The 72089-nt window shown below is 41.1% G+C and overlaps 1 protein-coding gene and 1 pseudogene across 5 annotated transcripts; one reads left to right on the top strand and one right to left on the bottom strand.

Annotated features, from left to right (window-relative positions):
* Positions 1-20988: 20988 nt before the first annotated feature.
* Positions 20989-48279, bottom strand: LOC147618046 (pentatricopeptide repeat-containing protein At4g33990-like). Of its 5 annotated transcripts, XM_086775283.1 has the most exons (4): positions 44758-47888; positions 44248-44651; positions 21197-22107; positions 20989-21110 (listed from the first exon to the last, which is right to left on the bottom strand). In XM_086775283.1, the coding sequence occupies exon 1, from the start codon at positions 47830-47832 to the stop codon at positions 45436-45438; it is 2397 nt and encodes a 798-aa protein (XP_086631409.1). In that variant the 5' UTR covers positions 47833-47888; the 3' UTR covers positions 20989-21110; positions 21197-22107; positions 44248-44651; positions 44758-45435. The 5 variants fall into 5 exon arrangements, with proteins under 5 accessions (XP_086631409.1, XP_086631408.1, XP_086631411.1 ...); XM_086775282.1 differs by having other exon boundaries at positions 21082-22107; XM_086775285.1 differs by lacking the exons at positions 20989-21110; positions 21197-22107 and having other exon boundaries at positions 44097-44651; positions 44758-47353; positions 47442-48279.
* Positions 48280-48298: 19 nt separating this feature from the next.
* LOC147618045 (uncharacterized) lies at positions 48299-50213 on the top strand (annotated as a pseudogene).
* Positions 50214-72089: the final 21876 nt, after the last annotated feature.

Here is a 72089-nt window from a genome sequence, read left to right as displayed (position 1 = left end):
AGTACTACAAAATAGAGGAAGTAGTACGAAGGAAGTAGTATAACGGAAGTAGTACAGAGCACGTAATACAGAGGAAGTAGTACAGAGCATGCAATAGAGAGGACATAGTACAAAGGAAGTAGTACATTGGAAGTAGTACTACAGAGCATGCAATAGAGAGGACGTAGTACAAAGGAAGTAGTACAGAGGAAGTAGTACAGAGCATGTAATACATAGAGGACGTAGTACTAAATAATAAAGAGCATGTAATACAAAGGAAGTAGTAAAGAGCATGTAATACAGAGGAAATAGTACTACATAGCATGTAATATATAGAGGAAGTAGTACAGAGCATGTAATACAAAGGAAGTAGTATAGAGCATGTAATACAGAGAGGACGTGGTACTAAGTAGTATAGAGCATGTAATACCGAAGAAGTAATACACACAGCATGTAATACAGAGGAAGTAGTATAGAGCATGTAATACAGAGGAAGTAGTACAGAGTATGTAATACAGAGAGGACGTAGTACTAAGTAGTACAAAGCATGTACAGAGGAAGTAGTACAGAGCATGTAATACAGAGAGGACGTAGTACTAAGTAGTACAAAAAAGGAAGTAGTATAGAGCATGTAATACAAAGAGGAAGTACTACTAAGTACTAAGTAGTACAAAGGAAGTAGTATAGAGCATGTAGTACAAAGGAAGTAGTACAGAGCATGTAATACAGAGAGGAAGTAGTACATAGCATGTAATAAGAGAGGAAGTAGTACTACAGAGCATGTAGTAGAAAGGAAGTAGTACAGAGCATGTAATATAGAGAGGAAGTAGTACTAAGTAGTACAAAGGAAGTAGTATAGAGCATGTAATACAGAGAGGAAGTACTACTAAGTAGTACAAAGGAAGTAGTATAGAGCATGTAGTACAAAGGATGTAGTATAGAGCATGTAGTACACAGGAAGTAGTAAAGAGCATGTAATACAGAGAGGACGTAGTACTAAGTAGTACAAAGGAAGTAGTACAAATACAGAGGAAGTAGCACAGAGCATGTAATACAAAGAGGAAGTACTACTAAGTAGTACAAAGAAAGTAGTATAGAGCATGTAGTACAAAGGAATTAGTACAAAGCATACAATACAGAGGAAGTAGCACAAAGCATGTAATACAGCAGAAGTAGCACAAAGCATGTAATAGAGAGGAGGTAGCACAGAGCATGTAGTACAAAGAAGATGTAGTACTAAGTAGTACAAAGCAAGTAGTACAGAGCAAGTAGTACAAAGCAAGTAGTACAGAGCATGTAATACTAAGTAGTGCAAAGGAAGTAGTACAGAGCATGTAATACTAAGTAGTGCAAAGGAAGTAGTACAGATCATGTAATACTAAGTAGTGCAAAGGCAGTAGTACAGAGAGGACGTAGTACTAAGTAGTACAAAGGAAGTAGTATAGAGAGGACGTAGTACTAAGCAGTACAAAGGAAGTAGTACAAAGAGGACGTAGTACTAAGTAGTACAAACGAAGTAGTACAGAGAGGACATAGTACTAAGTAGTACAAACGAAGTAGCACATAGCATGTAATACACAGAGGAAGTAGTACAGAGAATGTAATAAAGAGGAAGTAGTACAGAGAGCATGTAATACACAGAGAAAGTAGTACAGAGGAAGTAGTACAGAGCATGTAATACAGAGAGGACATAGTACTAAGTAGTATAAAGGAAGTAGTACAGAGAGCATGTAATACAGAGGAAGTAGTACAGAGCATGTAATACAAAGGAAGTAGTACTAAGTAGTACAAAGGAAGTAGTACAGAGCATGTAATACAGAGGAAGTAGTACTAAGGATGTAATACAGAGGAAGTAGTACTAAGTAGTATAAAGGAATTAGTACAGAGCATGTAATACCAGAGAGGACGTAGTACTAAGTAGTATAAAGGAAGTAGTACAAAGCATGTAATACAGAGAGGACGTAGTACTAAGTAGTACAGAGGAAGTAGTACAGAGCATGTAATACAGAGGAAGTATTTCAGAGCATGTAATACAGAGAGGACGTAGTACTAAGTAGTATAAAGGTAGTACAGAGAGCATGTAATATGGAGGAAGTATTTCAGAGCATGTAATACAAAGAGGACGTATTACTAAGTAGTATAAAGGAAGTAGTACAGAGCACGTAATACAAAGAGGAAGTAGTACAGAGCATGTAATATACATAGGAAGTAGTACAAAGCATGTAATTCAGAGGAAGTAGTATAAAGCATGTAATATAGAGAGGAGGCAGTGATACAGAGGAAGTAGTACAAAGCAAATAGTAATATAGAGGAAGTAGTACAAAGGAAGTAATAATATAGAGGAAGTAGTACAGAGCATGTAATACAGAGATGCAGTAGTACAAAGCATGTAATACAGAGATTAAGTAGTACAGAGGAAGTAGTAATATAGTACAAAGACGAAGTAGTACAGAGGAGGTAGTAATATAGAGGAAGTAGTAATATAGATGAAGTAGTACAGTCCCGTGGATTAGCCAACCACCCAACCACTGTAGTGATGGGATCCAATTAAGAATTTGGTTAGGTTTTGTCCCGGGTACCAAAGAAAAGAGTTTCGAGACCCCCTAGCCAGATATTCATGTAAACTTAAAACTAGTCACACCACTTACACACCCAATATGAAATTGCCTTTTTCACAGAATCAGCTATCTTTAAAAAACAATCTTTTAATGAAACCATTGTGTCACTAATCATAATCCTCAAAATCTTCAGTTGAATCCTTATTTCCAATCATTCCTTCATCGGTGTACCTATGGCATCATTGGCAACCAGAACGCACCACCTATCCACTCAGGGGCCTGTTCGATAGTTCCTAGCTCATAGTAGTAACCGACAATATATTCACATATAAAAATAAAATCTCCGTTGAAGATCAGCAAGATCAACAAACAGATCCATATAAAAGAGCCATGGACTCATCTGTTGGAGGACCAGCAAGGTCAAAAAACCAAATCCATACCTGAATTCATAAAACAACTCTTACTCCTTGTTCTAATATCTTCTACGACGCACGTGTGGGTATCATCGACGACCCAGAGCTCGAGCACTGTATGGTCAGCACTCTCTAGGATCCTTCGCAAGTGACCTGGTGCTTCACTCATAGGCCGCCTTCTTGGTCCCTCATCCACCGTACCGGAAGCTCACCATTTTAATCGACCGAGGCTGGTCAAGACCTTGGCCGACCTTGTCACGCGAGATGTCATCCAATGACTCTCCGTCCACTGTTGCAACTTTATCAGATTAGGTCTCTATGACCTCATTCACAAGATGGTCAAAATGCTTCTTCATTATTCTTGACATAAAACAATCATTTAAAAACAATCAAAAATACATTTCAAAAATAGTCATTTAAAAATACAGTTCAAAAACAATTCAAAAATACAGTTTTTATAACAAACTCTCGTCTTTCCACATTGCTCCACATCAAACCACATTAATCAATTTCATAACCATTTCATAAGTATTCCTATTCTCATCCAATCACATCATTTTTATCTCATCCAATCACATCATAAGTATTCCTATTCTTATCCAATCACATCATTTTCATCTCATCACATCTTTCCTCAATTTATTCTCATCATATCTCATCCGCTCGTATCTATTCTCATCCAATCACATCATAAGTATTCCTATTCTCATCCAATCACATCATTTTCATCTCATCACATCTTTCCTCAATTTATCCTTATCATATCTCATCCACTCGTATCTATTCTCATCCAATCACATCATAAGTATTCCTATTCTCATCCAATCACATCATTTTCATCTCATCACATCTTTCCTTAATTTATCCTCATCATATCTCATCCACTCGTATCTACCCATATCCACATCACATTCATTCACATCTCATCCATTCAGACCACATCACATTCACTCACATCTCATCCATTCAGACCACATCACATTCACTCACATCTCATCCATTCAAACCACATCACATCTCATTCATTTTACCTCACATCTCATTCATTCACATCTATCGCGATTCACATCCTATCACATCTCATTCTTTCACATCTATCGCGATTCACATCCCATCACATCACATTCATTCATATCCATCACATTCACATCTATCGCGATTCACATCCCATCATATCTCATTCATTCACATCTATCGCGATTCATATCCCATCACATCACATTCATTCACATCCCATCACATCACATTCATTCATATCCATCACTTTTATTCTCATTCACCATTATATCACATCACTTCTATCCACATTATATCTCATTCATACACATCTAATCTCATTCATCCACATCCATCTAATCATTTACATGTACGACTGCTCGCATCTATCCATACATTCATATCTATCACTTCACATCCACATATATTCATGTCACATCTCATCTCTTTACATTACATCACATTCTTTCACATACACATCCATATCGATTCTTTCACACACATCCACATCCATTCTTTCACATACTCATTCACATCAATTCTTCTCATACACATTCACATCCATTATTCACATACATATCCTTATCTATTCTTTCACATACTCATTCACATCTATTCTTCACATACACATTCACTCATATCTCATATCATTCATTTACATTCTGATTCACATGACATCACATCTCATATCATTCATTTACATTCTGATTCACATGACATCACATCTCAACCATTCATTCACATTTATTTGATTCACATCACATCTATTCATCTCACATCTCATCACCTCTATTCACATCACATCCATCCATCCATTCATTCCCATATCTCATCACATCTATTCACCTCGCATTCTCATCATCTCTATTCACATTACATCCATCCATTCATTCATTCTCATCTATCTGATTCACATCACATCTCACATCTATTCACCTCACATCTCATCACCTCTATTCACATCACATCCATCCATCCATTCACATCTATCTAATTCACATCACATCTCATCACATCCATCCATCCATTCACATCTATCTAATTCATATCACATCTCATCACATCTATTTACCGCTCATCTCATCACCTCTATTCACATCACCCATCCATCCATTCATTCACATCTATCTAATTCACATCATATCAATCCATCCAATCATCATCTATCTGATTCACATCTTATCTCATCACATCTATTCACCTCATATTCTCATCACCTCTATTTACACCACATCCATCCATCCATTCTTCTCATCTATCTAATTCCCATTACATCTATTCACCTCATATTCTCATCACTTCTATTCACATCACATCCATCCATTCGCATATACCTAATTCACATCCATTCGCATATATCTCATGACTTCTATTCACATCCATCCATCCATTCGCATATCTAATTCACATCACATCCATCCATCCAATCATCTATCTAATTCACATATTATCTCATCACATCCATCCATCCAATCATCTATCTAATTCACATATTATCTCATCACTTCTATTCACATCACATCTATCCAATCATCTATCTGATTCACATCTTATCTCATCACATCTATTCACCTCACATCTCATAATCTCTATTCACATCACATCCATCCATCCAATCATCTATATGATTCACATCTTATCTCATCACATCTATTCGCCTCACATCTCATCACCTCTATTCACATCACACCCATCCATTCACATCTATCTAATTCACATCTATCTAATTCACATCCTATCCCATCCATCCATTCACATCTATCTAATTCACATCACATCTTATCACATCTATTTACCTCTCATCTCATCACATCTATTCACATCACACCCATCCATCCATTCATTCACATCTATCTAATTCACATCACATCCATCCATCCAATCATCATCTATCTGATTCACATCTTATCTCATCACATCTATTCACCTCATATTCTCATCACCTCTATTCACAATTTAAACATAGAATTTAAGAGGACTCTAATTTTTGATATAAAGATTCTTTACACATCTATTTATGCATAATTCAATTTTAATGAGAATGACACTTTTGAAATAAATATAAATCTTTTATGCATCTTCCTATGCATAAATTCAATTTTAATGAGAACGATACTTTTGAAATAAAAATAATTATTTTATGCATCTTCTTATGCATAAATTCAATTTTATTGAGAATGACACTTTTGAAATAAATATAAATCTTTTATGCATCTTCCTATGCATAAATTCAATTTTAATGAGAATGACACTCTTGAAATAAAAATAAATCTTTTATGCATCTTCCTATGCATAAATTCAAGTTTAATGAGAATGACACTTTTGAAATAAAAATAAATCTTTTATGCATCTTTCTATGCATAAATGCAATTTTATTGAGAATAGAACTTTTGATATAAAAATAATTCTTTTAGAATGCACAAACGGAGGAAATTACTCTTTTAGAATAACCTAATGATAAACTTTAGTTTCATAAAATTTAAGAAAATTTCGCTATCACCTCCTTTGTATGGTGACCATATCTCAATTTTATCATTCAATTTATGACTTGAATTAATCCAATTTGAATTCTAATATCTCTAATCCACTCCATTTTTCAAAAATCAAGAGAGTAAACAATGAAATGAGTTTAATCAATCTTTTAATTAAACTTTCTAGGATTGAGAAGGACTGAATTGTAAAGAAGAGAAGGGGGTGGCCTTTCCATCAAGGCATAGCATCAGATTTTAATTCAACATTTACAAAGCATAAAATTTCAGAAAACCATAGATTTAAAAATTCACAATAAGTAAGAATTAAGCTTACATAGAGCTTGTAAAATTTCCTTTGGCTTGAGGGATTGAGGATTCTACTCTTGTTTGTAGCAAGAGTGACCACCAAATTTACTTGGAAAGGATTAGGCCTAAAAACAATTGAATTATCAAGAAATTCAATGTTAAATGGCTCAGGGACAGAAGCAGAGTAACAGTGCATAAACACCATTAAGCTTTTACAAAGGGGGAGGCTTCTATTTATAAGAAAAAGTGAGCCTCTAACCAAGCAAACTGTTATAGAATTTTCCAGAAAAGTTTGGTCACTTTTTGGATCAGTTTAGCTTACTTTTTAGATCTAGTTGAAACAGGAGAGAGGAGAGAGAAAATATCTCATTATTTGTGAGTTTAAAACTCATCCACATGTGAAATGGACACCTCCTTCATGAGGAAAATTTCCCACACTGAGGTGTCAAAAATGTATCATTTTCTCTAAATATCTCTTCTTTTTTAACTAATAAACCTTGTCCTTAGTCAACTCTTCATCTTATGTGAGTATTTACTCATTTTTGAGAGATTTTCTTTTATTCTTCAATTTATCTTCTCCCTACATTAGGATTAATCTTATTGATATATAAAAACCTTAATTCAAAATTTTTTAAAAATTTAGACCCTCAAGATAAGGTCCTTTTTACCTATTTTTAATTAATTCTAATTGCACATTGAAAAGTTCTTTTCGAATTTATGTTTCAGGAAAAATCATTTTAAACACTAGGAGAATTTTTATATCCAAAAATATCTCAATTTTGAATTACCTCTCTCTAGATATTTTCTCTCTAGGTCAAAACAGGGTAAAACAGGATCTTTCTTTTATTTCAGAGGAGAATAATTATAAATTGAGATATTTTTATATCCAAAAATATCTCAATTTTGAATTACCTCTCTCTAGACATTCTCTCTAGACCAAAACAGGGTAAAACAGGATCTTTCTTTTATTTCAGAGGAAAATAATTATAAGATCAAAAGGAGAGGTTCTTACACATGTACACCTCAAAAGCTGGAGGAAGGAATCTTACATCCTACCCCACTTAAAAAACACGAGATGTCCTCATCTCACAAAATTAGAGGATAACTCTTTTCCTTAAGATCCAACTGATTCTGGGGTTCCTTATAGTCTAGTGAACCCAACAGAATCCTGGGATAAAGATCCTTTATATAGAACTCATCATTAGATAACAATTCACTCAGATTATATTATTTAAATCCTTATCACAATAATGGTCCATTAGACCGAACTTTCTATCTGAACAGTCTTCCATAAAAATTTTCAATTATACAGATTTTTAATTTGACATCCCTTAACTTGATCTACTGGGTCAAGTGTTAATAGTAGCAATTTGTCAGCACAATCCACTAACCTCATAGTGATTTGCTGAAGTCATTAAGGTTATTCCAGTTATGAACATCATCAAAGGGACTCGTCTCATTCATCCTCATTATGGTTTTGCTTAGCTTATTACATTTCAATCAAAATTCATGAATCATTATTTTTCAATCAGAATCCAAATCAACTCATCAATTCTCAACCAAAATTTAAAAATTATATCAACCACATTCGAATTCATCATTTGGATAGCATTTATGCTTATAATTTCAAGTCTTAGATCTACTCGTATATACTGCCCGTAAAGAGCTGCAGTTATACCCTCGGTATATACGGGTAGTCACGATCCTTGAAATTATAAGGTAACTACCATCATGTCTAGACCTCAAGAAAGTCAGGGACTCCATGCAATTGCGGTACTTCTATTTGAAGACCTAATTACTAATTTATGAATTTCAGTCTCAATAACAATTTGTATGAATTTTATCACGCAATTACAATCTTTTAAGGCTTCTTCATAAATTTTTGACATTTTTGGCTTCTCGGTTGATCCTCATTAGCCAATTTGCTCTGATATACCAGCTGTAAGATCCCTGTCCCCACCGCGCAACGAATTCAGGGGTGTTAGCAATGGATGTAGCACTTCTTGCATGGGACAGAATCCCACATGTTAAAATTAGAGCAATGTGATAAGCTATGGTGGATCAAATACTAGAATCAACATCATTAATAAAGTGATTAGTAAATAATTAAGATATAATTAGTGAGTAATTAATAAATAATTAAGACATAATTAGTGAATAATTAGCATAGCTTAATGTAAGCATGGATAATAAAAAATCAACAAATTCTCATTAGGCCAATGCCTCAATTTATAGAGTTTACATCCAAGCATCAAATCCCACTGATTTCTCCTTGATTCACTCCACCTCTTTTACTTGATTCTCTCCACCTCTTCACTTTTCCCAAAATATCTTCCAGAATATCTCCACACTTCCTAAATCTTCTCATGCTACCCTTTATTCTCTCCCAGTAGATTCTTCTCACCTTTTCATCACAGGTTCTTTTACAGCCTCTAACCAAGGACGTCACATTTACACATCCTCTTTTACAGCCTCTAACCAAGGGCTTGTTCCCGCACACACTCTATTCACTTGTATATTTGAACACCTCCCCTCAAGTGAATACTCCTAGAACACCTAGACCCTATACCAAGTTTCCCTCCTTACTTGATAGTCTGCGAGACTAGTGTCTAGCACACCTCCCCTCAAGTTATCTTAGCACACCTGGCCCCTATACCAAGTTTCTCTCTTACTTAATAGCCTGCGATGACCAGTGCCTCAAGTCCCTAAACTCATAGTCCTTGACACTCTCTCTCTATGTGTCCAAGGCTTACCATAGTTATCCACGACCTTGACTAAAGTGCTCACACATACATCTACCACGTGGCCTACATCATCGGTGGCTCAGAGGTGGTTTTACTTTGTTGGAGAAGGTTACATTGGGTTGTGGGATCTCTCTCTCTCTCTCTTAGAGATTTTCACATAGCTCCTCACTCTTTGGAGCCTCACATCTTCTCTTCTGTTCAGTCTTCTTGTCGTGACAGCTTCTCTCCACACGTCCGTGTCTTCTTCTTCTTTCAGTCTTCTTGTGGCAACTTCTCTTCTTGTGTCTTCCTTCAATTCTTCCTTTAGATCTTCTTCTCGATGTGGATCCTCTTCTTGGAAAGAGATATTCTTCTTCTTTCATGGCTGGGGATGGCTGGGACCATGAGCTTGTCCGTCGTCAGGTCTTCTTGCTCCATGTGAGCAACATGTTTCAATGTTTTGCTGACAGTTCCTTTGGGTTTTTGATGTTTATCTTATATCATTATGCAATGCAAACCCAAATTTATGCGGGTGGTCTTACCTCTTGCCTTATGCTGGACAAGGACAGTGTCTGATCCCATATTTACACTGATGCAATGTGCCCAATACACAATGCGTATAGCATTCATTCTCATGCACATTCCCAAATGCAACTCTGGTTGTGAATAATCTTGAATTTGAGTGAGATTTACAGGCATTAATCAAGGATTAAATGCAAAATGATGATTATCACAAATTTATCAGCATAATTTTCTCAAAAATTACATTAAATCAAAGGTAACCAATTTGTACGGAATGGTTGGAGTATCAAACCAACTCCGAATTGCAATTTGAAGTTATAGAAAAATGTATCAGATACCTAATGGTTAATTTGAACCCTCAATTGTATCAAAATACAGTGATTAACACTGATTAATCTGATTAGCAATGCGAGGAGTCCATATCTGGTACCTTAGACTTCAAATGAGCTCAAATACTTTCAAAGCCATCAATAACAATGAGTCTAGTAGAGGATTAAGCCAAGAAACACAAGATTTGACCAAATATTGAAAGCTTAATCTCTGTTTTATCAAAGTCACCTACTGCTCTGCAGATTTGATGAAGAGCTTGGATCTCACTGTAGACTTGATGAAATTGAATTCTGTCTTCACCAGCTTATAGAGCATGCTTGAAAACCCCCAAGGCTATGAGGAATTAGACCAATTTGATTGGATGAAGCAGCAATGTCAAAACCTCCTCAGAAAAATGACGCCAGTAAAAATCGCGATTTCTCCTGCGTTTCTTGGCGGTTTGCGCTTTTGATTAGCTTGGCTGGAGTAGCAATGGGTTAGCTAACTTGGGCTAGAAGGATTTGGGCTAATTATGAGTGTGCAAAGAGAGGGAGCTCCTCCACTGGCTGGGAATACAGAGGCTAGTTGAAAACTAACTAAAATTTTGATTAATTTTTAATTATCTACTAATCCTAATTAATTAGATAATGAGCTCATAAATCTAATGAATTCTAGGCATGGCTCTGATACCATGTTGAAATTAGAGCAATGTGATGAGCTATGGTGGATCAAATACTAGAATCATCATTAACAAAGTGATTAGTAAATAATTAAGACATGATTAGTGATTAGCAAATAGCTTAATGTAGACACGGATAATTAAAAACCAACAAATTCTCATTAGGCCAATGCCTCGAGCACCGTATGGTTAGCACCCTCTAGGATCCTTCGCAGGTGACCTAGTGCTTCACTCATAGACTACTTCCTTGGTCCCTCATCTACGGTACCGGAAGCTCACCATTTTAATCGCTTCGAGGCTGGTCGAGACCTCGACTGACCTTGCTATGCGAGACGTCCGTCAGCTGTTGCAACTTTATCAGGTTAGGTCTGACCTTGCCTCTTGTTTTACAGCTCCTATACTGATGGCATTGAAATATGGGATAGTCATTTTGTATATGCCCTAGACCTCTCTAGATATTTTCTCTCTCTAAGCCAAAACAAGGTAAAACAAGATCTTTCTTTTATTTCAGAGGAAAATAATTATAAGATCAAAAAGAGAGGTGAATAATTATAAGATCAAAAAGGGAGGTTCTTACACCTGTACACCTCAAAAGCTAGAGGGAGGAATCTTACATCCTACCCCACTTAAAAAACGCGAGATGTTCTCATCTCGCAAAATTAGAGAATAACTCTTTTCTTTAAGATCCAACTGATTCTGGGGTTCCTTATAGTCTAGTGAACCCAATAGAATCCTGAGATAAAGATCTCTTATATAGAACTCATCATTAGATAACAATTCACTTAAATTATAACATTCAAATTCTTATCACAATAAAGATCCATTAGATCGAACTTTCTATCTGAACAGTCCTCCATGAAAATTTTTAATTATACAGATTTTTAATTTGACATCCCTTAACTTGATCTACTGGGTCAAGTGTTAACAGCAGCAATCTGCATAATCCACTAATCTCATAGTGATTTACTGAAGTCATTAACGTCATTCCAGTTATGAACATCATCACAGAGACTCGTCCCATTCATCCTCATTATGGTTTTTCTCAGCTTATTACATTTCAATCAAAATTCAAGAATCATTATTCTTCAATTAGAATCCAAATCAACTCATCAACTCTGAACCAAAATCTAAAAATCATATCAACCACATTCGAATTCATCATCTGGATAGCATTTATGCTTATAATTTCAAGTCTTAGATTTACTCGTATATACTGCCAGCAGTAAAGAGCTGCAGTTATACCCTCGGTATATACGGATAGTAACGATCCTTGAAATTATAAGGTAAATACTATCATGTCTAGGCCTCAAGCAAGTCAGGGATTCAATGCAATTGCAAAACTTTCATTTGAAGACCCAATTACTAATTTATGAATTTTTATCTGAATAACAATTTGTATAAATTTTATCACGCAATTACAATCTTTTAAGGCTTCTTCATAAATTTTTGACATTTTTGGCTTCTCGATTGATCCTCATTAGCCAATTCGCTCTGATACTAGCTATAAGATCCGTGTCCCCACCGCGCAACGAATTTAGGGATGCTAGCAGAAGCGAAAGTAGCACTTCTTGCCCAGGGACAGGGTCCCACACTCAGGGCCTCGCCCACGGATATCCGGACAAGAGACTAATCCATCGGTTCTTCCAAAATCGAACCCGAAAAAACTTTCCTTGCTCGAAAAGCACGGGTGATTTCTTTATGATAAATTTTTCTCTAACGTAGTCAAAAGCCTTAACTAACTGAATTGATCTAACCGAACCCGTAAGTCCCATAGTCAGATCAGGAAAAAGATTACACTTGGATCATAGAGACCAACGCTTTTTTCCTCATTGAGAGGCACAACCGTTGATTCTTTTCCATAAAATAGTTTTTTTTCAGAATTTACTTCATCTATCATACCATAACAGAATTGAGTCTCCATTTAGGGATCCATCAGTCCAACCTAACCCCATCCAGTCCCATGGGTTAGCGAACCACCAAACCACTGTAGTGATGGGATCCAATTAAGAATTTGGTTAGGTTTTATCCCGGGTACCAGAGGAAAAAGAGTTCCAAGACTCCCTAGCTGGATATTCATGCAAACTTAAAACTAGTCACACCACTTACACACCCAATATGAAATTACCTTTTTCACAGAATCAACTATCTTTAAAAAATAATCTTTTAATGAAACCATTGTGTCGCTGATCATAATCCTCAAAATCTCCAATTGAATCCTTATTTTCCAATCATTCCTTCATCGGTGTACCTAGGGCATCATAAGCGACCAGAACGCTCACCACCTATCCACTCAGGGACCTTTTCGATAGTTCCTAGCTCATAGTAACCGGCAATATATTCACATATCAAAAATAGAATCTCCATTGAAGATCAGCAAGATCAACCAATGGATCCATATAAAAGAGCTATGGACTCATCCGTTGAGGACCAGCAAGGTCAATCAACCAAATCCTTGCTCAAATTCAAAAAACAACTCTTACTTCTTGTTCCAATATCTTCCACGACGCACGTGTGGGTATCGTCGACGACCTAGAGCCCGAGTACCGTATGGTCAGCATCCTCCAGGATGATTCACAGGTGACCTAACGCTTCACTCATAGGCCGCTTCCTTGGTCCCTCATCCACCGTACCGGAAGCTCACCATTTTAATCGAATCAAGGCTGGTCAAGACCTCGACCAACCTTGCTATGCGAGACGTCCTCCAATGACTCTCCGTCAGCTGTTGCAACTTTATGAGATAAGGTCTTCACGACTTCATTCACAAGATGGTCAGAATGCTTATCCAGCATTCTTGACATAAAACAAACATTTAAAAACAGTTCAAAAATACAATTTCTATAATGAACTCTCGTCTTTCCACATTGCTCCACATCAAACCACATTAATTAATTCCATAAATATTTCATAAGTATTCCTATTCTTATCCAATCATATCATTCACATCTCATCCATTCAGACCACATCACATTCACTCACCTCACATCTCATTCATTCACATCTATCTCGATTCACATCCCATCACATCACATTCATTCATACCATCACATTCACTCGCACCCACATCTCATTCATTCACATCTATCCCGATTCACATCACATTCATTCATACCATCACATTCACTTTCATTCATATCCATCACATTCATTCTCATCACCATTATATCACATCACTTCTATCCACATCATATCTCATTCATACACATCTCATCTCATTCATCCACATCCATCCAATCGTTCACATGTACGACTACTCGCATTTGTCCATACATTCATTTCTATCACTTCACATCCACATATATTCATGTCAAATTTCATTTCTTTACATCACATCACATTTTTTCACACATCTATATCCATTCTTTCACATATATCCACATCCATTCTTTCACATACTCATTCACATCCATTCGTCTCATACACATTCACATCCATTCTTCACATACACATCCATTAGGACCTCAATGGAAGGCTTCTTGGACCCTTTTATTTGACACTTTAAGGGAGTCAAACCTTTTCTCTTAAGAAGAAACGTTTTCTAATTAGAAGCTTCAAAACGGTTACTTTATTCGAATTTGAATTTTAAGAAAAAAATAAAATTTAAAATCTAGCGGATAAAACCATATCATGTAACATATCTATGAAAAGCTCTTGATACGTAGATCACGGATCTGTAATCTCCGCTCAAATCGGAGCTTGTATGTAGAAGTTATGGAGGTCTGAAAATTGTAAAATTACCCTCCCCCTTTTGGGAGAAAAAGTGCACCCTTTGACCACTCTTACACCTCTTAAAAACCCAACATTTTAGTCCACATGGCAATCTCCCATTTGGCTATTCCTTAATCACCTTGATTAGGCTGGAACAAATTAAAGGACCCAAGAAGACTCCATTCACTTCCTAATGCTTATCCATTCTTTCACATCCATTATTCACATACACATTCACTCACATCTCATATCATTCATTTACATTCTCATTCACATGACATCACATCTCATCCATTCATTCACATTTATCTAATTCACATCACATCTATACACCTCACATCTCATCACTTCTATTCACATCACATCCATCCATTCATTCCCATCTATCTGATTCACATCACATCTCATCACATCTATTCACATCACATTCTCACCATCTCTATTCACATCACATCCATCTATTCATTCATTCCCATCTATCTCATTCACATCACATCTCACATCTATTCACATCACGTCTCATCACCTGTGCTAGCAGCGGAAGTAGCGCTTCTTGCGCGGGATAGGATCCCACACTCGGGGCCTCGCCCACGAATATCTGGACAAGAGACTAATCCATCGGTTCTTCCAAAACTGAATCCGAAAAAAATTCTCTAGCCCGAAAAGCACGGGCAATTCCTCCAGAATAAATTTTTCTCTAACGTAGTCAAAAGCCTTAACTAACTGAACTGATCTGACCGAACCCGTAAGTCCATAAGTCAGATCAGGAAAAAGATTACACTTGGATCATAGAGACCAACGGTTCTTTTTCTCATTGAGAGGCACAACCGTTGATTCTTTTCCATAGAACGATTTTTTTTCGGGATTTACTTCATCTATCATACCATAACAGAATTAAGTCTCAATTTAGAGATCCATCAGTCCAACCTAACCATATCTAGTCCCATGGGTTAGCCAACCACCAAACCACTATAGTGATGGGATCCAATTAAAAATTTGGTTAGGTTTTGTCCCAAGTACCAGAGGAAAAAGAGTTTCCAAGTCCCATAGCCGGATATTCATGCAAACTTAAAACTAGTCACACCACTTACACACCCAATATGAAATTACCTTTTTCACAAAATCAGCTATTCTTAAAAAATAATCTTTTAATGAAACCATTGTGTCACTGATCATAATCCTCAAAATCTCCGATTGAATCCTTATTTTTCAATCATTCCTTCATCAGTGTACCTATGACATCATTAGCGATTAGAACGTTCACCACCACCTATCCACTCAGGGACCTTTTCGATAGTTCCTAGCTCATAGTAACCGACAATATATTCACATCTCAAAAATGAAATCTCCGTTGAAGATCAGCAAGATCAACCAACGGATCCATATAAAAGAGGCATGGACTCATCCGTTGTTGAGGACCAGTAAGGTCAATCAACCAGATCCATGCCCGAATTCAGAAAACAACTTACTCCTTGTGGTGGAGACCTCGACTGACCTTGCTACACGAGACGTCCTCCAATGACTCTCCGTCCGCTGTTACAACTTTATCACATTAGGTCTGCATGACCTCATTCACAAGATGGTCAAAATGCTTCTCCATTATTCTTGACATAAAACAATCATTTAAAAACAATTCAAAAACACATTTCTATAACGAACTCTCATCTTTCCACATTGCTCCAGATCAAACCACATTAATTAATTTCACAACCATTTCATAAGTATTCCTATTCTCATCCAATCACTTTATTTTCATCTCATCATATCTTTCCTCAATTTATCATCATATCTCATCCACTCGTATCTACCTATATCCACGTAACATTCATTCACATCTCATCCATTCAGACCACATCACATTCACTCACATCTTATCCATTCAGACCATATCACATTCACTCACATCACATCTCATTCATTTTACCTCACATCTCATTCATTCACATCTATCACGATTCACATCCCATCACATCACATTTATTCATATTCATCACATTCACTTTCATTCACTTTCATTCACATTCATTCTCATCATCATTATATCACATCACTTCTATCCACATCTCATCTCATTCATCCACATCCATCCAATCATTCACATGTACGACTACTCGCATCTATCCATACATTCATATCTATCACTTCACATCCACATATATTCATGTCACATCTCATCTCTTTACATCACATCACATTCTTTCACACATCTATATCCATTCTTTCACATACATCCACATCCATTCTTTCATATACTCATTCACATCCATTCTTCTCATACACATTCACATCCATTCTTCACATACACATCCTTATCCATTCTTTGACATCCTCATTCACATCCATTCTTCACATACGCATTCACTCACATCTCATATCATTCATTTACATTCTGATTCACATGACATCACATCTCATCCATTCATTTACATTTATCTGATTCACATCACATCTATTCACAACATAACCTCTATTCACATCACATCCATCCATCCATTTGTTCCATCTATTCGATTCACATCACATCTCATCACATCTATTCACCTCACATTCTCATCATCTCTAATCACATCACATCCATCCATTCCTTCATTCCCATCTATCTGATTCACATCACATCTCACATCTATTCACATCACATCCATCCATCTCACATCTATTCACCTCACATCTCATCACCTCTATTCACATCACATCCATCCATCCATTCACATCTATCTAATTCACATCACATCTATTTACCTCATCTCATCACCTCTATTCACATCACACCCATCCATCCATTCATTCACATCACATCCATCCATCCAATCATCATCTATCTGATTCACATCTTATCTCATCACATCTATTCACCTCATATTCTCATCACCTCATATTCTCATCACCTCTATTCACACCACATCCATCCATCCATTCTTCTCATCTATCTAATTTCCATCACATCTATTCACCTCATATTCTCATCACTTCTATTCACATCACATCCATTCGCATCTATCTAATTCACATCACATCCATCCATCCAATCATCATCTATCTAATTCACATCTTATCTCATCACATCTATTCACCTCATATTCTCATCACTTCTATTCACATCACATCTATCCAATCATTTATCTGATTCACATCTTATCTCATCACATCTATTCACCTCACATCTCATCACCTCTATTCACATCACACCCATCCATCCAATCATCACATCCATCCATCCAATCATCATCTATCTAATTCACATCTTATCTCATCACATCTATTCACCTCATATTCTCATCACTTCTATTCACATCACATCTATCCAATCATTTATCTGATTCACATCTTATCTCATCACATCTATTCACCTCACATCTCATCACCTCTATTCACATCACACCCATCCATCCAATCATCTATCTGATTCACATCTTATCTCATAAGTTTAACCGTCAAAAGACACCAGGGCTACTTCAGCCTTTACCTATTCTAGATAGACCATGGGAGAGCATTGCCATGGATTTTATATTTGATCTTCCGAGGACGCAAATGGAAAATGATGGCATTTGGACTATCATATGCAGGTTTAGTAAGCAGGCTCATTTTATTCCCGTGCGTAAAACGATCAAAGTTGATCATATGGTGAAGTTGTTCATGGCTAACATCTTCAAGTATCATGGCTTGCCTTCATCTATCATTAGTGACCGTGATCCATGGATGACCAGTTTATTTTGGAGAGGATTGTTTGACAACATGGATACAACTCTTAAGTTTTTATCATCATTTCATCCACAAACAGATGGTCAATTGGAAGAGGCAAATTCTACAGTGTTAGATCTTAAGTGTTATGTGTCAGAGCACAAGCAACAATGGAAAAAGTATCTTTCTTTGGTGGAGTTGGCTTATAACAACACCGTCCATACTTCGACGGGCAAGGCGCCTTTTGAGATTGTAGGAGGAGGGAGGAAGGTACCACCTATTTTGCACACAAAGGATAAGATCTTTGAGGCTGACCAATATGTGGAGAACATGGATGAAGCTTATTGGAGAGTTAAGTTGGCACTCCAAAAAACTCAGCAAAAGTAAAAGAAAGCAACAAACCGTCACAGACGTGCATTAGAGTTTGCATTGGGTGATTGCGTTCTTTTGCGATTTGAGAAAGCTAGGCTCAAAAAGATGAAGGGTAAAGAGCGCTTATTCCCTAAGTTGAGCATGCGCTATTATGGACCTTTTCAAGTATTGGAAAAGATTGGTGAGATAGCCTATTGCTTGAAGCTACAAGATCACTCGAGGATTCACAATGCATTTCATGTGAGTCTACTTAGACCTTTCCATGGGAATGTGCCTGAGGATGTATCAGACGAGGCTGAGCCAGAAGTTGAGGAACTTGATGAGGTTCTTATTCCAGAGCAGATACTGGCACATAAGGAAAGAAAGGTACGAGGTAAAGTTTCCCATCACTATCTTGTGAAGTTCAAGAACTATTCACCGATGGATGCGAAGTGGATGGAGGAAGGTGACTTAACAGATTCACCTCAGGTTTTGCAGCTTTATCTTGATGCCTTTGAGTTGGCGCCGACTCTTGTTACGGCTCATTCAGGTTCAGCAGAGCATGGGTCTGGAGCATTGCCTGATGCTCAAGAGGGGGGTAGCACCTCCACTCCCTTGATACAAACAGGCTCAGATGACATCTAGAGATTGCTTGGTGCAGCTTTTGTCTCACCCGAAGGTACTGATGGTGGCTGACAGTACATCTGTTTATGGGACTTCTATGATATATGTGTACTAGTCACATTGGATATTGTGGTTGTGTATGGTTCACAGTGGTATACAACTTGGACTATTGCTACACCATTGGTTTGCAGTGAATGTTGTTACATACGCATGGCTTAGAGAGATTGGGACGCTGATCTTGCCATATTGTACTTTTCACTTTCGATATTTTGCTATATCACCAGATTGCAATCGAGGACGCTTGCCATTTTTCAAGAGGGAGTATGTCATGACCCTATGAAAGTGGAACAGCACAAGTGTGAGCATGGTGGTTGGTGAGCAAAATAAATTTTTCAAGATGCATACTTGGGTGTCCGGCCAAAAGTAATATGTGTGGACAACCCCAAGTGTGAAGGGGGACCAAGGTATTAACTTCATAAAGTTTATAAACTTTGGGTGGCCCTTAGAAAGTTTAATAAACTTTAAAGGGCCACTAGAATATTTATGGAGGGAGGGCTACTCTACTTTTAGAGTACACGCCTCCCTCTCTCTCTCTCTCTCTCTCTCTCTCTCTCTCTCTCTCTCTCTTGCTTTTTGGAAGAGGGGTCGGTTGGCTACGTGGAGAGTACTATTAGCTGGAACAGGTCGCCTGAAGAGAAGCCGTACACACGTGTGCCGCAGGTACAGATCTGTACGGATAGGTACAGGCGGGTACAGACAATCTTGTCCAGTAGGTACAGGCAGGTACAGTTCAGTTCAATCCAGCTGGTACAGGCGGCACATCACAAAGGCGGCTGCAGGTGCATATGGGTACAGACAGGTTCAGTCTGGCTGCTGCAAACTGGCTGACATAGGCGGTTGCAGGTACATACTGGTACGGACAGGTACAGGTGGCTGCGGCAGATTTGTTGACGCTGGCGGCTGCAAGTACAATCTGGTACGGTCAAGTCGACTAGTGCAGAACTGTGCAGAGCAGTTGGAATACATTGAACATTTCTTTCTCTCTCTCTTTCCACTGGCTTATGTCTGCTTCAGAGTTGTTTCTTCTGGCCCTTTGTGAGAGGAAGGGTATGGAAGTTTGAAGGGTGGAAACAAAGTTGGACAGCGGATTTGTACTTTGGCTGAGTTTGAAGCCATGAACATGGAACAGCCAAATGCGTGCTCAAGGCTGCCCTGTTGTATTGTCTTGGTTGATTAGAGGAGACCATAGTGTGTTGTTTTTGTGGGACACAGATCTATATGTGAATCCTCTATGCTACGAGGTCTTGAGGACTGCCAGATTGGACATGCAAGTTTACTTTCCTTGACTGGCTTTGTTGTACTCAGTTAAACTTTTCCATTGAATTTGAATAAAGAAATACCGAGAGGGGCGCCAAGCTTTGGGGCCAACAGGTGTCGTTTTTCCTTTCTGTTCTAGAGCATTCTAGCTCTCGTTCTTTTGCTTTTTGTCTGGACTACAAATGGATAGGTGACTGCTAGTCTACCGCACTTTGGTTTCTACCAGAGGCCGGTTTCAAAACCACATGTCCTTGCCTATAGTCACAGCTTGCATGTAAGCTCCAGGAAACTATAACCTATTCACATGAGTCCAAAGACATGCTTTCCACATGAAACCAAAGACCTGTATCCGATAAACTAAAGACCTGTATTCCATAAACTGTAGGCCTGTATCCTCGATACCAAAGTCCTGTTTCTTCTCGAAAAACCAATGTCTTGTTTCCATGACAGATATACCATCCAAGCATGTTTGCCAAAACCTAGAGAGAGAAAGATAGAGGACGTGTCAAGCAATCCCTGAATACACATAGGTCCAAGACGAAGAGCAACACACATCTCTTCCAACCTTGCGTAGAGAGCCTCCACTTGATGCCCGCCTAGCTGCCTTGACTGGCTGCAGCCCACCCAGCACCCGTTAGCTGACTGTAGCCCGCCTGCCTTTAGCCCATGTGCGCAACAGCGCCCTGTAGCCCATGTGCGCAGCACCCTGTAGCCCATGCGCACAGCAGCCACCTGGCCCATGTGTGTAGCAGCCGCCTGGCCTCCCTGTAGCCCTTGCGCAGCAGCACCCTGCTGTAGTCCATGCGTAGTTGCACCCTACTGTAGTCCATGCGCAGCAGCAACACCCGCCGCCTGTAGCCCATGCGCAGCAGCGCCCTGCTGTAGCCCGTGCGCAGCAGCCTGGTAGCCGCCTCGTCACCCGCCTGGTAGCCCATGCGTAGCGGTGCTGACTCCACACGGCGACCACCTCAAGGGGATGCGCGCTGCTCCATGCGCCACCCTCCACCTTTATAAAGAGGCAATCGCTTTTCAAAAACGCCAAAAGCAATCAGTAAAACGCATGCTTAAAAATATAATAATATTTTAAGCCTTCAAAGGTTTATTAAACCTTACAAACTTTAAAAATCCTTTTTGTCCCCTTTCACACTTGGGCTGGCCACACTTATGAATTTCCTTTTCATATCCAAACTGATGCCTGTTCACACTGTCCATCCCGTCCCCGTGCCCACCTGCTTGTTGTCCAAAGGGAAAAACACACAGTCGTAACATACCCCCCTCTTGAAAAATAGCAAGCGTCCTCGATTGCACTCAATAACACAATAAGCATCAAATGAAGAAAGAGTACCCATATGACCAAAGCAATGCCCCTGCAGTGCATCTGGGTGATGAAATAATCATCTTGGACAATAAGGCCACACTGTCACATCAAAGTGACAGACAACTCTTGCTTGTTTCTTCAAAACCTGCAACAAAAGTCTAAAACCAAGAGGAAACACGTAACTTGTGTTAGCCAAAAACAAAATCATGCATCATTCTACATATGACAAACATATGCATGACACATATATGCATTCGCAAACAATATGCTCCTCAAGATGCTCTACCTACTCCAAAATAACAGTCTCAGGGTTGCTCGCAAGCCTTACACCCATGAATATCCCTGTAGGACCCACGACTGAAGCTAAACCTTCCCTTTCTATGGTCGTATAGTTTTTCTCAGCCTCATTCAATTGTCGTTTTTAAACATTCTCTTTTCCATTTAAAACCTAGGCATAAATATATACATGGAAATATGATGAAACATTCTCTTTTCATGCTAAAATTAATTATGCGTATTTATATTAAAAATGTGATGAAACTTCCTCTTTTTGATATAAAAATATTCAAGTATAGATATACCATGAATATACACATGAAAATATGTTCACACAACTACTTTTGAGATCTAAAAATGTCTAGGCATAAGCATACCATGAATATATATACATAAGAATACAACATGAGCATATGAAAGCACTCAATGCATCCAAACAATACATCCACTAAGTACTTCCCACATATGTCCCTCTTGATGCTTTACCCACTCTACTTATGGCCATCCCGCAGGAGCCACACTCAGTGATGCATCCATGAACATAATAAAGTACTTGATGTATCATACTAACATACATGCATCTCATCCTAAAACATCCAAAAGTATTACCTAATGTATTCCCAAGGGTACCAGGATCCAATGGCACCAGAATACAAGAATAACTCAGAAAGTGTATAAATGCATGCACAAATAGAGTTCAATCTATATATGAACCAAACCAACTCTAGGACTGCTCGCAAGACTTATGCCCTTCATAGAGTCTCGAAGTGTTAGCTCAGGTTGCTGCAGACTTTGAAAACTCTACCAATAGGATCCCTCGAAGCTTTCACCTAGGACTTCCAAATAAGAACTCTCGTTATTATAGCACAGCATTCCATAGAGAAGGCACACCTGTATAACACCTCCCTGCTTGAAATGTCTCCATCTTTACCATGGATCCCACAAACCCTTTCCCAAACCGCAGTAGGCCTGCACCAAACCACATGTCCTTCCCTATAGTCACAGCTTGCATGTAACCTCGAGAAAACTATAACCTATTCACATGAGTCCAAAGACATGCTTTCCACATGAAACCAAAGACCTGTATCCGATAAACTAAAGGCCTGTATTCCATAAACCATAGGCCTGTATCCTCGATATCAAAGTCCTGTTTCTTCTCAAAAACCAATGTCCTGTTTCCATGACAGATATACCATCCAAGCATGTTTGCCAAAACCTAGAGAGAGAAAGATAGAGGACGTGTCAAGCAATCCCTGAATACACATAGGTCCAAGACGAAGAGCAATACACATCTCTTCCAAGAACATCATCCTGTGCATATGTAGCTTGATCCTCTGCGTCCTATTCTCGTAAACAAAACCTGCTTGCGAAGAGAGAGAGAGAGAGAGAGAGAGAGAGAGAGACCCCTTGGCTGTTAGCCCCTCGACGCCTCCTTCAGCTCACCACCTTCCAAGAGAGAGATAGAGTCAAGCGTGTTGTTCAGCCCTTGTGCCTCTGTGGCCGCCTGCAGTCCCTGTGGTGGCTGCCTGACTGGCTGTAGAGAGTCTCCCACCTTGCGACCGTTGCTGGCTGAAGCCCTTACGTGTCCATTCATGCAACTACCTGGCGTAGAGAGCCTCCACCTAATACCCGCCTGGCTGCCTTGACTGGCAGCCCACCCGGCGCCCGTTTGTTGGGGTAAAGGCATTATGCCCACCCTTATAGTGTGTACAAGCCCATAAGTTTTAGTACATAGTACACTTAGTACTTTTAATATACTAAGTGCACTATGTGTACTAGTGCAATATACATGTGTGATAGGGGAGTCACACACTCATTCCGGTGAGTTGACTTATCCCCACAACTCTCTCTCTCTCTCTCTCCCTTCTTCTCTCTGTGTATGTCTCCCACATGAAAATCTGACCCTAACTAATTCTCCCATTCAACTGGTATCAGAGCATTCTTGATCCTCTCCCTCTTCCTCTCTATGGCTGCACCCAGCTCTTCACACAATCCTTCTTTCAACTGGTGCCTGTGAGCAAGGTCGACAGAAGGTCAATCTCTACTGTGTCGAGAGAAGTCGATGTTACTCGCAGCAGACTGCAACCGCGGTAGGTTTTGTTGCTGCTGTAGTCACAGTTGCTCCTGCAGTCGTACGACCGGGGGACTACTGTTGACCGATTTGGCGAGGCGACGACGGACCTGTAGGTGTCGTGAGTTGTAGAGTCGCAAGTAGGTAGGCACACAGCAAACGTGTGCAGTGTGCATGACACAGGTTTGCGAGGCTGGCAGGCAGGCGACTGGCCAGTAGCGTGTGTCACAATGCCGCCTTGTGTGTGTAACTGGAGTCATGTGGGCCTGCAAGTACAGGTGAGTGGACTGTAGTGTGACTGGGCAGCTGGTACAGAAACAAACAGGGTCGACGTCATTGGAGCCTTGTTGAAGCACAGGTAGCCAACAGCCAGGCAGCTGAGCGGGTTGCCCAGCAACACCAAGCGCAGCCAGCGCTTGCAAAGCAACAGCAGCCAGGCGTATCCGTACCACAGCATCAGCATCAGTCGTGCCCCCCCCTCTCCTGCAACAACAAAATTCAGTCTGCAAATCTCAGAGAAATTCAAAAATTAAGAGGTATTTGCTTCGATTCTTTGGGAATTTCTTATCAATTCAATCAATTGAGCAGGTACAGGTGCCAAAATTGCTCAAATTTTGAGCAAAATTGGCAAAATTGGGTGACATTGGTCACAATCAGGATCAATTTGCAGGAAATTGGATATCAAAATTTGGGGCTTTTGATGTAATTGTGCAATTGGGCATTCATACATGCTGTATGATGTGAGCAATCTCACATTCAGGCCAAAATTGCAAGAAATTGATGTGCAAATCAAAGGGCTTTTGTGCCGATTGGGTTGATTTGCATGCAGGCAATCGCATTTGATGCTTTGGGCAATGTGTTGATGCCTGTCAAGCACTCAATGTGCCTGTAAATCAAGGGGCTTTTATGTACTGGATGTATATGTGGCCAGGGGGAAGCACTGTGAAGACTCTGGATGCCTTCATGTGCGTTAATGTACCATGTATGATCATAAATTGATCTTAAATCAAGGGGCTTTTCAAGATTTTATGCTTATTGAGCTTGGCAAAGCAGCAGGCAAGACATTTATGCCTTGAATCCTCAGAAATCAGCTTGCAATCAAGGGGCTTTTTCCCAATTTCTGTTCGGGACTGTTGTATGCAGTGATCGGGACTGTAAAAGTCTGATTTTCACTCATTTGGACAGCCAGGAGAGCATTTATTGCTGCTGTACTTGCTGGTACAGATTTGGTACAACTTTGTGCAAGTTTTGGCATGGCTGTACACTGATTTGAGTGAGGAAAAGGTTCATTTTCAGTTGCTGTACTTGCCGGTACAGGTTTGGTACATCATTGGTGAGCACTTAGTACTGCTGTACAGTACTTTGGAAGGGGAACAGAGCACATTTAAGGTGCTGTCCTAAATCTGAAGCAACCAGATTTTGGTGATTTTATCACATACAGTGGGAGTAGAGTTGCATTTGTGCTTCCACAGTGGGAGATAAACTTTGGGAGAACAACTGTGAGCACTTTGTGTGCTTTTGGTGCAGTGTTTGCACATTTTGCAGGGAGTCAGGCATTGACAGGTTGCATATTGCTATGGCAACCACAGGTGAGAGCTCTTCATTGCTTCACATCAAGAAGCTTGAAGGCTCACATAACTATGATATTTGGCAAACCCAGTGCTATAATGTGTTGCTCCAGAAAAAGCAGCACAAGCCTATCAAAGAAAGGGGTGTAATGCCCGCTTCTCTTACTGCTGAAGAGTGGGAAGATATGGATGAGCTGGCAAGATCTACTATCATGTTGTCTGTGTCAAACTCTTTTGTGCACCTGGAGGTGGTGGACACGGATGTTTCATTTTCTTCGGGCAGGGAGGAGATTGTTGCAGAGTCAGAATATTTTATGATTCACATGGGGGGTGCCCGGACAGAGTTTAAGATGTGTGGACATCCCTAGGTGTGAAGGGGGGAACTAGAAACATTAAGTTTTAATGTTTATTGGAGTTTGCCCCTAGGCCTTAGTGGCCCTAGGAACTTATTAAAGTTTGGGGCCCTAGGGATTAATTTGGGGAGGAGTTTTCTCTCTCTTTTCTCTCTCTCTTCCCTTTTTGGGGAATCGTGTAGCAAAAGTGGGAGTTCCTTCATGCGCATGTATCCTAGCGTGGAAAAGCACAGGAGAAGGGAGGCAGCTGCTGTTTTGCTGTGGATTATTGCTGTTTTTCTAAGGGAATCAGCCGTACAGCACTGTACGGCCAGAACTATGCAAGCTCTCTCTTTCTTTCTCCTCTGTTGCTGGCTGCGCACAGAAACTGCTATTGGAAACTCTGCGCACAGGCCAGTACAGGCTGTACCAGCAAGTACACAGGCCGTACAGCCCTGTACGACAGCCGTACAGTGTACGGACAGGGCTGACGCGCGCTTTCCTGATTTCTGTAGCTGCAGGCGGCGCTTGTCAGGTGGCTGGACAGACCTGAATACACAGGTTCAGGTTGTTACAGGAGTGGACAGCAGGCTGTTTATGCAAGTACAACTCCTGGCACGTATCCCGAGGTGGTACAGACGGGTACAGTGCTGATTTTCAGATCTGTATTTTCAAGGACAGCATAAGAGTGAGCATCAGGAGGAGGATACAGGCAAGTGCAAGCACACATGTGAAGCAGGGTTGTGAATACAAGTGCCTGCAAGTACAAATTGGTGCTGCTACTTCCTCCAGTGTTGTTTCACGAGCTGAACTTGGTAAGCTCTGTTTCTGTTCATCTATCTCTCTTTCTATTGCTTGATGTCTGTTGCAGATATGTGTTATCTGGCCCCCTTGTGAGAGGAGGGGTATGGCAGATTGACAAGGGATTAAGACAGAGATTGGACAGCACATGTGTGATTGAGCTGAGAAGATGTATCATGCTCTTGAGTTATGCCAGATGTATGCCCATGGCTGGCCTGCTTTGTGATCTTGGCTGATCAGAGGGAGGCACAGTGTGTTGCTTGAGGACACAGATCTGTGTGCATTGATCCTCTGTGCTGAGAAGGATTTGTGGGCCGTCAGATTGGACTTACAGGTGTAAACTCTTGGCTGGTCTTTGTGTTGTACTCAGCCATTCATATTATTTTAATTGAATAAAGAAATACCGCAAGGGGCGCCAAGCTTTGGGGCCAAAAGGTGTCGCTGTGTTTTCAGATCTGGGCACTCTAGCTCCAATCTGTGTTTTATTTCTCATCTAGACTACAAGTGGACGGGTGATTGCTCCTACCGCACTCTGGTTTTCTATCAGAGGCCGGTTTCAAGGTTCCGTTGCCGGGACCAATCATCAACTTTCTGAAGGGGGTGAGTTCGTGGTTGCTTTGAAGAAAGCCATCGCTGAAAATTCAGCAATCATGTCTGATACAGAGGATGAGTACTTCTATCATGAAGAAGAAGAGCAAGAGACTTCTCCTGAAAGAGATGTATCTGAGGATATTTTTGCAGGAGAACAGGCTGCAGATGTTGAGCCTTATGAGGATGTAACACAGCCAGAAGATGTGCCTGGTAAAGAGGATGATGATGCTCGGTTCAAAGATCGCTTGGCTGGTGTTATGGATACTTTCATGCAGCTCACACAGAGTGAGAGATTTGCTGAATTTATGAGATCTCGCACAGAGCCCCGCACAGAGTCCCAGAAAAAGAAGAAGAAGGTTCGTTCGAAGAATCTTCCTCAAGGTCATAGTGGTACCACTCCACAGGATCCATCTCCTGCACAGTTTCCGAACATGCAGCATGCTTTTGGTGCTAACCCACAGAGTTCCTTCTATGGACAGCCACCTATTCCTCAGCAGAATTTGCATCCAGGTTATTTTGGTGGTGGCTCGGTGTTCCAATCCATGATTGGGGGATATCCTCAGGGAGGCATGGGTATGTATGGGCCTTTTGGAGCCAATTTTCAGCCTGGCATGCAAGGGAATATGTATGGTGGTATGCAGTCCGGTATGCAAGGAAATGTGTTTGGAAGCATGCAACCTGGGATGCAAGGCAATATGTTTGGTGGCATGCAGCCAGGTATGCAGCATGGAATGTTTGGAAACATGGCTGGGATGTATGGTATGCCTGGTGTTGGAATGGGAAGTGTTGACCCAATGATGGGTATGAATGTTGGGGGCAGCAATCTTACGAAACCACTTCCATATGATAATCTAACGCCTATGGGAAAGGCGAAGGATTACAAGGAAGGGGGAGCTGCAGTGAAGTTTGACACTTTCAGTGGGGCCAAGGATAAATTGAAGGCACTTACCTTTTTACAGCAGTTTGATGCTGCTTTTTCTGGTGGGAATTACACAGAGTCCTCAAAGGTGAGGAAAGCTGCCACTTTTCTCAAGGGCAATGCTTTGCAGTGGTGGTCTACTCTTCTTTTGCAGGGCATAGCACCCACCACATGGGTCCAATTCAAACAGGTTTTCTCTTCCGTATGGCTCACATCTACATTTGAGGTGGATGTTATGACAGCATGGCACAAGCTGGATGCTTCAAAGTGTGATAGTTTGGAGGATTATAACAAGAAGTTTTGGGAAGCTTTACTCCCAGTGACTTCTTATCGTGCCGTGCCATTATTTGAGCAGGTAGAGAAGTATTGTTGTGGGCTGCCCAAGGAGGTACGAGATTATTGTATAAAGACGAGTAACGAACATGTCACAGATGATTGAAAATGCTATGACAGCTAATGCGTTACTCACAGGTGGTTCATCTGGATTTAAAGGCAGTAAGAAATTGAGCAAGAAAGCTGAAAAATTTGGGCATGCTTCTCGTGATGCTAAAGGGTCTTCTGAGACAAAGTATAAGAAGTTGCCAATGCCCAAAAGGACTTCTGAGGAAAGACAGGCTTTGAGAGATGCTCAAAAGTGTTTTTACTGTACTGAAGAGGGGCATATGTCATTCAATTGTCCCAAAAGAACGTCCAAAAAGGACCCTGACAATAAAGGAGAGCCCAAGCCAAAGAAACCAAAGCCTTCTGCAGGCTTAGTTCCTGATCTTGTGGGGGAGCAGCTAAGTGGTGAAGCTACAGAGTTGTGCAGGGCATGGGGCAAAGTGAGAGATCAGAATGCTTTGATCTTCTTTGACACAGGTGCTAGAGCCAACTTCATTTCACTAGATTTGGCTGGCCGATTGGGGATTCGCGCAGAGGAGATGGGGCCGTTACATGAGGCAAATATGGCTTGTCCAGGGTATGCAGAACCCGTTACTCCTATCATTGGGAAGCTTCGGCTTCATTTACAGGGTTATGTGGACAGCGAGGAGTTCTTCATCATGCCTTTGGATGGCTGTGATGTTTTGTTGGGGATGCCATGGTGCCACAGGGTACATGCGGTGGTGGATACTTACAATAGGACAATTACTCTGACTCATAGAGGGAAAGAGCATGTATTGGATGTAAAACTCAAAGGGGAATCTGTTCCTATTGTATCGGCTTCGGCGATTTCATCAGTAATGAAAAAGCATCTTTCCGCGTACTTGATTTATGTAAAGGATGCACAGGATGATGAGTCTAAGTCTAATTTGTCAATGTTAGATAAAGACAGGACTGACTTCTTATGTGGGTTTCAAGACTGTTTTTCCGAGTCATTGCCAGGAGAATTACCTCCTGAGAGGCCAGAAGATCATGCCATAGATCTGATTCCTGGTAGTACTCCACCGAATAGACCGCCGTATCGTGTTAGCGCAGCCCAACAGGAAGAGATTATGAGTCAGGTGCAGGAGCTATTGAATAAGGGGTTGATTCAGCCTAGCTCATCACCCTTTTGCTCACCTGTGCTCTTAGTGCAGAAGAAGGATGGTTCTTGGCGCATGTGTATAGATTACAGGGCGCTGAACAAGAATACCATCAAGAATCGATTCCCCATACCAAGGATCGATGACATCTTGGACCGCTTACAGGGCTCCACAGTTTTTAGTCGTATTGACTTGAAAAGCGGGTATCATCAGATACGCATTAGACCCGAGGATGTGCATAAGACAGCATTCCGAACCACGTTTGGGTTGTATGAGTTCTTGGTTATGCCCTTTGGTTTGACAAATGCGCCTGCCACATTTAACAGAATGATGGACAGGATTTTCAGGCCTCATAGAGAGTTTGTGGGCACATTCTTTGATGATATGATTGTGCATTCACGAACTGAGGAAGAGCATAGAAGGCATTTGGCCATTGTGTTTGCAGAACTCAGAAACCATAGGTTGGTGGTTAATGGCAAGAAGAGTGAGTTTTTCTTGCAGGATATACATTTCTTGGGGCATATTGTGTCTGGTCATGGAGTCCGTATGGATCCAGCAAAGGTGGAAGCAATACTTAATTGGCCAGCTTTGAGGACCGTGCATGATGTACGCAGTTTTCTAGGATTGTGTTCCTATTACAGGCGTTACATACGGCACTTTGCTGAAATTGCTTCGCCTCTTCATGCTTTGACGAAGAAAGCAACTCCGTTTAGATGGGCTGATCGGGAAATTACAGCATTCAAAAAGCTCAAAGAAAAGCTTACTTCGGACCCAGTATTGGTGTTACCGGACCTCCGAAAGCTTTTGTTGTCCAGTGTGATGCATGTGGAAGTAGCATTGGTGCAGTTCTCATGCAAGAGGGACATGTCATAGCCTATGAGAGTAGAGTTTTGCAAGATGCCGAGAAGCATTTACAGGTGTATGAGAAAGAGATGTTGGCTGTAATTCACGCTCTTTCTACTTGGAAACACTACTTGCTTGGGGCTGATTTCACTGTACAGACAGATCATCAGACCTTGAGTTATTTCCTCACGCAGACTAAGCTTTCAGAGAAGCATATGCATTGGGCAAACTTTTTGTCAATGTTTCACTTCCAGATTGTGCATGTGGAAGGCAAAAAGAATGTAGTGGCAGATGCTTTGTCACGCAAGCCACAGGTCTCTGCAGTTTCACTTGCTTATCATCATGAGCTTGATGAAATGAAAGAGCAGTATGCCCATGATGAGGATTTTGAAAAGTTGTATGATCAGATGTCTGAGGGTCAGCGGCATGAGCATTACACTCTCAGAGATGGGTTTTTATTGATGCATGGCAGACTGTGTGTTACCAGGCCATTGCGACTCAAGGTTATGATTGAAAGTCATGCTCCACCGTATGCAGGTCATAGAGGTATTGACGCCACGGTCAAAGCAGTGGAGACTTTCTTTTATTGGCCAACCTTGAGAAGAGATGTTGATGCCTTTGTGAGGCAATGCATCGTATGTCAGAAGGTAAAGTTTGACCGTCAGAAGACACCAGGGTTATTACAGCCTTTACCTATTCCGGATAGACCTTGGGAGAGCATTGCCATGGATTTTGTATTTGATCTTCCACGGACACAAACGGGAAATGATGGCATCTGGACTATCATTGCAGGTTCAGTAAGCAGGCTCATTTCATTCTCGTGAGGAAGACAATTAAAGTGGATCATATGGTGAAGTTGTTCATGGCGAACATCTTCAAGTATCATGGCTTGCCTACGTCTATCATTAGTGACCGTGATCCACGGATGACGAGTTTGTTTTGGAGAGGGTTGTTTGACAACATGGGTACAACTCTCAAGTTTTCATCGTCATTTCATCCACAGACAGATGGTCAGTCAGAAGAGGCTAACTCGACAGTGTTGGATCTTCTCAAGTGTTATGTGTCAGAGCACAAGCAACAATGGGAAAAGTATCTTCCTTTGGTGGAGTTTGCATATAACAACACTGTACATAGCTCGACAGGCAAGGCGCCTTTTGAGATTGTAGAAGGAGGGAAGAAGGTACCACCCATTTTGCATACAAAGGATAAGATCTTTGAGGCTGATCAGTATGTGGAGAGCTTGGATGAAGCTTATCGGAGAGTTAAGTTGGCCCTCCAGAAAACTCAGCAGAAGCAAAAGAAAGCCGCAGACCGTCACAGACGTGATTTACAGTTTGCATTGGGTGATTGGGTTCTTTTGCGCTTTGAAAAGGCTAGACTCAAGAAGATGAAGGGTAAAGAGCGCTTATTCCCTAAATTGAGCATGCGATATTATGGGCCTTTTCAGGTTGTGGAAAAGATTGGTGAGGTAACCTATCGTTTGAAGTTACCAGATCACTGGAGGATTCACAATGCTTTTCACGTGAGTCTTCTTAGACCTTTCCGTAGGGATGTGCCTGAGGATGTATCAGATGAGGCTCAGCCGGAAGTTGAGGAACTTGATGCGGTTCTGATTCCAGAGCAGATACTGGCACATAAAGAAAGGAAGGTACGAGGTAAAGTTTCCCGTCGCTATCTTGTGAAGTTCAAGAACTATTCACCGATGGATGCGAAGTGGATGGAGGAAGGTGACTTAACAGATTCACCTCAGGTTTTGCAGCTTTATCTCGATGCCTTTGAGTTAGAGCCGACTCTTATTGTGGCTCATTCAGGTTCAGCAGAGCATGGGTCTGGAGCATTACCTGATGCTCAAGAGGGGGGTAGCACCTCCACTCCCTTGATACAGACAGGCTCAGATGACATCTAGAGGTCGCTTGGTGCAGATTTTCTCTCACCCGAAGGTACTGAGGCTGACAGTACATCTGTTTATGGGACTTCTATGATATATGTGTACTAGTCACATGAGATTGTTGTGGATATGTATGGTTCACAGTGGTATACAACTTGGACTATTACCATGCCATTGGTTTGCAGTGAATATTGATACATGTGTATGGCTCAGAGAGATTGGGACGCTGATCTTGCCATATTGTATATTTCACTTTGGATATTTTGATGCATCACCAGAATGCAATCGAGGACGCTTGCCATCTTTCAAGAGGGGGGTATGTCATGGCCCTGTGAAAATGGAGCAGGACAAGTGTGGGCATGGTGGTTGCAGAGTCAGAATATTTTATGATTCACATGGGGGGTGCCCGGACAGAGTTTAAGATGTGTGGACATCCCTAGGTGTGAAGGGGGGAACTAGAAACATTAAGTTTTAATGTTTATTGGAGTTTGCCCCTAGGCCTTAGTGGCCCTAGGAACTTATTAAAGTTTGGGGCCCTAGGGATTAATTTGGGAAGGAGTTTTCTCTGTCTTTTCTCTCTCTCTTCCCTTTTTGGGGAATCGTGTAGCAAAAGTGGGAGTTCCTTCATGCGCATGTATCCTAGCGTGGAAAAGCACAGGAGAAGGGAGGCAGCTGCTGTTTTGCTGTGGATTGTTGCTGTTTTTCTGAGGGAATCAGCCGTACAGCACTGTACGGCCAGAACTGTGCAAGCTCTCTCTTTCTTTCTCCTCTGTTGCTGGCTGCGCACAGAAACTGCTGTTGGAAACTCTGCGCACAGGCCAGTACAGGCTGTACCAGCAAGTACACAGGCCGTACAGCCCTGTACGACAGCCGTACAGTGTACGGACAGGGCTGACGCGCGCTTTCCTGATTTCTGTAGCTGCAGGCGGCGCTTGTCAGGTGGCTGGACAGACCTGAATACACAGGTTCAGGTTGTTACAGGAGTGGACAGCAGGCTGTTTATGCAAGTACAACTCCTGGCACGTATCCCGAGGTGGTACAGACGGGTACAGTGCTGATTTTCAGATCTGTATTTTCAAGGACAGCATAAGAGTGAGCATCAGGAGGAGGATACAGGCAAGTGCAAGCACACGTGTGAAGCAGGGTTGTGAATACAAGTGCCTGCAAGTACAAATTGGTGCTGCTACTTCCTCCAGTGTTGTTTCACGAGCTGAACTTGGTAAGCTCTGTTTCTGTTCATCTATCTCTCTTTCTATTGCTTGATGTCTGTTGTTGCAGATATGTGTTATCTGGCCCCCTTGTGAGAGCAGGGGTATGGCAGATTGACAAGGGATAAAGACAGAGATTGGACAGCACATGTGTGATTGAGCTGAGAAGATGTATCATGCTCTTGAGTTATGCCAGATGTATGCCCATGGCTGGCCTGCTTTGTGATCTTGGCTGACCAGAGGGAGGCACAGTGTGTTGCTTGAGGACACAGATCTGTGTGCATTGATCCTCTGTGCTGAGAAGGATTTGTGGGCCGTCAGATTGGACTTACAGGTGTAAACTCTTGGCTGGTCTTTGTGTTGTACTCAGCCATTCATATTATTTTAATTGAATAAAGAAATACCGCAAGGGGCGCCAAGCTTTGGGGCCAACAGGTGTCGCTGTGTTTTCAGATCTGGGCACTCTAGCTCCAATCTGTGTTTTATTTCTCATCTAGACTACAAGTGGACGGGTGATTGCTCCTACCGCACTCTGGTTTTCTATCAGAGGCCGGTTTCAGAAGACAGCTTGGGGAATGTGGCAAAGATTGCAGGACTTGTATGCCCAGCAAAGTGCCTCAAGCAAAGTGTATTGGTTGAAGAAACTCATAGGTCTTCAAATGAAGGAAGAGGCGTCTATGACAGCCCATCTAAATGAATTTAATGGTATTGTTAGCCAAGTTATCAATCAAAAGTTGGCAATGGACGATGAGTTCAAAGCCACTTTTCTCTTATGCACTTTGCCAGAGAGTTGGGACACATTCAGGACAGCCACTAGCAATTCGAATGCTATGCTTTCATATGCAGATGTTGAGGGTGCTCTTCTTCAAGAAGAGATGAACAGGAAGAACAATTCTGTTGGAAAGTCCAATGCAATGAATGCACGTGGGAGATCCCAGCAAAGGGGTAAAAGCCAAGAACGGGGAAGGAGCAAGTCCCGCTCCAAAAAGGACTTGGAATGCCATTATTGTGGCAAGAAGGGACATATCAAAAAGCAATGCTACAAATGGAAGAATGATCAAAAGGAAAAGGGAAAAGGCAAAGACAAAGACAAAGATGAAGCCAAAGATGCAAAGCCAAAGGGCAAAAGTGGAGTCAAGATTGAAGAAATCAATGTGTCACATGCAGGTGACAGTGAGGATGAGGTCCTATTCACGTCTTCACTTGATGTCCATTCACTTCTTACAGGAGATGGTCATGGTATGCACTCATGGATCATTGATTCAGGTGTCTTCTTTCATGTCACAGGTTGCAGAGACTTGTTTGTCAGGTATACTGCTGGCAATGAAGGAGTAGTTTATTTGGGTGACAACCATGCATGCAAGATTCTTGGCAGAGGTGATGTGAGGCTTGTGTTTTTAGATGGCTCACAGCTTATGCTCCATGATGTCAGGCATGTGCCTGAGATCAAGAAGAACCTGCTTTCTACTGGACAGCCACATTTGGTCGTGGAAAGTGGAAGATTAGTAAGGGCTCACTGGTTGTTGCCAGAGGCTCTAAGGTGGACACTCTTTACTTCATGCATGCAGGTGTTTGTCACCATGCTAATGTAAATGCAACCGAGCTACCGGAAATCTCTATGTGGCATAGCCGGTCGGGACACATGAGTGTCAAAGGAATGGAACAATTGTCTCGTTTTGGTTACTTGCCTTCTCTAAAGTTTTCAAGTTTTCAGTTTTGTGAGCATTGTATATATGGCAGGCAACTCCAGTGCCCCCACAAGAAAGCTCTTTGACAGAAAGATGCTCAGTTAGAGCTTGTGCATACAGATGTATGTGAGATGCCTCAGCTTTCTTTGGAAGGGGCAAAATACTGTGTCTTTTATTGATGATGCCACACGCAAGGTGTGGGTTTATCCTCTTCGTTTGAAGAGTGATACATTCTCAGTGTTTCAGAAGTTTGTTGCTCATGTTGAGAATCAAACTGGCAAAACACTGAAGGCTTTGCGTTCCGACAATGGTGGAGAGTATATGTCCAAACAGTTTCAGGACTTTTGTGATGCTAAAGGCATCAACAGGGAGCTCTCTACTCCTTATGATCCTCCACAAAACAGGACAGCAGAGAGGATGAACAGGACCATTCAGGAGAAGGTCCGTTCTATGTTGTCACATGCTGCATTACCTCATGGTTTTTGGGCTGAAGCTGTTATGACAGCCGTTCATCTTATAAACAGGTCACCTAACACGAGGCTTGGTGGGAAAGTGCCAGAGGAAGTATGAGGAAGCCTCCGTCCTACAAGCACTTGAGAGTGTTTGGTTGCGTTACGTACGTGCACATACGCAGGGAAATGCGCACCAAACTTGATCCTAAGTCTCACAAATGCATATTCCTAGGATATGGTGACAGAGGTGAAATGGGGTATAGACTTTGGGATCCCGTGAATAGAAAGATTATACGTAGGGAAATGCGCACCAAACTTGATCCTAAGTCTCACAAATGCATATTCCTAGGATATGGTGACAGAGGTGAAATGGGGTATAGACTTTGGGATCCCGTGAATAGAAAGATTATACGCAGCAATGATGTCATTTTTTATGAAACATGCATGTATAAGGAGCCTGCAAGGCAACAGGAGCCTGGCAGAGTCATCTTTGATGATGATGGACATCATGGACAACAACCAAGGGCTGTAAATCAGCCATTACAGCAGCAAAACCAGCCCTTAAATGGTGCTGAAAATGGTCCAAATGGACAGCCATGTCACCAGCCTGGACATTTCACAGTTTGAAAGGGGTCTGGTGGACTCCAGGATGTTTAAATATTTGGAAAGTACAAGCTTTGGAAATGGGGGATTATCCTAGAATACAAAGGACCACACTCCTAAAATTTAGGAGAGTTGCTATTTTTGGCCCGACTCCGATGGAAACTCTGTTCGCGTCATTACATCTGGAATTGAGTAGATACCAAGAGTTAGAAAAGTGCCTATGACAGAATGTCTACCAGTTGGGATATTTTTAGAGGTAAAGATTATGGAAGGACCCATCTCTTAGATTGGGACATGTGGCAAGAAAGTGGACCAAAGTGAGACAAGTGGCCTGACACTTGTTAGAAAAAGGATCAAAGTGAGACAAGTGACCTCACACTTGTCACTTCAGCTATTGTGTGGCTCTCCACTTGTCATCGTAACCTTCTCTTGCCATTTTAGCTCATGGGAGGCCCAAATCTATAAATTCGAGCCCTCTCTCTTCATTAATGGAGGCTCTCTTGCTACACACTAGCCTCTACCACCGTTGAAGGCTGCCCTAATGATGGCTACTCTCTTTCTCTCTCTCTTGAAGGCTGCTCATGAAGAATACCGGCTGTTGGGGACTGTTTTGGAGGCTTCCATCGCGAAGAAATATTGAAGGCAAGGGTATTTAATCATTTATTATGATTTCTAACCATTGTACTTGTTGCACCAGCATTTGTACTTGTTGTACCTGTTGTACCAGCCATCGTACCGACTGTACCAACCTCTGTACCTGCTGTACCAGCCACCCTACTAGTTGTACCAACCACTGTACCTACTGTACTAGTCATTGTACCTGCTGTACCAGCATTTGTACTTGCTGTACCTGCTGTACTAGCCACCATACCGGCTGTACCAACCACTGTACCTGCTGTACCAGCCCTTGTACTTGCTGTACCACCCATTGTACCGGCTGTACCAGCTTCTGTACTTGTTGTACTTGCTGTACCCACTGTACCAGCCACCGTACCGGCTATACCGGCTGAATGGAGAGTTGTACTTGTTGTACCCTCTCTATTGCATGAAGACCCGTGGTTTTTGGGGAAGAATCAGTACCCACACGGAGATATATGGATTATATTGTTGGCTCAGCATTTCTACAGCCTATGTTCCGGCTTGGTAGCCTTGTGTTGGGCTGTGTTATGGCATTTGTATAGGGATAATCCGGCATCTCCCGTGGGGAGAGTAAGGCCCTCAAAGCTTGTACATGATATTATTCTCCTTGGGTAATAAAATACTCCAAGGGGGGGGTCGGCCCATTCCGGCCTCTATGCGGTGTCACACGTGCAAGCTCCATTTTCAGCATTTGTGGATGTTTTGTCCAGCTTTATGTTTTATGCAAAGTGATGATGGATATGTGTTAAGGCTATGGCCATGTTTAAATGTTTTAATATGCATTGATGGTATCAACAAGTGTGTCAAAGGCCCTAGTCCCCCGGACACTCACCGCCGCGAGACTTATTTTGTCTTGCCCATTTACTTGGGACATGGATTATGATATCTGGACTTATGGGACTGTTTTGTCTTGCCCATTTACTTGGGACATGGATTATGATATCTGGACTTATGGGACTGATTTGTCTCGCCCATTTATCTTGGGACATGATTATGATATCTGGACTTATGGGATTGTTTTTGTTTCGCCCATTTATCTTGGGATATGATTTTGATATTGGTATTATGGAGACTTATTTAGTCTCGCCCATCTCTTTGGGACATGGATTCTTCAGTTATATTGGATTTTTGAGACTGTCTCGTCTTGCCCAATCGATGGGACATGATTATATCTTGAATATATGGCTTGAAGCTTAAAGTTGCGGACAACTTTTAAGAAGTTGGGGAGGATGTCACCAGCCTGGACATTTCACAGTTTGAAAGGGGTCTGGTGGACTCCAGGATGTTTAAATATTTGGAAAGTACAAGCTTTGGAAATGGGGGATTATCCTAGAATACACAGGACCACACTCCTAAAATTTAGGAGAGTTGCTATTTTTGGCCCGACTCCGATGGAAACTCTGTTCGCGTCATTACATCTGGAATTGAGTAGATACCAAGAGTTGGAAAAGTGCCTATGACAGAATGTCTACCAGTTGGGATATTTTTAGAGGTAAAGATTATGGAAGGACCCATCTCTTAGATTGGAACGTGTGGCAAGAAAGTGGACCAAAGTGAGACAAGTGGCCTGACACTTGTTAGAAAAAGGATCAAAGTGAGACAAGTGGCCTCACACTTGTCACTTCAGCTATTGTGTGGCTCTCCACTTGTCATCGTAACCTTCTCTTGCCATTTTAGCTCATGGGAGGCCCAAATCTATAAATTGGAGCCCTCTCTCTTCATTAATGGAGGCTCTCTTGCTGCACACTAGCCTCTACCACCGTTGAAGGCTGCCCTAATGATGGCTACTCTCTTTCTCTCTCTCTTGAAGGCTGCTCATGAAGAATACCGGCTGTTGGGGACTGTTTTGGAGGCTTCCATCGCGAAGAAATATTGAAGGCAAGGGTATTTAATCATTTATTATGATTTCTAGCCATTGTACTTGTTGCACCAGCATTTGTACTTGCTGTACCTGCTGTACCAGCCATCGTACCGACTGTACCAACCTCTGTACCTGCTGTACCAGCCACCCTACTGGCTGTACCAACCACTGTACCTACTGTACTAGTCATTGTACCTGCTGTACCAGCATTTGTACTTGCTGTACCTGCTGTACCAGCCACCATACCGGCTGTACCAGCCACTGTACCTGCTGTACCAGCCCTTGTACTTGCTGTACCACCCATTGTACCGGCTGTACCAGCTTCTGTACTTGTTGTACTTGCTGTACCCGCTGTACCAACCATCGTACCGGCTGTACCGGCTGAATGGAGAGTTGTACTTGCTGTACCCTCTCTATTGCATGAAGATCCGTGGTTTTTGGGGAAGAATCAGTACCCACACGGAGATATATGGATTATATTGTTGGCTCAGCATTTCTACAGCCTATGTTCCGGCTTGGTAGCCTTGTGTTGGGCTGTGTTATGGCATTTGTATAGGGATAATCCGGCATCTCCCGTGGGGAGAGTAAGGCCCTCAAAGCTTGTACATGATATTATTCTCCTTGGGTAATAAAATACTCCAAGGGGGGGGTCGGCCCATTCCGGCCTCTATGCGGTGTCACACGTGCAAGCTCCATTTTCAGCATTTGTGGATGTTTTGTCCAGCTTTATGTTTTATGCAAAGTGATGATGGATATGTGTTAAGGCTATGGCCATGTTTAAATGTTTTAATATGCATTGATGGTATCAACAAGTGTGTCAAAGGCCCTAGTCCCCCGGACACTCACCGCCGCGAGTTTCAGCCAGAGATGGCAGAAGATATCCCTATGGATATACCACAGTTAGAGGAGATACCGGGCATAATTTTTCGACCTTATGGCATGGAACAGAAGCCACCAATAGGTGATATGCAGGCTGGACAGCAACCTACAAATGATGGTCATTGGTCCACAAGACCCTCCAGAACCCCTGATAGGTTTGTTCCAAGGGTTGACTACTTGATGCTCACTGACTGTGGGGAGTCCTCATGTTATAAGGAGGCTTTACAGAGGGCAGACAAGGCTCTTTGGGAGCGTGCTATGAAGTCAGAGATGGATTCTCTGCACAAAAATGGTACATGGAAGTTGGTGCATTTGCCTACAGGCAAGAAGGTTTTGCCATGCAAGTGGGTTTACAGGCTCAAAGTTGCACCAGATGCAAAGCCAAGATACAAAGCCAGGTTAGTGGCTAAGGGCTTCAAGCAGGAATATGGTGTGGACTTTGATGGGATCTTCTCTCCAGTGGTCAAAATGACCACACTTAGAGCTGTGTTAGCTTTCGTTGCTCATGATGATCTGGATTTGATTCAGATGGATGTGAAGACTGCTTTTCTTCACGGTGATCTCCATGAGGAGATATATATGCAACAGCCAGAGGGTTATGCAGTGAATGGAAAGGAGAAGCTTGTATGCAAGCTGAAAAAGAGTCTTTATGGGCTCAAACAGGCACCAAGGGAATGGTATCATAAATTTGATACATTCATGAAATCCCAAAATTTCAGGAGAAGTGGCATAGATCACTGCTTATACACCAAGAAAGCTTTGGATGGCAGTCTATTGATCCTCATCTTGTATGTTGATGATATGTTGATTGCCGCGAAATCTCGTAAGGAGATGGATGCCTTGAAGAAGAGGCTGCATCAGACCTTTGATATGAAGGATTTGGGTGATGCAAATCACATTTTGGGTATGCGAATACTTCGGGACAGATTTGTCTCAGAAGGAATACATTGGCAAAGTTTTGCAGAGGTTCAATATGGACGGGGGGAAGAAGACTAGTACTCCTTTGCCTCCATATGTGAAACTCAGTGCTATGGACAGCCCACAGTTGGATAGTGACAGGGCTGATATGGCCAAGATTCCGTATGCTTCAGCTTGTGGCAGTCTCATGTATGCCATGGTTGCTACTAGGCCGGACATTGCATTTGCAGTGGGAGTGGTTTCTAGATACATGGCCAAACCTGGCAAGAAGCATTGGGAAGCAGTGAAAGGTGTCATGAGATACTTGAAGGGCACACAGGATATGTGCATTTGCTTTGGCAAACAGGATGCATTAGTGCATGGTTACACAGATTCGGATTATGCCGGTCATCCACATAACCGGAAGTCTACTACCGGTTATGTGTTTACATTCACAGGAGGTGCTGTGTCATGGATATCCAGGATGCAGAAGTGCACTGCCTTATCTACTACAAAGGCCGAGTATATTGCAGCCACAGAGGCTTGCAAGGAGGCATTCCACAAGTCCCCCTCTGCAAAAGGGAATGTCCACTGGAGAAGAAAACGCAGCCACGGAGGGGCTGCAGTCCTGAAAATACAGGCCAACTGGTTTCAAAATCCAAGTAGAGAAAAACGCTAATAAGAAAGTACCTTCAGGCTGTAAGTGATGAAGCCAAAGTGAAGGGAGAGCAATCAGCAGCAACTGTCCAAAAAACACAACATCCAGAGGGCTGCAAATCTGAGAAAAAACGCAGAGGTGAAGGGGCTGTAGATAGGACAATCTGGGGCAGCAGAGAGAATCGCTGAACCGGGAGCGATGATATCATGAATGAGTGCACAGAGCGGAAGCAAATAAGCACTAGAGTGTGCTGTGCAGAGAGTGCGAGAGAGAGAGAGAGAGAGAGAGAGAGAGAGAGAGAGAGAGAGAGAGAGAGAGAGATGGAGCAACTATGCTGAATATACTGAAATGATACAGTCCCAAGCAAGAGACAAGAAGTTTTTCATAAGTAAGGGAGCAAAAGAAAGACTAGACTAGATGATAAAAGTGAGAGGCCAGCCCACCTATTTATAGGTAAGAGGGGCTGGTTGACTCGACATGGTGAACTGGCCGACTGGATACAGTGTAGCTGGCCGACTGGGAAAAATACATCCAGCTTGGGAAGAATCCCAGAAAAATATATAATAAAAGGGGTGGCTAGCCCACAATCAAGGGCCATGAAAAGGGACCAAAAGGGACACCAAATATGGGCAGAAACTGGGGATGAATGTCCTAACACTTCTTGAAGTAAAGAAGCATATGAGGATGGCAAACTTCTTATCTATGTTTCATTTTCAGATTATGCACACTCCACGAAAGAAAAATGTGGTGGCAGATGGATTGTCTAGAAAACCATATGTGGCTGCAATGTCAATTGCCTCACATGGGGACTTGTCTGCCATGTGTGTGGACATGCACATGCCTCTTATGTGATCAAAGAGGGGTATCTCATGAAAGATAACTGCCTATGTGTTGTGTCAAACATGAGGGGTCATATGAGTGTCATGCCCCTCCGTATGCATGGCGTAGAGGCGTAATGCCTACTACGCACATGATTGAGTGTTACTTCTTTTGGCCAGGAATGCGCAAAGATATAGAGGCCTATGTACATGCATGTATCACTTGCTAGAAAGTCACGTTTGACAGACAAAAGGTGTCACCAATCAGCTGACCATTTGGTCCATCTCCAGTTTTGTGTCTCGTTCACTTGAGGCCAGGCCAGTGTCTCATGTGAAGAGGCCAGTATTTTTGCTTAACATGGACAGGAGCCAAACTGGTGCCACCCGTGTTAGCAGGATGGTGTCGTATGGACAGGAGCCAGACTGGTACCACCCGTGTATGACCTGGACTATGTTCTATCCATGGGATTGTCACGCCATGGAAGAGCCAATATTTGTGCCATGTCTTGCCTATGGGACTGTCACTCCATAGGGAGGCTCGTGCCTGGAACTATGTTTTACCTATGGGTCTGTCTCTCCATAGGAAGACCAGGATCTATGTTTTATGTCGGGCCATTTTTGTGCCCGACAGATATTTTGTACTTGTTCCATGAACGGGAGATATGTCCATGATACTATTTGCACATGCACTCATGTTCTGCATATGTTTGAAACTGTTTTCGCATGACTTGTATTCTTGTGTTTGCCTGCTTGACATGCCACTTACTGAGCGGGGACGCCTGCCAAAGAGTCGTGAAGTTTGCTCTGTCTTCTGACGAGTTTTGTTGCGTGTGAACAGGTGGTAAGTGTATTACACTTATTGGTTTAATAGCTTTATTTCTAACCTTTCATTTTATAAGGTGGTAAGTTCACATTCATTTAAAAGTGGGCACCCACATATGGGCCAAGGTGGGGAGCCACACTTAGCCTCTTAAGTGTGTGGGGGTGGGTGAATGGCCACCTACCCACACCACACCATGGAACTAGCCGCCCCCATGCAACCTTGGGGAGCCGGCCAGCTGTGGTCGTGTAACTTCCCCTCCAACACCTACAAAGAGGCGACCACCCTTCTCTCTCTCTCTCACGTTTTTGTGCGCCACCTTCACCCCTTCTACAGTCGGCTGTGCATGGTGGCTGTTTCCTTCCATCGGCGCGTGCTCCTCCACGCCTCTTCCTCTTCAGGCTTCAGCCAGACGGCTGCTGTAACTACAGTTGGCGGCTGCGTTGATTCTCCAGCAGGCCATATTGGGTGCAATCTTCCCCCCTCTTGTGCGTGGCCTCTCCCCACACAAGAGTATTTCTTTATTAGCTTAGCAAGTCCAACAGCAGCTCCCTTCAAATTAAAGAAATACCGCAAGGGGCACCACTACGATTTGGGGCCAATCGGTGTCCGTGTAATTTTTGCAGGACCACTCTAGCTCCCCCTGTTTGTTCTCCTTTTCCAGGTTCTCAAAGGTGTTGAAGTGTTTTGTGTGCGAGTGTTCGTTTCACCGCCCGTCAAGTTTCTGAAGGCCGGTTTCACCCTCTCTCTCCAAGCTTTTTTCTTCACCTCTTTTGAGGTGGTGCCAACTCCCTTGGCAAGGCTAGTTTACACATGCTTAGGATGCTCAAAACTGGTCCAAAACTGCCCCTTAGGTGCAAGATTATGTCCACATGTCACCCAATTGGTGCATGTAGCAATAATGAGCAATGGAGACTTGCTATACACAAACGACTAAGATAATCTATTCCCAAACGTATGCCCAAGTTGATGAAGATTGCTTACTTTTCTCAACTCCCTGCAATGCACTCTGAGAAGCCTTTCTTGCTGCTCCTCTGGTTCGAAAGAGGCTGAATCTGACAGGAGTTAGAGAGGGGCCTCGTAAAAGCCAGTTGGCCTGCTGAAAGAAGTCCCCGACCAGGTATCCCACCTGTTTTACCAGCCCGTCCACATCAAGGTGTTCACACCTGTCCCGCCTGCCCATGCCTGTGGTGGCCTGTCCCGACTGCCCCACCTGATCTGAGCGCCCTTTCCTGTACAGCCTGGCCGCCTTTTTGCTAATGTCCGGCCTGGCAGTAAGGGTACCTCACACCATTTCTGGCATGACCAAGCACAGAGCAGGTTTTATTACCCCAAGCACCCTAGCCTTCCCACCCATGGGTTGTTCCAGCATGCCTCAACAAAAGAACCTGCAACAAAAACCGCCATAAAAAGAAATCAGATAAAAGGAAAACCATCCTTTCAAAACTGGTTCATCTCCATCGTCAAAGGTGCCATGTCAGCAAAAATAATTACCACTTAAAAGGCTCCACAATTGGCTTCATGTTGGACGAGGCCCTCCAAGCTTCACTGTCCAGAATGTCCTAGCACCATGGTTTCAAAGAAGAAACTTGGAGAGGAAGGGACCACACCCAGACCTGTCCAGCCCTGACAAAGATGCTGCCCGCCACCCTGCCACTCCCTGTCTCAGTATGCCCACTGCCTACTTGACCTGCCATGCTGCCCACAAGAGTGTGAATAGTGCCCACAAGGTGCCCTTGAACTAAACCAGCCTGCATACACACGTGAATAGGCTCCACGAACTTTGTCCTTGAGCAACCCTTAATGGAGGCCGCTCATCCACTTTCCGTGTCCAAATGAAGTCCCAAACTTGCCCAATCTGCAACACCTGAACACTAAGGGGTGTGTCACAGACCTTCATCTGAATGCACAGCAAATAATTCTATGGAGTGGCTCCACAAGCAGAGGCCCAACCTTCTGTATCCTCCTCCAACCATTCAATCTATATATTGTTTACTGATTCTGCCAGTTGAAAGGATGCCGTTGCATCCCTCATCCACATCAAGGCATGTGCACCAGTTTCGACTTCCACCTTAAAGAGTCCAGGTATGCTAATAACCACCGGTCTAGTGCTTTCCTTGTCCAAGCCCTATTTCACGTCTTATGCTCAATCTCCATCTGACCACATTTGCTTCATTCACCCTCAGCCTGTCTCAAGACTTGACTAGCACCATCCTGCATACCAGCATCAGCATACAAGTTTGACATTAAAACATATGCAGTAGCCTCCATGGGCTGTAGATGGACTGCATGACCAAATGCTAGTTTTCCCATCTCCAAATTGCCGTGTGTACGACATGCACCCAGCAAGCCCAACAAAATGGACAGATCAGCCTGCTTTGGCATTCCACGCAGAATCTTTTCCACTCCCTTGAGGTTTCCTGCACGCCCAAGTAGATCTATCATAACAGCGTAATGCTTTAAGGCTGGTATTAAGCCATAGTCTCTGCGCATGGATTCAAAATTATCGACAGCTTCACATACAAGGCCAGCATGGCGGAAAGCAGAAAGAAGTGAAAGATATGCGACTCCATCTGGCTTGATACCAGCTACTTGCATTTTTCTAAACATTTTCAGACACAGTGCACAGTTTCCTTCTTGGGAGTAACCAGCAATACAAGCACTCCATGTGACGACATCAGGCTGGGGCAGTCCATCAAAGACTGCTTGTGCCTCTACCATGCTTGCACAAGTCCCATATGCATGAACAAGAGTGTTAGCAAGGAGACGACTAACATCGTACCAAGAGGACACTGTACTGAAATGAAGCTGCCTAACAATCTCTAGGCTTCCCGATCCACTGCAGGCCTGCAGAACACTGACAAGGGTAATATCAGTCAGAGTTATGTGTTCCTCTTGCATCTGCTTATAAAATTGTAATGCCTTATCTCCTAGGCTCTCGTTAACATATGCTGAGAGCATGGCAGTCCATGACACAATGTCACGCTCAGACAACTCATTAAATGCAATCTCTGCTTTCACAACAGCCCCGCACTTGCCATACATACTCACTAGCGTGCTACCGACAACAATATCGGATACAAAGCCCTTCCTTTCAGCATCAACATGTAAGGCCTGACCAATTTCTAGAGATACCACTTTAATTGAGCATCCTTCTACCATGAAAGCTTCTTCCTTATCTGCTAAGACACCACATGCTTGGAGGGCAAACACAAATGTTAACTTGTTTGGACTCACACCTTCCTGTTGCATTTGTCTGTACAATTGCAAAGCCTTGTCTCCTTGGCCTTGCTCAACATATGCTGAGAGCATTGCACTCCACGCCACAACATCACGCTCTGACAACCCATCACATGCAATCTCTGCTTCCACAATTGCCCCCAACTTGCCATAGAAACTTACAAGGGTACTACCAATGAAGACATCTGAAGTCATGCCCTCCCTTCGTGCATCAGCATGTAAAGCCTGGACTATTTCTAGCGACGCTGCTTTTGCTGACGTACCATGCATAACACTAGCTTTCTCCTCCTCTGCAAGGATGCCACATGCTTGAACGGCAGACACAAATGGTAGCCTGTATAGGCTCACACCTTCCTCGTGCATCTGTCTGTACAACCGTAAAGCTTTGTTTCCTTGACCCTCATCAATATATGCTGAGAGCATCCCACTCCATGCCACTACATCACGCTGGCACATTCCCTCAAACACAACCTCTGCTTGAACAATGTCTCCACACTTGCCATACATACTCACAAGTGTGCTAGCAACGAAGATATCTGAAGTGAAGCCCTTCCTTTGAGCTTCAACATGTAGTTTCTTGCCCTCACCAAGGTCCAAAATGTTGCCACAGGCTTTGAAAAGGCTGACAAAGGTGCATGGGTCAGGTTCCACACCATTCTCCAGCATAAAGGTATACATTTTTAGAGCTTCCCGATCTTTTCCACAATCCACATAACCTGAGATTAGGGCTGTCCAAGAGAAGACAGTACCATGTGGCAATGTACGAAACAACTGGCGAGCATCTTCGAGGGCGCCGCATTTTGCCAGGGTGACCACCAAGAAGTCACCAAGCAAGCCAGTGAGTTGGAGCCTACGTGAGGAGATGTGAGAATGGATCAGCTTGGCCTGAGGGAGGGCCTTGCTTCTGTTGCAAGCTTTCAAAAGAGTCATGTACATACCTTGGGAAGGAGCCATGTGGAGCTGGTCCATGCGAGGCAGCAGGTGCAGAGCCTTGTCGAGGTGACCCTGTCCGAGTAGAGTGTAAAATTCATCACATAGCAAGCCGGCACATGGAGCCGGGGTAGTCAAGTGATCGAGAGTGGGCAAGCGAGAGTCTACCCAAGCGGGCCTGTGCTGGTTGTCCAGCCAGAGCGGCTCTCGGGAGGCCTTGTGCCGGAAGTCTGGGTGCCCACGGCTTGTCTTGCCGTGCCTGAAGTCCCACCACTCGGAGGGGCTGGCGAAGAGAGCCTCCCATACCAGCTCGCTCCGCTCCGCCTCAGGCAGTCCTCGCAACGCTGTCCTGCGCCCAGCTATACCACCACGCGACGCGGAGATCTCAAGCGCTGCCATCGTTCGATGCTGCGGGAGAGGAGCTCATAACAGCCCTGTCACATTAGTGCAATGGTGTGTAATCTGTTTCAATAAATTGATTTTAGAGCTTAAAGTGTTATGCACCCATTTTGGGTGCATATTAATTAATTAATTTTGGAGGTATAGGCTAAAGGTTCGTTAGTGTAGGTGCACGTAGGGTTATTTCATGTAATTTTTGGACGCAACTGTCAACATATGCTTTTCTTCAATCCACGGCGTATCAAGGCAATCTGCCTATTTTAGCATATACAAACACGTGGTTTTTTAGTTAGGGCTGCAAGGACACGCTTTCTGCATGAAGATCGAGGGACGGGGTCGTCTAGGTCATCTCCTCTCTCTAGAGAAGACCTGCGCCCTTTAGTAATGAAAAAAAAGCGGAAGCCTCTATTCCTTTCTTTTTCCTGCATACGATTTTCTTTTTCTCTCCTGGTCCAGGACGGAAAAAGAGCTAGGTTATCGTGGTGTGAAAATTGGAGAAGTGAATTTCATTGGCTGGAATTTGATAGAGAGAAAGCACGCATGTATTGTAAGGTTTGCATGGAGGATCCTAATTGCAAAAGTGAGTTTGCAACAATAGGTGCACAAAACATGCAGCATAGTGCCCTAAGTACACATGCACGCTCTCGCACACATAGGTTATCATTGATTCGTTCTATGTCAAGAGGAAGTCTTGAAGTAGGATTGAGCAAACAAAATGAAACACATGACGAAGAGATTACTAATCTATTTCGTACTGCCTATTTTCTTGCTAAAAATGATATCCCATTAAACAAGTTTGTGCCAACGTTAGAGTTTCTGCGAGAATGCAAAACTCCCAATGTACCCGAACATATGTACAACAATGATAAGAGTTGTGCAACTTTTGTTCAATATATTGGAAAAGCATTGTCACATAATATAGTAGAACGATTAAAAAATTCTCCTTGTTTTGGGATCATGATAGATGAATCAACAGATATATCTATCGATGAGCACATGATAGTATATGCATCTTATCTAGAGAATCATTGTCCACGTATATCTTTTTTTGGACTTGTAGATGTTATTGGGGATCGTACTGCCGAGGGCTTGTATAATTCTTTAATAACATTGATCTTAGAAAATGGATTGGACTTAAGAAAGTTGGTTGGATTTGGATCTGATGGTGCATCCATAATGATAGGAAAGAGATCCGGGGTGTCTACTAGATTAAAGGAGTCTTGTCCTTTCATGACATCTATGCATTGTGTGGCTCATCGCACAAATCTTTGTGCATCTAAAAGCATAGAAAAGTTTCCATTTGCAAAAGCTATTGATTCCACAGTTAATGAAGTCGCAACTCTTTTTAGAAAGAGTGTCATCCGCAAAGAGAAATTAAAAGAATTACAAGAAGAATTTGAATGCTCAATAATTCAATTGGATAAAATTCATTCAATTAGATGGTTGAGTAGATCAATGGTTTTAGCAAAGTTTTGTGACTCACTAGAGCCTCTTCTTGAGTTCTTTGAGAGTGAGAATCTCGCAGTCTCATTTATGCATTACATTTCTTAGCAGATCTATATCAACATTTGACAAAGTTAAGTAAAATATTTCAAAAGTCATATGTTGATATTACTAGTATTCCTGGCATTGTGAGTGCTGAGATTTGTGCATTGGAAATAGAGTTTATGTCAGAACCGGATATTGACATGAATGCAAGAAAGGAAGATACAAGGGGTTTTCCTATTATTCCTGATTATGGACCAGAGAAGGGTTTTCTCCATGGTTTACGATCTTCAATAAAAGGTGACCATTTTCGTAGCAAAAAGATATCTCGCTCTTCTGATGGCTCTGATATTGAATTGGTTATTAGCTTTCAAAAAGCATTCACATTAAGTGTTATTAAAGATTTGAAAGAGAGATTTGTGGATAACTCTACCTTGGCTTGTTTTAAAATACTCTCTCCATCTTGCTATCCTCCTAAAAAGCTACTTAAGAATTTTGGAGCTGATGAATTAGACAGGTTGATATCATTTTATGGAGAAAGCAAACTTGCAAATGGTGAGTTAATGGAGAAATTTGTAGATCCAATATCTCTTCGAAGAGAATACCTTACATTCAAGATTCAAGCCACTAATGATTGGAAAGGGTGGAATTTGCGGGACACTTGGTCTTACATAAGTAACAATATCACTCTACAAGAAAAGTATGAAGGGTTGCTAAAGCTAGCGCAAGTTGCATTAGTCCAATGCTCCAGTACTGCAATTTGTGAGCGTGGCTTTAGTATACAGAATATTATCAAATCAAAGTTAAGGAATAGATTGACGACAAAGAGTACAACTTCCTTAATGCGAGTATCCAAGGTCCTCCAATGTCAGAGTTCGACTTTAGCTCAGCAATAGAGCTTTGGAGGCTGATGCCATTACGACAAGACATGCTTTTACAAATGAAGACTAAAAGGTATTTCTAAAAACTTTAGAGATTAAATACATTATTAATGCCTTCATAGCAAAGTACTAACGTATAATACAATCTTCTTTTCATTAGGAGATGGAGGAGCATGAAGGATTTGGGAGCTTGTGAGTAAAAAAATTTCAACTAGTCTTAGCTTCTTTTAGGACGCAATGCAATATTTGTAGTGCATTTATGCACAAGCATGGATGATATTCTTGTGAAAGAAAAATTCTATTTTCTTTAATGATAAATATCATTTTACTCATGAATTTGGCAATCAACAATTTAGTAAATTCTATTGATGTGACCAATCATTTTGTTGCGAGAGTGTTTTAAAGTCGTTTTTAAGTACATTCTCTTGATACTCGAGTTATTTTGTCGCAAGAGTTTTTTAAAGTGTAAAATTCTGGATAAAACTTATAAAACCTTCAAAAATTTTAGAGAAAAATTTTTACACTTGGCAATATAAGAACTTACTTTTGATTTTTCAGATTAAAGGTATAAAAAGATATAGGATTTTGGTTTTTTTCGAACACTGATCTCCTCTCTCTAGAGAAGACCTGCGCCCTTTAGTAATGAAAAAAAAGCGGAAGCCTCTATTCCTTTCTTTTTCCTGCATACGATTTTCTTTTTCTCTCCTGGTCCAGGACGGTGTAGTATCTCTGTTCTCTGTCTCTTCTCCATGCTCTCCTGCGACCTCAACACTCATCTGTTGGTTGCTCCTCTACATCCTGTTCCACAGTCAGCTGCCTTGGCCCTCATTCGCAGTCAGCTGCCTTCGCTCTCATCCACAGTTGGCTACCTTAACCCTCATCCGCAGTCGGCTGCCTGCCTTCCTCATTCGCGCAGCTTCGGCTGCCTTCGCCCTCATTCGCAGTCAGCTAGCTGCCTTCGCCCTCATCTGCAGTCCTTCTCCCTCATTCGTGCAGCTTCGGCTGCCTTGCCTTACCCGCTTTGGGTAGTTATGTCAACCTTGGCTTTAATCACCGCCTTTACCCGCTTCACCTAAGGTTGTCAACCTTAGGTGAGCCTAAGGGTGGCCCGTAGTGCCCACAATAAAATGTGAATATACACCCACAAAATCTTTTTGTGGGTGCGACTTCAATATGTGTGTGACCAAAATCTTTTGGTGTATTTAATTAAATAAAAATGGAGCACAAGTCTAAGGTATTTTTAGTAATTTTGAAGGACTTTAAATAAAAGCTGGCCACCGAATTCTCATCGAATCGCGTACGTGTCACTTTCTATTTTTTGGGAGGTTCGAGAGGATAAGGATGTTGCAAGGCCTTCTAATCTTCCTTACTGTAGAGCAAGGACAGAGAGAGAGAGAGAGAGGGGGGGGGAGGGAGGGAGGGATGTGCATAAGGAGAAAAACGGCCAATAGGTTGAGAGAGAGCGACCCGCGCACAAGAAGGGGGGGAGAGAGAGAGAGAGAGAGAGAGGCGGAGAGAGGGGGGGATGGGCGCACAGGGAGGCTGAGAGAGTGGGACGAGCGCGTACACGGAGTGACGGAGAGAGGGAGGAGAGGGAGAAACAGACGGAGGAGGGAGAGACGGGCAACGCACGAGGCTGTGAGAGAGACGGGCACGTGCTAACGTTAGAATAATATAATTTTAATTTGAGTACTTTGCTACTATGAGATCTATTTTTTGAACTTTAAAATGGGTTTCCTCCAAAACACACAAATAATATTTGTGTGTATATTTATATATAAATTAATAAATAAGTATAAAAATCACATTTTGCTATGGGTGGAGAGTTCACACACTTCTCCAAAAATTAGAAGAGCCAAGGAACGTGCTCTCCTTTGAAAGAATTATGATTTTAAAAATGAAAATTTGATCGAGCACTTTGGTACAAGCATTTGAGATTTGTTTTTGAAACTTTTATTTAAGCACTTTAATACTTAGCATATGATATATGTTGAGATATCGAGCTCATCTAGTGAGGCGGTGGACACTGATGACCCGCCTGGGGAATAGGCCCCACAATTACACCATTGGCAGCATGGTTGGTGAGATCATGGGTGATATGCGGTCAGTGGGACGACAGGCTGCTGTGTGACAGCCATTCTAGAGAACTGGCATAGTTATAGCGCCAGCTCATTTAGTTGGGTTCACACTATAGAGAACCCTAGTATGTATTTGGTTGAGTACCTTTTCATATTGTGTGTACTCTTATCTTTGTATATGGTGTGTTGAGTGTTGTGTGTGAAGAAGAAGAAGATTTTTAGCCTCTCACCTTGTGTGTTCTCTTTTAGGATTTTGTGAGTGTGTGTGTGCTTGCAAGAGCTCAAGCTCTCTTCTCCCCTGCATCTTTTCATGGTATCAGAGCTTGGTTCATGCTAAGGGCTAAGCTGCAAGCAAGAGAAGCATAGGAAGTGGTACGAGGGTAAGAGCTTCATCTACTCTTCCCTATTTGTGTTGGCGACTACACCCTTGTCGGGAGCTCTAGGGGAGGCACCAGCAAACGATCTCTGATTGAGGAGCTTTCTTCGTGGGAGTAAAGCTATAGGGCAATGCCTATACTATCTTATCGGACAAAAAATTTTCGAGCCGAAAACGTGTTTCGGGCGCATTACGACCTCCATTTTTCAGAAAGCAGGCGATTTTCGAGCACTGCGAGTAAGTCATCGATTCTATGCAGAACTCTGTTTTAAGAACTGCAGGAAGACAGATTGGTTGTGCAGACACTGTGTGTGCTCAGAGGTCAACAGTTGCCATTGGGTGTATGTATGCACATTGAGGTCACTGGTTGTGACATTTGAGTGTAGTACAGTACCGCTGTAGAAAATACAGCAGTTTGTGCAGGAAAAACCAGAGTGCTGTTTTTGGTAAATTTGTGTGTTTGGCAAGATATCAAATGATGGCATAAACCAGATTGTTGCCAAGAAGCTTAATAAGAACAACTTCCATGGTTGGAGGTTCAGGTTGACAAATTTTCTGATGGAAAAGGGTTACTAGGACTACATAGAAGGTGAGTATGAAGAGGCACCGGAGATACCAGAGATCAATCCGACTGCTGCAGATGTGAAAGACTTCAAGGATTGGAACTAAGGAGCCAGAAAAGTTATGTATTGGCTCTCTATCAGTATACAGGACACCATGATTGGGCACATACAGGATGCCAAGTCCCCCAAGGAGGCGTGGGATACCTTGGTAAAACTCTATAAAACGAATACCAAGGCACGAAGAATGAACTTCATATTGTGGAGAAAAAGAATATGTTTGTGAATGACTGTGCATTGAAGATCAAAGGTATTATGAAATCCCTTGCATCTATTGGCGTTTCAGTAAATGATGATGATAAGGTTGAAGTCTGTCTGCGTGGTCTCGGGCCACGATACAAGGCGTTCAAGACGTCTATTCAGACTTGGGAAAACATTCCCAATTTCATAGATTTTGTGTCTATGTTGATTATAGAAGAGAAGAGCTTGGGTGAAGACCAACAGTCTTCACAAAACAAAAACAGTTCAGAGCAACAGGCCTTCTACACAAGTTCAAGAAAAGGACGAGGTAGAGGAGGCCATGGACGCGGCCAAGGAGGTGGCCAAATAGGTAATCAGAATTATGGCCAGCAGCAGCAACAACAACAATCTTCACAAAACAAAAATAGTTCAGAGCAACAAGCCTTCTACATAAGTTTAGGAAGAGGACGAGGTAGAGGAGGCCGTGGACGCGGCCAAGGAGGTGGCCAAACAGGTAATCAGAATTATGGCCAGCAAAACAGCAACAACAACAGTCCCATAATTCACAACAACAACAACACGCAGGTGGAAGAGACCAAGGAGGTGGCCAAACAGGTAATCAAAATTATGGCCAGCAAAACAGCAACAACAACAGTCCCATAATTCACAACAACAACAACACGCAGGTGGAAGAGGCCAATTCAGAGGCAGGGGGAGTCAAAGAGGTCGTGGAAATTGGCAAAGGAAATATAATGATACACGTTGATGCTTTTATTGTGGTGAGTCCGGACATGTGCAGACAGATTGTTATAAGAAGTAGGCTGACATGCAAAATGGAAAATTACAGCAAAACAACTATGCATCCTCGAGCAGAAACAATGAGGATTATGAAAGGTTGTTTGTTATGCAACATGTCATTAATGCCATGTTTGAAAATGTTGAAGCAGCACATAAAGATGATGTATGGTGCGTTGATTCAGGTGCTTCGAACCACATGACAAGTCATGGGGAGTGGTTCAAGGAGATGAAAAACCTTGAAAGACCAGGTTTTGTGGAAATAGGGGATGACACTGCTCATCCAATTGCCCATGTTGGAGATGTGCCATTGTCTATGCAGGATGGCAAAGTGAAGCACCTTGCAGATGTACTTCATATTACGAACATAACAAAGAATCTGGTTTCAGTTGGCTGTAGGTTCGGTTTAATCCTGATGGTTGTTATGTTGAAGACTTTAAAGACAAGTGCAGGTTGGTTGCAAAAGACTTTAAAGACAGGTTGGTTGCAAAAGACTTTAAAGAGAGGTTGGTTGCAAAAGGCAATAGAGTGGGCATAATGTTTACATTGAATGTAAACATGCCTGAAGTGAGTGCTGCGATGTTTGCAAATGGTTCAGGAATTATTGCAGACACAGACATTTGGCATAAAAGAATTGGACATGTGAATATGCACAGAATGAAGCCTATGCAGACTAAAGGAATTGTGACAGGGCTGCCAAAGTTTAAAGTTGACGGTATGCAGAAAATATGTGAAGCATGCCAATTTGGAAAGTTTAAAGTTGACGGTATGCAGAAAATATGTGAAGCATGTATTTCCACGTGACAGAAATGTGAGCAGAAATGCACTAGATGTTGTGCATTCAAATGTATGGGGTCCTACGAAAGACCATGTCTATGGGGTCCTACGAAGACCATGTCTATGGGAGGCTGTAGGTATTATGTGACATTTATTGATGACCACACAAGGAAAGTGTGGGTATACTTCATGAAGGAGAAGGGTGAGGTGTTCACTCATTTTCAGAATTTCAGAGTTATGGTTGAAAAGCAAACAGGGAAACATGTAAAGTGCCTAAGGTCAGATGGAGGGGGAGAGTACTTCTCCAATGAGTTCTCTGAATTTTTGAAGAAGAATGATATTCAGAGACAGTTTACATGCAGATACACTCTGCACCAAAATGGAGTTGCTAAGCGGAAAAACATGCACATTGCTGAGATTGCGTGAGCATTGATGGGAGAGAAGAATATGCCACATAGCTATTGGGTTGAGGCTGTTTCTACAGTAGTTCACATCATGAACAGGACTCCAACTGCAGCCATACATGATGTAACTCCAAAGGAGAGGTTTACTGGTAGAAAACCTGATTTGTCTCATCTAAAAGTCTTTGTATATGTGCATGTGCCAGATGAGCTGAGAACTAAGCTAGATCCAAAAGCTGAAAAATGTGTGTTTATTGGGTATCCCCTTGAGCAAAAGGGATACAGGTGTTATAACCCTACTACACGTGAGTTGAGGGTAAGCAGGGATGTTGTTTTTGATGAGATGAGTAGCTAGTATGCTACTGGAAAAGAAGCTGTTGGGGCTTATATGAGTGGAAATGTGGTTGCACAGAATGCAAGTCAGCAATCAAAGTCTTTGAGTGGACCAGGAGAGTCCTCATCTAGTGGTTCAGTTGATAGACCATGGAGTGGCAGGCTGCGTCATAATACCAGTCCTGCAAATGTGATTAGTACATCACATAAAGGCAAAGAGAAAGTGATTGAGCCCCTTAGTATGCCTGACATTTCTGCAGGGCATTCTCATGTTGATGGAGAGTCTAGTGGCTCAAAGATGAGCCTTGATGAGGATCTTGGGATACCAGCTATGAGAACACCTAGTGTAAAGAAGGCTATGGAAGCCATGAATGCAAAGTTGTGAAGATCTGGGAGAGTGAAGAATCCTGTGCAGAGGTTTACCTATGATGGTTATGTGACACATCACTATGTATACATGGCAAAAGTTGTACAGGTTGTACAGCCCACATGCATTGATGAGGCTGTTGGAAATGTGTGTTGGGAGAAAGCTATGGATGAGGAGATGGATGCACTATATGGAAATGAGACTTGGAATTTAGTGCAATTGTCTGAAGGCAAGAAAGCCATTGGATGCAAGTGGGTGTACAAAGTAAAACATAACAGTGATGGAAGCATAAGCAAGTACAAGGCTAGATTGGTAGCCAAAGGATATGCGCAGACAAATGGCATTGATTATGAGAAAACTTTTAGCCCAGTTGCTAAGATGGCAATAGTGAGAGTTGCGTTAGCAGTGGCTACGTCAAAGCAATGGTCTTTACATCAAATGGATGTAAAGAATGCATTCTTGCATGGGGATTTGCAGGAAGAGGTGTATATATTACGGCCACCTGGTTATGAGGATGTGAGTCACCCCGAGCATGTTTGCAGGTTGAAGAAAGCCTTGTATGGCTTAAAACAAGCACCAAGAGCATGGTCTGACAAGATTTCTGAATATCTTGTCACTATTGGCTTTCATGTAGCCAATGCAGATTTCTCGCTGTATGTGAGACACAGTGATAGAGGGGTTGTGCTTGTTGTCATCTATGTAGATGACCTGATCATTACGGGGGACCATGATGCAGAGATCTTTGATGTAAAGATCTTGCTTAGACAGAAGTTTGAGATGAAGGATCTGGGGGAGCTCAGATATTTCTTGGGCATTGAGGTGATTAGGTCACCACATCGTATTGGATTACTGCAGAGACATTATGGCATTGACGTGATTAGGTCACCACATGGTATTGGATTAGTGGAGAGACAGTATGGCTTGGTGGACATGTTGTCCAAGTATGGTATGACAGGCTGTAAGCCTATCTTAGTGCCATTGGATCAGAATGGCAAGTTGAGTGCAGATTCAGGAGAGATTTTGGAGGATCCTACTATGTATAGGCGCATAGTAGGAGGCTTGATCTACATGACGATCACCAGGCCAGATTTGAGCTATGTTGGGTTGGTGAGTCAGTTTATGTAGGTTTCTCGGAAGCCACATTTGGATGCATTGAGACGCATGTTGAAGTATGTGAGGTCTACTTTACATTATGGACTATTTTATGAAACTGGGACAGAGATATATGTACATGGGTACACATATGCTGATTGGGCTGGTAGTATCTCAGATAGAAGATCTACTAGTGGCTTCGTGTTTTCCTTGGGGAGTGCTGCTGTGACTTAGAGCAGCAAGAAGCAGCCTACGCTTGTCCTATCCAGTACACAAAGGCCAAGTACAGAGGTGCTACTATGGCAGCATGTGAGGTAGCTTGGTTGAGAAAGCTACTTGCAAATTTGGGTCTATCAGTGGATAGACAAGTTGTCATTTTCTGTGACAACATTAGCAGTATACAATTGGCGAGGAACCCAGCCTTTCATGCTCGCACGAAGCATATAGAGGTCCACTACCATTTTGTCAAAGAGAAGGTTTTGGCAAGAGACGTTGACCTTGTATATGTCAGCACACAGGATCAAGTCGCTGACATTTTCACCAAAGCATTGGGTATAGAGAAGCTCCGCAGATTCAGGGCTTCGCTTGGTGTACATGAGATGGAGTTGACCTCGAGGGGGTGTCGAGCTCATCTAGTGAGGTGGTGGACACTGATGACCTGCCTGGGGGATAGGCCCCACACTTACACCACTGGCATGGTTGCTGAGATCATGGGTGATATGCGGGCAGTGGGACGATATGCTATGTGAGCCATTCTAGAGACTGGCATAGTTATAGCGCCAGCTCATTTAGTTAGGTTCACACTATAGAGAACCCTAGTATGTATTTGGTTGAGTACCTTTTCATATTGTGTGTACTCTTATCTTTGTATATGGTGTGTTGAGTGTTGTGTGAAGAAGAAGAAGATTTTCAACCTCTCACCTTGTGTGTTCTCTTTTAGGGTTTTGTGAGTGTGTGTGTGCTTGCAAGAGCTCAAGCTCTCTTCTCCCCTGCATCTTTTCAAGATATGTATTCAAAACTTTGATATATGATGTGTGAGTTTGATTTGCATACTTTGATTCTCATAGTTAGTTGCATTCACAAAAAAAATGAAATTTGTAGCTCTTTGATAAGCTCACTCGCTCTCTCTAGGTGGTTTGAAAGAAAAAGATGAATGTGGGCAATGTCGGACATCTTGTGGTAAAAAATAGCAAAAGTCACTATTTTTAGCAATAAAATTAAAATTTTTAAAGAAATTTATCATTTTTTATCATTTGGTCACTTATCCCTATTTTTAGAACATTGAGCTCATTTTTGGGCTATTTTGATGTATTTTTTGACAGTTTCATAGAACAAAATAATAAAGCACCGAGAGGCGGGAATGGTGTTGCCAAGCCTTAATGGGATGCAGGATCCACAAGGGGATGAAAAAGTGTGCATAAATACCTTATTTATATGTATCTAGAGTGGTCAAGACCAAATTTTAGGCTACCCGGACATTAGAGACGTGAAAAGGTATGAGTAAGTGTAAAGAGGTCCTTCATTTTCAAGTGAAAGGAGGGAAGTTACATCAAGAAACTAGGCATGGAGAAGAAGTGGAAGAAGAGTGATTTTTTTATTCTTGGCTGCATAAATACTTAGGTCTTGCTTCTTGAATCATTCTCCACCCATGATAGCATTAATCTATAGCCTAGTTCTTCATATCTTGCTTAATTAGAGCTTAGGAAGATGATTCAGAGATTTGGCTGGAAGTTGTTGTACAAAGGACGTTTTTGACATCGCAAAAGCATTGGCAACACCATTCTTCTCAACTGTGCACCAAATCAAGTGTTTCTTGGAGGTATTTTTCTTAATTATGCTTTGAAATGGCCATACTTTGCGATTATTAAGAGTTTCAATGCGCAATTAAGGGTGTTTAATGTGTTGTTTTTATAAGTTACATCACTAATCAAACATGTTTAATATCTTAATTAATCTACTTAATTAAAAATTACAAAATAGAAGTTAATGAAGGAATCCTAATATTTAACGATCTTTTTTAAAATATGATTCAAAACAGAGAAATAACATATTGAAATAATGCTATATTGAGCTTTGAGAATTATTAGGTGTTATTTGCTATTTATTAATTAATTTCCAAAATCAAGGTAAAATCAATAATTATTTATTATGGGAGAGTTAATTAAAGAATTTATCTAAGTAATGATTATCAGAGAAGTATTTCATCATGTGTTAGTTATATAAAAATTTTGAGCATATTTTGATTTGTTTTACTATAAGTAATTCTGGAATTATTGGGTATTTTTATGAGTAGAGAATTGAATAAATGTTTCTTAATAAATAGCTGTTTAAAGGACATTTTTGAAATTTGTAAGAGCATTGGCAACACGATTCCTCTCAACCGTGCACCAAATCAAGTGTTTCTTTGAGGTATTTTTTCTTAATTATACTTTAAAATGGTCATAATTAGTGATTATTAAGAGTTTCAACGTGTAATTAGAGGAATTCTAATGTGATCAGAGTTGTGTTACATCTTAATTTATTGTTTTCATATGTCACATTACTAATTAAACATGTTTAATGTCTTAATTAATCCACTTAATTAAAAATTATAAAATGAAAGTTAATGAAGGAACCCTAATATTAAATTATCTTTTTAAAAATATGATTCAAAACAGAGAAATAACATGCTGAAATAATGCTATGTTGAGTTTTTGAGAATTATTAGGTGTTATTTGATATTTATTGATTAATTTTCAAAATGAGAGCAGAATAAAAACTATTTATTATGGGGGAGTTAATTAAAGAATTTATCTAAATAGTGATTATTAGAGAAGTATTTCATCATGTGTTACTTATATAAAAATTTTGAGCATATTTTGAATTGTTTTACTATGAGTAATTATGGAATTATTAGGTATTTATGAGTAGAGAATTGAATAAATGTTTTTTAATAAATAACACATTATTTTTCCTTATTTTCAAAAATTAAGGATAGTTTTTAGGGATTTTATGGAATATCAAGGGAGTGAGAAATCATCAGAAAATCTTTCAACTAAAAATAATGATTTTTTTAAATTTTTGGTCTATTGTTTAGAAAATCAATATTTCAAATATGTAGCCATATTTGGTAGTGATGTGTGTGAACACACTAGGACTAGCTGGGGTACTTTTTTCCTCTTTAGGAGGTTTTTTTTCCCATGCTAGTAAACACACATCTTGGGGTATACTTATCATCTTTTGTACATCACCCATTCATTATCTATCTATCATCTCATTGTGTGCTTCCTTGAGCTTCTCCATTGTGTGTGTGCGCACGTGCGAATTCCTACAACCCTATGTATCAGAGCATACGCTCCTTGCCCCTGCATTGTTGCCTACCCTTCACCTCAAGTCCCCTATCTTCTTGGATCAGATTAGGGAGCCCTTTTGGGAGAACAAATAGGATCGTGAAGTGTGTAGTACTTTGTACTGAGGTTTTATGATTGGATTTTCATTTTGGGCTCGTTTTGGGGGTCGTTCTCGCACGATTTTTGGTTTTCTGTAGATAACTTCAAGAACTGGATTTACATTGTTCTTCATCGAATTCCGGAGTAGTTTTGTCAGATCTACTATAGATGGGTGTGCAGATACACAAGAAAGTATCAACAGACACTCACCACACCAGATCTGGTCTATAAGCTACCCTTCACCGATATCCATCTCTACATCTTATGAGTAAATTTTCTACTCACTTTATCGTGCATTTCTTTCATACACCTTGCAGGTCTCCATTGTCAGAGTAACCTTATTAGTAGCCACCTTGGTTGCATCAAAGGAGCACTCGGCACTTTGCAGGTTATGTGATTACTTGCTTGGGTATTATCAGAAATGGCAAACAGTGATGTATTTCAGATGTTATCTGCCAAGGATAAGCTTGACACGACCAACTATCCGTTTTGGTCCTACATGATGTGGCATGTATTGGTAGCCAAAGGGCTATAGACTGTTGTTGTGGCTCGTATTGAGAAACGTCCTAGTTCCTCTTATGAACATGATGTAGAAGGCACATTTGTAGACACGGACTCAGTTTCACATGGTGCATTACCATAACATAGCATACCTCCTACACAGGAACAAATAAAGTGGGATGGAAGAGATGCACAAGCACGTGTTGCTTGCTTTTGTCAGTTAAGATGAGTATCATTCCTCACATTCGATCATGCAGGATTGCTAAACATGCTTGGGATGCACTTGTATCATTGTACCAAGTATGCAATGAAGCACGTGTTGCTTATATACGTAAGCAATTAGAGTCAGAGCATATGGATGAGGGAGACTCCATGGACAGTTTTCTTATAAAAATCAAGGATTTTAAGGAGTAGTTGGCTAGTGTTGATGAAATATATCCTGACAATTCATTGGTGCCTACTGTCTTGAACATGTTGCTAGACTCGTATCAAGGTTTTGCTTCTATCATTAGACTCATTGATGAAAGGCAATCCAAATGCCTTGAAATTTGAGGAGTTGGTTTCTTGCAACAAGAAGAGAAATCCAGGTAAAACAGATTTGTCATATATACAGGAGATCAGGCTTTTGCTAACAAAGAGGCAAAGGTAAATCCTTTCCTCTGGGTAGTTACAAGCCAAAATTAGAGTCATCGGGCAAGCCTGTAGACAAGAAAGGTGACAAACTAAAGAAAAAGAGCAAATGCAACTATTGAAACAGCTAGAGAAGGAGAAAAGGAAAGACTCAGGTATGGCTGTAGAGCTGATGCATCAACATCTAATGTAGAAAACAAAGAATCTGCAAACTATGCACATGATGATTGAGCTTTCATTGTGTAATGCAGATATGACCCTTCGCATAAGGATGTATGTATGGCTATTACAGATATACATGTCTGGTATTTTAACAGTGGTGCTAGTAAGCACGTTACTTCTCATCGTAGTTTGTTATCATCACTTAAATCTGCTCCACAGGGAAACATTGTAACATGTGCAAACAACTCCTCATATCTTGTAAAAGGAGTTGGTAAAATTGTTCTCACTTCTCCAAATGGTGGAACAATCATGCTTTCAGATGTATTATATGTACCATGGATTAAGAAGAACTTATTATATGTCTCTGCCATTACTTATAAGGCTGGCTTAGTGGTTCAATTTGAGGATGACAGATGTATTGTTCATGATCACAGTGACAACAAGGTAACTATTGCTTCTGGTACCTTATCTCATGGCCTTTACAGGCTAGATGTATATGAAAGAAAAAGGCACGTTATATGTACAGTTTTTGCCACAAAGGCAATGGGTGATGCTAAGCTATGGCATGCACGTGTTGGTCACTTGAACTTTGGCAGTTTGCATAAACATAACATGGTGTCTGAGCTACCACATCCTGAAGCCCCTATAAAACATGTTTGTGAGGGTTGTATTCTTGGAAAAATGCAACGGGCATCATTTCCCAAAATGGTTCAATTAGAGTTGTCCAAAAATTGTAGCTTATACACAATCATGTATGTGGTCTTGTGATGAGGACACCATCTATTAGGGGCTACCTCTATTTTTTCATGTTCATTGATGATAATTCTAGACATACCTGGGTATATCCATTGAAACAAAAAGCAAAGGTTTTTATGTGCTTTAGGCACTTTGCTGCTATGGTTCAAAATACTTTTGCATATAAGATTGGTACCCTGCGTACTCATGGGGGAAGTATATGTCTAAGGAGTTTCATGCATGCATGGTTGATCATGGGATAAAACACTGTGCCCTATACACCTCAACAAAACAATGTAGTTGAACGTAAAAACATGTCTCTCATGGAGATGGCACGTTGGATGGTCAAAAGTCGAGTTACCTCATGGTTTATGGCTAGAAGCAGTCATGTGTGTAACATATGTTTTGAACAAGTAACCTACAAAGGCTTTGCATACAATTACTTCTTTTGAAGCTTGGAATGGCAAAAAGCCCAGCGCGGCTCAATTACACATTTTTGGTTGTCTTGCTTATGGACTTGTGCCTAAGCGAATTCGCAGTAAGATTGATGATAAGGCTGTTAAATGTGTTTTTGTGGGATATAGCTCGGAGAGTAAAGGTTATCGTCTCTATCATCGTGGTACCAAGGGGATTCTTGTGAGTAGAGATGTTGTATTTATGGAAGATGCAATTCAACCCTTGCTTTCATATAAAAAACAACAAAATATGTTCGCATGACATATTCGACACTATCCTTCCATTGTTCAATGTAGGACGACACATTGATGTAGAGCATTTGGGTAATCAAAGAAATGCTGAAAATCAGCCCACACAGGTTATGAATCAGTATGTTTTTCAGCCCATAAATTAGCCTACTAATGAGGCAAATGTGGATGATGTAGTTAATGAGAAAAGAAGGAAAATTTGAGGAGTCTGAAAATTTGAGGAGTCTGAAAGTATGCCAAAATGGCTATGCAAACATTACATGACAACAAATTGGCCACTCCTTTACTTACCAAAACATGTGCAGACTCTCATCATGCATCTCTTGTTGATGCAAGTTATGCTCTTATTGCCTATTTATATGATGAAGAGGAACCTGTCTCCTTTGATAAAGCAAAGGAATCTAAAAATTGGATGAGTGCTATGCAATCTAAGTATGATTCAATACTCAAAATTGATACATGAGATTTGGAAGACTTGCCTCTTGGCAAGAAGGCCATTGGTACGAAATGGATTTACAAGCTCAAACATAGAACGGATGGTAGTGCTTAGCGATACAAAGGTAGGCTTGTTGTGTAAAGGGTTATGTACAAGAGAAAGGCATTGACTATGGTAAAACCTTTGCACCCACATGTTGTATAACTACCATGCAGATTATCATTGCATTTGTAGCACATAAAGGTTGGAATGTACGTTAGTTGGATATTAAAACTACTTTTTTGCTTGGAGATTTGCATGAGGAGGTCTATGTATCTCAACCTTGTGGTTTTGTTCTGAAAAGTTAGGAATCAAAAGTATGCAGATTGAAGAAAGCTTTATATGGTCTTAAGCAGGCTCCAAGAGCATGGTACGAAAAGCTATATGCATACTTGGTTGCATAAGGTTTGTGTTATATGTTGATGACATGCTGCTCATAGGCCCTAATGATGATTATATTTTAGCTTTTATAGCTAATTTAAAGAATTGTTTTGAGATGTCATGGACCGTTGCACTATTATTTGGGCATTGAGTTTTGGCAGCTAATGATGACATTGTTATGTTACAGAGGAAATACATAGATGCATTGTTGAAGAGGTTCAATCTTGAAGACTGTAAACCTATGGCTGTACCTATGAAGCCAGGTTTATGACAGTCTTGAAGATACAGGTGACCCTTTTTAATGTTGTCTTGTATCAAGAAGCTGTTGAATTCCTTATCTTTTTGTCTAACACCAAGCTTAACATTAAGTATGTGGTCTTAATATTGATTAGATTTATGCATAGCCCAGGTACAAAGCATTGGCAGTCTATCAAATGGGTGTTTTGTTACCTAAAGGGCACCAAGCACTTTGGGTTATTTTATTCCAAAGGGGGTGAATCATAGCTTCATGCATTTACAGACTCAAACTGGGCTGGATGTTATGACACACGAGTGTCTACGAGTGGTTTTTTGCTTTCGCCTTAGCAGTTCATGTATATCATGGGTTAGCAACAAAGAAGAAACCCACCGTGGCCACTTCTAGCTATGAAGCTAAGTACAGGGCAACATTTACAGCTATAGTTGAGTGTGTATAGCTCCGCTACCTTATTTGCCGATTTGGGTATTGGTGAGTCCTCAGCTATTACCACCTTCACTGACAGTGAGAGCACTGCAGCAGTTACGAGAAATCCAATTTTTCATGCTCCCACAAAGCACATTGAGGTGCACTATCATTATGTCAAGGAGAGATGCTCAGCTTGGTTTATGTGCCAACACAGGATAACTTGGTAGATTTGTTCACGAAGTCTTTCCCACCACAAGAGAAGTTTGAAGCTTTTCGCAAAGCTTTAAACTTACTTTCCTTTGGAGACTACTCTGGGCTCTGTAGTATCATAGTCCACAGATCGTGGCACATCTCTGTAACTTTAGTGCCAGCTCACCCCTTGTTCACATCATCACTTGTAGGGGGATTTGTAGCCATATTTGGTAGTGATGTGTGTGAACAAACTAGGACCAATCGGGGCACTTTTTCCCTCTTTAGGAGGTTTTTTTTCCCCATGCTAGTATACACCCATCTTGGGATATACTTATCATCTTTTGTATATCACGCATTCATAATTTCATTGTGTGCTCCCTTGAGCTTCTCCATTGTGTGTGGTGTGTGTGTGTGTGCATTCTTACAACCCTATTTCTAACAAAATATATTATGAATTTAGAAAAAGTTTAAAAATAAACTTAGATTTATTTTTTATTTTCTATCTCTATGTTAAAGGGTTTTAATAAATAATGAATATTTTTTATAGTTGTAGTGTAAAATGGGTATAATTGTTGGTTTAGTGAAGGGTTAATAAGTAGAGATATGTAATTAATTTCCATATAATTAGGTGGCTATAGTGGAGGGGGAGCCCGCAATCCTTTAGTTGTCCTTCTTGTTTTATTAAAGAGGAGTTGCCTTTGGTTTTAACAGTAGAGAGTGTGTGGAAAGTTCTTAGAAGCTACGATTGGAAAGGGGCACTATCCACCTTGCTAGTCTAAACATTATCCTAGAAAGAATTAAAAAACGTAAGTATTTATTCAATAAGCTTGGAGGTAATATATGGACTACATCAAAATACAAATAAGTGAGCTTAAATGTAAGTAGATAACATATAAATTACCTTTTTAGTAGCATAACAGCCTAATACTTGGGTGGCTAGTAACCCATATTTATGGAGTGCTAGCACTTGTTACAAAAGGGTAGATTAGTATGAGTATTAGCGAGGAAGGAATTGGTGAAGATTTATATCTAGCGTGAGTAGATGAACTACCATGTAATGCGAAGCTGTCCAAATTAAGAGCCTACTTAGGTAAACCTATAGTGTATACATTAGGTATCCAAAAAAGAAGAGGTACGCTAATGAGAAAATCCAAGAAAAAAAAGACATTATACGGGAACTGAGTGATGAGACAAGGGAGAAACTAGTGAGTAGGGAGCTAAGGAGAAATTAACTCTTTGTGTGAATGTCTATGATTTAGAATGCTTAGAAGACTCACAACTTAGCCATCTAGCTATTCAACTAGCCACACATTTTTCCACTTATAGTGGGTATTAGAGAGGCCCTAGACCGCAAACAACCAAACCACACAAGGTGCATTACGAAAACCATAGGAAATATTTTATTTTGTGAGTAGTATGACAGTAGGATTTTACCCAAGAGTCAAGAAAGAGCTAGGGGATCTAGAGACCATATGGGTGATGAATGGGCTTCTCACTTGTGAACAGAGTGATTCTTTTTTTTTTTATAGATAGGTCCATCACTAAGATAGAACTTAGGAGCACTACAGGGTAGATGGTTCATAAGTAGTTTCGCTAGTATAGTGCAACCTTTACAAGTCTTGTTAGTGGGAGAATCTTGGGAGCCTTTACCAATAGTTTATGAGGTGATTAGTTCCTTAGAAAAGAAGATAAAATGGAATCGTTAAGGAAATAATAGTTAGAGTTAGATGGATGAGTGGTGAAAGAAATAGAGAAGTGAGAAAAAGAGAAAGAGAAGAACGTTGGGAATGACGTAACAAGAGACTTGGCTGAGTGTTTGGAAGAATTAAACAAACTACTAAAGGAAGGACCTAGAGGAACCGCATTAGCATTTAGAAATCTAAACGAAGGATGGATTACATGGAGTACATCCTCCAGCATAAGCAAGAATGATCCTTCATACTGGGACATATTAGTTTCAAGTGACGATGAGGGTTATCAACCCAATGTAAGCCCTATTAAATAGAAAGCAGAAAGGGAGGAAAAGGAACATGAAGGAGAGGAAGATAGTGTTCAAGGACACACCCCTCTCCACATATTCCAAGAAGAAAAAAAGCACCTTAGAAACTTACGAAGATTTTGGGTTTAAAAGATTATTTCATATACCTAAATGGAAAGTGCTTGATTTCTTTGAAGAAGAAGATTCAAGATTAGGTTTGCTTTTCTTCAAACCAATGGTAGCTCCACCACTGAGAGCGACAACTCGCTTAGCGAACCTTACATAATATTGTAAGGACCCAGATGCTCATAAACAAAGATTTGAGGTCGGCTAACAAAATCATGGATGATGACTAAAACTTGCACATCTTTCCAACTACATTGAAGGATGAAGCTGCTAGTTGGTATGGAAATCTTGATCTAGCCTTAAGGGCAACATATAACAACCTATCACAAAATCATGGATGATGACTAAAACTTGCACATCTTTCTAACTACATTGAAGGATGAAGCTACTAGTTGGTATGGAAATCTTGATCCAGCCTTAAGGGCAACGTATAACAACCTATCACATGCCTTTCTTATAAATTTTAGAAGGCAAGGTTTCCAAGATCGCCTAGCACAACAATTAGACTACCTATTTAAGGGATTAATGAAACTATAGACCATTACATCGAACAAATGGAAACAATTGTGAGGAAGATGGGAGCTATTGCTTTGAATGCACAGATTTAAAAATGTCGGTTTGTTAATGGTCTTCAAAATGTAGAGGTGCACATGCATGTAAGCCTTAGGCGTCCTGTAAAGTACAAAACAGGAAGTGAGACATTGGGAAGAAGTGTAATTGAGTCAGCAAAGATGACTCAAATTGTACACGATCCTAGGCCTTCACAACCTATAGTTTCTACACAAGCAACTATAGTGTAAGATCCCTGTTCCCACCGAGCAACGGATTCGGGGTACTGGCAACGGAAGTAGCGCTTCTCGCGCGGGACAGGGGTCCCACACTCGGGGCCTCGTCCACCACGGATATCCGGATAAGAGACTAATCCATCGGTTGTTCCAAAACCGAACCCGAAAAAACTTCCTTTATCAGAAAGCACGGGCGATTCCACCAGGATAACTTTTTACCCTAACGTAGTCAAGATCATTTCTGATCGAGCTGATCCAATTACATCTATAAGATACTTGGTCAGTTCAAGGAAGAAACTTGCACTTGGATCATTGGGATCAATGCTTTTTTTCCCATTCAAGAGGCACAGTCGTTGATTCCTATCTATAGAACAGTTACTGCCCGGAATTTATTTTTTCTATCGTAAAAACAAAAGTTTGAGTCTCGATTTACGGATCCATTAGTCCAGCCTAACCCCACCCAGTCCCATGGGTTAGCCAACCGCCTAACCACTGTAGTGATGGGATCCAATTAAGAATTTAGGTTTTGTCCCGGGTACCAAGGAAAAGAGTTCCAAGGCCCCCTAGCCGGATGTTTATGCAAAAATAAAACTAGTCACACCACTCACACACCCAATATGAATTTGCCTTTTCACAGATCCAACCAGTTTTAAACAATCCTTTAATAAAACCATAGTATCACTGATTACAATCTTCCAATTTATCCAGTTGATTCTTAATTTTTCCATCATTCCTTCATCAAAGTATCTATGGCATCATTGGCAACTAGGACACTCACCACCTGTCCACTCAGGGGCCGTTTCCTAATCCCTAGCCCATAATACTCGGTAATATAATCACTTATCTTAGGGTGCTTGGGATACCCTTTGAATAATGGTGTAGGCACACCCTTTTGTAGATCTGGCTATGTTTTTCCCACACCTCTTACCACCACGAGGCATTTCGTTGCATGTGACCTTGCTACCAATGCAAGATCAACCAACAGATCCATATAAAGAGCCATGGACTCATCCATTGAAGACCAGCAAGGTCAATCAACCAGATCCATGCCCGATTTCAGAAAAACAACTCCTACTCTTGTTCCAATATCTTCCTCGATGCACGCGTGGGTATCCTAGGCGACCTAGAGCCCGAGCACCGTATGGTCAGCACCCTCTAGGATCCTTCGCAGGTGACCTAGCGCTTCACTCATAGGCCGCTTCCTTGGCCCCTCATCCACCGTACCGGAAGCTCACCATTTTAATCGCACCGAGGCTGGTCAAGACCTCGGCCGACCTTACTACGCGAGACGTCCTTCATTGACTCTCCGTCAGCAGTTGTAACATTATCAGTTAGGTCTCCACGACCTTAATCACAAGATGGTCACAATGCTCCCCCAGCAATCTTGACATAAAACAGTCATTTACAAATAGCATTTACAAACAGTTTACAATACAGTTTCTATTTTTACTTTCATTTTTCCACATTATCCCTCATCAATCCACATTACTTATTCCATATTCCATTTATATGTATACTCATCCCATCACATCATTTTCCATCTCAACACTTCATATTCCTTCACATCACATATCGTATATCCAAATCCATACATATATCTGCATCCACATCCACATTCACATCCACACATCCACATCTACATCCATACATCTATTTTCACATCCACATCTACATGCACATTCATGCATCCACATCCATACATCCACATCTACATGCACATTCACATCCATACATCCACATCTATATGCGTACATTCTCATCTACATGCATACATCCACATCTCTATGCATACATCCACATCCACATTCACATTCTCCTCCTACATCTACATCTACATGCATACATCCACCTCCACATTCACATCCACATCTATACATCTACATCTACATGCATACATCCACATCCACATCTATACATCTACATCTACATGTATACATATACATCTCCATTCACATCCACATTTATACATCTACATCTACATGCATCCATCCACATCTCTATTTACATCCTCATCTATACATCTACTTCTACATGCATACATCCACATCTCCATGCATACATCCACCTCCACATTCACACTCACATCCATACATCTACATCTACATGCAAACATCCACATCTCCATGCATAATAAAATTCTTTTAATTAATCTAGGATGATAGTTCCTAGAATATGGTAGGAAGTCCTCTTTTTATGCTTTGAATGAATTTATTTTATGCGTAATTTCTATAAAATTTTTGCCATAGCTCCGCTACTATGACTGATAAATCTCAATTTTTTTCTAAGGGATAAAGCTTATCATTAAGGAAATAATTAGAATGGTCTCTAATTGGATCATCAATCCATAATGGATTGAATCATCATTATACATAAACTAAAAGCATAGAAAAAAGCCATTAATTTGGCCTCAAGCATAGCTTAATCTTGGATTAAGGAAAAGCCTATGAAAAGCTTTATTTGGATTAAAAAGGGTCATGAGTATGACCATTTCTTAAGTGAGAGAGAGAAAAACCATTAGAATTAAATATAAATAGAATTTTATGTAATTCTTTACTATCATTAATTAATTAACTTCAATAGCATTTCAAAAACTATACCAATTAAGCTTCTCAAGCTTGAGAGGGGTTGAGAAGAGAGAATCATTGAGAAATTATAGAAAAGATCATAATTCACTATACTTATCTTATAATTTGCTTGATTCTTTGTTCACGGTAGAGGCCCCCAACCAATCAATTGGTTTAGTATGTTGATGGAGCCACCAATGGGGATTGAAGAAAGAGAGAAGTATCAAAAACTAGTGAATTATTAAAGAATTCATAGTTCTTGGCTTAGGTGGAGTAGAGTAACAATGCATAAGACACTATATCTACATAAAGAATTCATAGTTCTTGGCTTAGGTGGAGTAGAGTAACAATGCATAAGACACTATATCTACATAAAGAATTCATAGTTCTTGGCTTAGGTGGAGTAGAGTAACAATGCATAAGACACTATATCTACATAAAGAATTCATAGTTCTTGGCTTAGGTGGAGTAGAGTAACAATGCATAAGACACTATATCTACATAAAGAATTCATAGTTCTTGGTTTAGGTGGAGTAGAGTAACAATGCATAAGACACTATATTTTTTTCAACAAGGGAAGGCTTCTATTTATAGGAAAATTTGAGCTCCTAACCAAACAAACCGATTCTAGAATTTTCCAAGTCAGTTTGGTCACTTTTTGACCATTTTTAGGTCAGTTAAGCTAACTTTTTGGAACTAGACTTGAATGAGGAGAGAGGAGAGATAAAATATCTCAATTTTTATGAGTTTAAAACTTATTCAAGCATGTGAAATATGCACCTCCTTTAAATAACTCCCCTTCCTTACATATGTGTCATAATGGAATCATTTTAATATTGCTCATAGTTATTAATAAACCTTGTACATTTTCAACTCTTCATCTTATGTGAAATATGCACCTCCTTTAAAGAACTCCCCTTCCTTACATATGTGTCATAATGGAATCATTTTAATATTGCTCATAGTTTTTGACTAATAAACCTTGTACATTTTCAACTCTTCATCTTATGTGAGCATTTAAGGGACTCCCCTTCCTTACATATGTGTCATAATAAAATCATTATTCCCAAAATATCTCATATTTTTAATATTGCTCATAGTTTTTTACTAATAAACCTTGTACATTTTCAACTCTTCATCTTATGTGAGCATTTAAGGGACTCCCCTTCCTTACATATGTGTCATAATAAAATCATTATTCCCAAAATATCTCATATTTTTAATATTGCTCATAGTTTTTTACTAATAAACCTTGTACATTTTCAACTCTTCATCTTATGTGAGCATTTACTCATTTTTGGGTATCTTCTTTTTACAATTTGGATTTATCTCCTCCCTACACATGGATTGATGCTATTGGCCCATAGGAACCTTAATTGGACCATAATCCAAAGATTTATGAAAATCTAGACCCTTAGACTAAGGTTTTTTATACCTATTTCTAATTAATTCCAATTGCACATTGGAAAATTCTTTTTGAATTTTTGTTTCAGGGGAATTCATCTTAATTATATGAGATATTTTTCTATCCAAAAATATTCAAAATC

This window comes from Cibotium barometz, chromosome 35 (genome assembly GCF_041138505.1).
Source record: "Cibotium barometz isolate CiBa-2024 chromosome 35, ASM4113850v1, whole genome shotgun sequence".
Classification (NCBI taxonomy): domain Eukaryota; kingdom Viridiplantae; phylum Streptophyta; class Polypodiopsida; order Cyatheales; family Cibotiaceae; genus Cibotium; species Cibotium barometz.
Note: the sequence above shows the minus strand (reverse complement) of the source record. Positions and strands in the feature narration are given on the sequence as shown.

What these genes read in the sequence shown, in the direction of transcription:
- LOC147618046 (XM_086775283.1), bottom strand. Translation starts at nt 47,832, where the DNA reads ATGGCAGCGCTTGAGATCTCCGCGTCGCGTGGTGGTATAGCTGGGCGC.